At 44.7% G+C, this 72,089-nt stretch overlaps 1 protein-coding gene and 1 long non-coding RNA gene across 3 annotated transcripts; one reads left to right on the forward strand and one right to left on the reverse strand.

Moving 5' to 3' along the window:
• Positions 1 to 3,824: 3,824 nt before the first annotated feature.
• Lmcd1 (LIM and cysteine-rich domains 1) lies at positions 3,825 to 60,490 on the forward strand. The gene is made up of 6 exons (NM_144799.2): positions 3,825 to 4,039; positions 35,116 to 35,204; positions 40,553 to 40,808; positions 45,643 to 45,978; positions 58,730 to 58,945; positions 59,875 to 60,490. The coding sequence occupies exons 1-6, from the start codon at positions 3,998 to 4,000 to the stop codon at positions 60,031 to 60,033; spliced, it is 1,098 nt and encodes a 365-aa protein (NP_659048.1). The 5' UTR covers positions 3,825 to 3,997; the 3' UTR covers positions 60,034 to 60,490.
• 5031434C07Rik (RIKEN cDNA 5031434C07 gene) lies at positions 16,861 to 20,386 on the reverse strand. Of its 2 annotated transcripts, none has more exons than NR_045987.1 (3): positions 20,237 to 20,386; positions 17,853 to 18,901; positions 16,861 to 17,765 (listed from the first exon to the last, which is right to left on the reverse strand). It is a non-coding gene; the product is annotated as an RIKEN cDNA 5031434C07 gene (long non-coding RNA). The 2 variants fall into 2 exon arrangements; NR_045986.1 differs by having other exon boundaries at positions 16,861 to 17,777.
• Positions 60,491 to 72,089: the final 11,599 nt, after the last annotated feature.

Here is a 72,089-nt window from a genome sequence, read left to right on the forward strand (position 1 = left end):
GCCCTTCCAGAGGTCCTGAGTTCAATTCCTAGCAGCTAAGTGGTAGCTCACAACCATCTGTAATAGGATCTGATGCCTTCTTCTGGTATGTCTGAAACAGCGACAGTGTACTCAAATACACTAATGTGTGTGATTGTGTGGTGTGTATGAAGGTGTGTGTGTGTGTGTGTGTGTGTGTGTGAATGCCCTTGAATTTTTATTTTCTCTGAGTGGCCAAGATCTAGTAAGCTAAGAGCTTTCTCAGGTAAAGAACCCTGATGTTATTTATTGGAGCAACAATCTTCAAGGAGAAGGATTTGTCTCTAATGTATGGAGTATCTCCAGCACTTAGGCCAGGGCTTGGTTAAGGCAGGTGCCTGAGACTCTCTTACGAATGAATGGACATTTCCAGCCCCTCAAAGCAATGAACCTTGAGAAAATCAGACCTTGCTACTGTTCCAACCCCCCCCCAAAAAAATGTCCAGAATTCTATTTTCTTCCCTAAAGAAATAGAGAGCTCATCCATTCCATTAAGGCATAAACCCATAAAGCCACACAAGCAAAAGAACCAAAGTTCAATTCACTGTACCCATGTAAGAAGCCAGGCATGGTAGCACACGTGCTTATAATCCCAGCCCTAGGAAGATAAAGACAGAGGATCTCTGGAGCTCACAGTCACCAGCCTAGCCCAACTGACAAGATCCAGGTTCAGTGAAAGACTCTATCCCCTCCAAAATGAGGTATGACACACTAGTTTGACCACTGACCCCCACATGTATATCCATCTAAGTACCCACATACACCATACATAGAGGAGGAAGAAGAGGAGAGAGAGGAAGAGGAAAAGGGGGGAGGAGGAGAAAGAGGAGGAGAATGAGAACAAGAAGATCAAGAAGTGGTATAGTGTTGGTGTTGGTGATGGTAGTGGTGGTGGTAGTGGTGGGTATCTCAAAGCTCTAGTGAAGCTGAGATACAGTGGCCGCATTCCCTCCTCGTAACTGAACAGACACAAGCTTTAATTTGGCAGCCATAAAAGTCCATGGCTATGGGGCTTCCTTTACTGCATAGGTCTGCAGAAGGATTTAAAGGATAGGAATTGGAATCTGGAGCTGGGATGGGGACAGGTTCTACAGGACAGCAGGGATCTCTTGTCTGCCCATGGTAAGCAATTCTCTAGATATTAGAAGACAGAGCACCCAAGACAGTAGCTTAGTGCTCTGTCCTGAGAAGGTGTGGCATCTGCATCCTTAAATGTTCCTGGAGCCAGAGGTAAAGATAAGGAGAAGAGAAAGGCTGAAACTACACAGTGTGAGGTTAATGCAACTACCAGGATGTCCAGAACAATGCTTTCTCAAGACAAGGAAAATGAAAAGTGGCTGGGACAGGAGTGGCCAGTGACATCACTGGGAAGGTCTCTGCCCAGGCTGAAAGGGATAAAGCCTGCCTTTGTTACACCTCCTGGCTTCTGTTCTCATTGCTCTGAAACATGAAAGCTTCTGGCATGATGTCTCTCTTTAGCGCTGTTGTCCTGAGGATCTGCTACTGAGAGAGCTGCTCATGGGAACACTTCCATCCAGGGCCACACTTCTGCTGAAATGTTAGTGAAGTTCTAAGATTTCACACACAACCCACCTTGGAAGTTAGAACAAAATGGACGAAGTGTGCCTGTTCTGTTGGTCTCGCCTGTCCTGATTGGTGTTAATAAAAAGTCAGAATCCGCCGGGTGTGGTGGTGCACACCTTTAATCCCAGCAATCAGGAGGCAGAGGCAGGCGGATTTTTGAGTTTGAGGCCAGCCTGGTCTACAAAGTGAGTTCCAGGACAGCCAGGCCTATACAGAGGAACCCTGTCTCGAAAAACCAAAAAAAAAAAAAAAAAAAAAAAAAAAAAAAAAAGTCAGAATCCCAGTAAGGGAGATCACTTGGTAAAATGCTAACCTAGCAAACATGAAGACCTAGACTCAGTCCCCCAAACCTATGTAAACCAAACCTGGTGAGGCATGAGATTATGGCATGCTCATAATCCCAGCACTGGGGAGACAAAGACAGGTGGATCTCTTGGAGCTCACTAGCCAGCTAGCCTAATCTACCAGACAGGGTCCAGGTCAGTGAGAGACCTTATCAATGGTGGCTGGGACTTACGATGGCCAATGATGTCCTCTGGCCTCTTCATACACACACACACACACACACACACACACACACACTCAGAACTAGATCTCCAGGTCTTTATTCGTCCATCCATCCAACCATTCATCTATCCAACTAATGTGCTCTGAGCTTCCCTTATATGCTTGATGGTTGTAGTCAAAGGTACAAAAACAAAAGTCAAAGTTAGCCAAACTAATTGTAGCAGACACCTATGAGAAAGAAATATAGGAAGGTCACCAATGGAAAACCTTCTCCAGGAGTCTGGAAAGGGAATCATGGTTTGGGGCAGAAGGGACTGGCGATGATTTGCGACTCCGGAAGAGCACGACAGGTTAAATACTCAGCAATAGGAAGTCTCTGATTAGAAGACTGAAGGATATACTTTAAGATCTATATTGGATCTCCTGCAGGCAATCTTTCACTTTCACCCACTGGAATCCCAGTTTCTGGCAGGAGATTTTGCCCATGTGGGTTGTAGAAAGGCCTCCTCACCTCATGACAGGTGAAGCAGGATTGTTCTGGATAAAAAGGTACCTGTTCTGTATTCTCTTGTGGCAGGGGAGTCGAAGTCGGGAAAGCAGTCTCCGAGAGCAACGTGAGCTCCGGAGCAAACAGCCTGGCCAACTTACAGAAACCATTGTTAGATGTTTCATGGATACTTCATTCCAAGGGTGAGAAACAGATAGATTTTGCTCATCCAGACTTGCAAGACTTAATTACTAATTTTCACAGTCTATCCTTTACAGTCTCGTGCTCCAACCCCTGGGGCCAGTTCCGATCTCACCGTTTTAGACTAAACAAGTCCTATCGAAGAGCACACCTTTGATCACCTGACTATCTCTCCTCGTTTTCTCAGTTGGAACCATAAAAATAATTTTGAAGCTATAATATGGGAACGGCTCCCTGGGTATGGATATTTGCTGCTGCCAAGCCTGATGACCAGAGTTTGATGCTGGGAGCCCACTTGGTGGAAGGAGAGAATTGATGTCCACAAGTTATTCTCTGACCTCCACACACATGCACTCTCTCTCTCTCTCTCTCTCTCTCTCTCTCTCTCTCTCTCTCTCACACACACACACACACACACACACACAGAGAGAGAGAGAGAGAGAGAGAGAGAGAGAGAGAGAAAGAATATTGTTTTCTTCCTCTGAGAAGTTTAAAAGTTATTTTTAAAAAAGATATTTTAAATTTTTAAAAAAATTTTTGTGGCTATTGTTTTTAACAAATGATAATGTACTAGAGTCTTTTCTCTCTGGTTACTAGAGACCTTAGCCAGGTTAGGGTCAGTTGAGGCTTCTGGAGACCACCTGCCCCCGCGCACCCCCCTGGGACAAGGGGGAAGAGGTGGGCAGAGAGCACTGCTCAGCATTTATTTTTGGACCCAGCTCTCTAAAAATACCTTGGCTCTCCTATTTGCTCTCTCTTTTGACCTGAATGGATCTGCCTGGGTCTCCTCTGCCCCTCCCTCTGCTCCTTGCCCTTTAAAGGAGAAGGGCGTGGGGAGGGATTCCTGCCGCCTAGGGGACAGCTGTGAGCCCGAGGTGGCAGGGCAGCCGGCTAAGCTGACGTCAGGGTAGAGTTTAGCCAAGTTCTCAGCCTCCCTGCAGAGGCCACCCTAAGGGAGGGATGCAGCTTTTTGCTCTGATTGGCTGGCCTGGAGTGGGTGTCCACGCGCATTGGCTGGTCACTTTTTAGAGGGAGTCCCGCTCTCCAATTAAAGCGGGCAGCGGCGCGGCTCTGAGCACAGAGCCGCCGGCTGCACACAGGCAAAGGAACCTGAACTTGGCCATTCAGCAGCGCTGTCCAGGCTGCGCGCTCCCTCTGGCCCCTGCCTGAGAAGCCAGGTGCTGTTTCTGCACCGCCAGGATGGCAAAAGTGGCTAAGGACCTCAACCCTGGAGTGCAAAAGGTGAGCGAGACCCCTCTGTATTCCTGTATCCTTCAGATCCCACTGCTCTCAGACGCACTGAGTACCTAGGGACACTTTAATGGTTGCATCAAATCCACAGAAAGCACAGAAAACAGAATAGGTGACAATACTTATTTGAGGTGACAGGTTGACCCCTCTCCAAATTGCCCTTAAAGCCATTGTTAAGAAAGTATTTGCACTGTGCCGTAGTTCTTTATTGATGCTGATTAAAGGTGAACTAAAGTTAAAATTTAGAGGGAGGGAATAGACGCTTATTTGTGGTCATGGGAAACGTCTTGGCTTTCCCTTGCCTGTACCCTCCAACCCCCTGATGTGCCTTTAGTGAAGGTTGGGGGACTGTGATGCAGCCCCTCCCCCTTCGCTAGCCTCCCAGAGTTGTGTGGTTTCCCCAGCACACAGAATAGTTTCTTTTGGTGCAGTTGGCAATAGCAGCCATTCTAGCTCAGGGGAACTAATTTCTGTCCCCAGAGTCTGCACGTTTCCCTTTCAAGAAGGGCTGGCCCAGAGCCCAGAAGGTCACGGGTAAATTGCTGCAGGCGGGGCCAGCAGCTGTGCCTACAGCTCTAAACTGGCTGCCTGCTTACCTGAGGTACACTGAAAGCAGAAGACTGGGCTATGAGAAGACGTAGGGGACAGGAAAGCAGCAATGGCTTCCCAGATGGGGAAATAAGAGGCATGGGTGAAAGAGAGGTGGCTTGCAGGGGACAGAGATGTTCAAACCCTGGCCCTTGGTCTGGCACATTTTAGCTGTACAACAGCGATAAACTCAAATCCTTAGCCGCTCTTTCCCTATCTAGAATGTAAGGAGGAGAGACAGCCAGTACTTTTAACAGCAATCTTGATAATGTAGGCTAACATGCCCAAGCAGTAATTATTAAGCTATTCTCTCAGAGTATTCAATCTTGCAGGGCAAAGTTCTCCTTTGCTGACATTTGGTGGGAGGTAGAAAAGCAAAGGAGAGAAAAAGAGACCGTAGAGCTCAGGGAGAATGGAGGTGGGAGAGGGGAAGCCCCAGACCTCCTGCCCTCCCACTCCTGAGCCTAGTGATTCCTTCTGCACATGGCATCCAATCAGACTTAGTCTGGGCATCTCCCTGATGCATTCACCAGACTATTTGCAGAATCAAGTGTCATCTCTCATCCAGAATTCACAGAGCACTGAGACCTGAGTGTGGGGGATACCTGCTAGTCTCTAATTATATATGGACTTCACTTTTCCTGCTCTCTTTCCCCATGTGTTTGAGGTCAATGATTTGCAAGTGTGTTGCTATAAGCCGGTTGACATCCTAGAATGTGAGATGAAGTCTATAAAGATCCCTCCCCTTCATCAAGAGCCCAGGCCACACTTAGAGAAAGCTTTGCTTTTATTGTCCCTTGCATAGGAGGGTGTGATTCTCTGGATTAGAGATGGAACATGTTCCTCTTCATGTCACCGTCTGTTGCCAACTTCCTTGGCTTGCGAAGGTTTTATTTTCCATTTAGATCCAATTACAGGCTTAGAGAAAGAATGAAGTGGGTAAAGATGAAAGGGTGGGTATCTTTTACCTCTTGGAATTTTAACCATTGGGGAAGATCAGCAAGGGGGTGGATTAACCAATGTCTTCACCCTAAAGAGTGGAGGGAAGAGAAGGGAACCCAAGAGGGCCTTGCGAAATGGCTCAGCGCTGACAAATACTGTGTCCTATCAAGATCCGAAAAGAGTTTATTGCATATTTACTTTAAAAATCAGCAGTCAGGGGTGGGTTATAACATTTGGCTTCAGAGAGCATAATTGCACTTAGACATTCTAAATCAGTTTCAGACTGCAAAAGACCTATTTACAAAATGTGAAAGGGCTTAACATGGATTTCATAGTGTCCCCATTGCCCTGTCCCCCACGAGTTGGGAGGGGTGGGAATCCCCAGCAGCTGGGAAGTCATAAAACGGTCTTCAAGAAAAAGTATAAAATCCCAAACTGGAGTGGCCTCGGAGATCATGTGACTGTCAGCCTCTCTCTGTGGGTTGCATGCTCTTGTCCACAGGGGCAGCGGGTGGGGAACAGTCCCAAGCCACTGACTGCTCTTGAGCCATCCCTGGCTTTTCTCTTGGGAAAGGAGATTGTTCTCCAGGACAGGCATGTCCCTGAGCATAGTGAAATTGCCAACGTTCTTTGGCAACAAAGAAGACCAAATGCCTGTAACTAGGTGGAACCAATCACCAGGACAAATTTGTCCTTCAGGTGATTATTAATTTTTTTTTTACTGCCACGGGCTTTGGCATCAGATCTGAGTTCAAATCCCAGCTCCACCACTTGCTATCCAGACACTAGGGCAAGGAAACTAACTTCTGTTTTGGTGTCCTGGAAGCTTCTGAAAACTGAAAGGCAATAGTGGCGTTAACTTCTCATGGTGTCTGGGGTACTCAGCAAGATGATGTATATTAAAAGCTCAGCATATGATCACTTGGTGAAAATCAGCCCTTAGTGGTACTAGGAAAGTGTTTTCCACATAATCCTAAGGGCTTGGGTTCAACCTTTAGCACCCACATAAAGAGCCGTGACACATATGTGCAATCTTGACCCTGAGACAGATCCCTAGGACTTATTCGACATCCAGTCTAACTTACTTGATGACTTCCAATGAGAGACCCTGTTTCAAAAACACAAAGTATATAGCCCTGGAGGAAAAATACCCAAGGTTGGCCTTAGGCTATCACAGGCACTTACACACACACACACACACACACACACACACACACACACACACACACACACAAGTGAACATGCATATATACTGCACACACATAACATACACACAGAGGCAAACATACACACCAAGGTACACAAAATCAGCCATTAGTATGCTTGGTGATTATATACAATTTGATGGTATATGGATACAGAAAATACACGCTTTAGTTTTACTGTCCCAAGTAAATAGAAACCAATTTGCATTCGGCTATGCCCAAGCTAGTTGTGCCCAGCACCCCTTAATAAGCGGAGGCAAAGAGCAATGGCGTTGCTTTCATTCTCACCCAACACATAGGAAGTATGTTTATGTAGAATCAGGTCTTTCCTTCTGAACTTGGATGGTCAGTCAGTAAGGAGTACACACACACACACACACACACCACACAAGGGAGAGAGAGAGAGAGAGAGTTGGGGGCATGGTGGAACTCTTTCTCACTTTTTACATGTGAAAACTGAGGCTTGAAAGAGTCAACTACTGACTAGAGTTTGCTGAAAAGATGTCTAGAAGCTAGTAGGCTCTTAGAGATCCCTGATGGTCAGAAGCTCCGGGTAGGGTCTTCAAATAGACTAGATCAGACAAAGAGACTTATGACATGCTCACTGCGCTGCAGTGCCAACCTCCTGGGTCCAGAGGGCTCTCGTTTTTTCCTCCTTAACACAACAGCCAAGGAACAGTAAGTGATAAGATATCCAAGTTCATATTCAGGTTCAATGAGCATCTTTCTCTACATATCTGCCCATTACATCCTTCCTAGCTAGCCTGTGCTCCAGGTTAGTCCTCTGCTCTGTCCAATGCCCTTCCTGTTTTCACCTCTAATTCCTGCTGTGTGCAAGCTTTCTCTCACATGGCTTCGGCAGGCTAGTCCAACATAAACATCACTCCTCAAGAATCGTCATTGGCTCCCTCAGCCTTAAAAACACACTAAGCTGACACTTGAAGACTTTAATAGCCAACACGTTGAAGGCATGCCCATAGGTGCAAAAAGCAACTTGTCCCCAAAAAGATCGGGAAGAGAGAACACACGCTGTGTCCATGTGTGTCACAGCACACGTGTAGAGGTGAGGGGACAAACCCGTGAGAGTCAGCTCTCCCTTCCACTGTGAGTTCAAAGGGTTAAACTCAGGTGGTGAGGCTGGCAAGGAAAAACGCTGGAGTTATCTCCCCAGCCCTATCTAAGTCTCTTTTAGAGAATTATTACTCTGCATGTGGCAGACACTCATCCTGGCATGCAGATATGTCTAAACAGGCTCAGTCAGGAGGTCACGGGTAAGCCACAACACAGTATGAGCCACCATCCACTGTAAGAGTAGAATCCCCTAGTCGCATGTACTTCAGGGGTGCTGAGACAGGGCCAGACAGGCTGAACTCAGCAAAGCAGAGAGCCAGACCACCCAGCTCCTTGGTATCTTTTTCATGTCTGTACTCTGGGCACTTTGGAGAGATGAGAGTGAGCCAACTTCATTCCAGAAGAGGCTTGAGACTGGCTTCCGAGGGAGGAGAATCTCCCTATCTTTCCTACTCACATATTCAAAATAGCCTGTGTAGAATGCAACATAGATTTTCCATGATTCATAGCAGACCTGAAGCACTCTTATCTCACCACCCCTTACCCAACAGCATTTAAACATTCACTTCTCTGGCAGGTGGTTGACTCACTGCAATGAGTAAAGGCATGAGGTGGGCTTAAGATGTACCTCAGTGCTGGGCGTGGTGGTGCACGCCTTTAATCCCAGCACTCGGGAGGCAGAGGCAGGCAGGTTTCTGAGTTCGAGACCACCCTGGTCTACAGAGTGAGTTCCAGGACAGCCAGGGCTATACAGAGAAACCCTGTCTTGAAAACAAACAAACAAACAAAAAAGATGTACCTCAGAGGTAACATGTTCACTTAGCACATTTGAGCCCCTGGGTGCTATTCCAAACACTACAAAATTAATTAATTAATTAGTTAATTAATTAATTAATAATAATCATTATGATTCTAGGCATTTATTTGCTGGAGGTCTATGCACAGGTCATTTTCCTAAGTGGTAGAAGATAGCTAAAATCCAGTTGCCTTTCCCCTCCATCCTGCTGCCCTTTCTTTTATGTCAGATCATCTTCCTAGCAAGGAATTGTGGAGAAATAGACCTAGCACTACATTCTCAGGGAAGCAGAATTATCCAGCAGCTTCTAGAACATCCCAGAGGAAGAGACAACTGTTGTTCTTCATTATTTTCCTTTAAAACTATTCAGCTTCTTCCACTGTATGTACAGGAAGAGGATTTGGTCAGCAGCTGCCACCGCCTTGACAGGTGTGGGGTCAAAAGCCACTTCTATGAGATTCCCTCCAGATCAGGGGGCTTCCTTGACTGCACTTGGGACATTTTTGGTGTCCTAAACATTCTTGGTGTCATGTATGTCAACAGCATAAGTTTATTGGAACTCAAGAAAATGTCATCTGTGGAATTTCTCTAAGAGCTAAAGATGAAGTAGGGGGCTCATGGGCACTAAGATTGTTTTTAATAGTTGACACATATTTGGTTTCTAAGCTCAGATACTTGAGGCAGACATTTGATGTTTTATTTTTATTACATTTATTACATTTATTTATTTGTTTGTTTGTTTGTTTAGTGTGTGTGTGTGGTGCATGTATATGTGTGCATGATATGGTACCTGTCAGAAGACAACTTTCAGGAGTTGCTTCTCTCTTTCCACTAAAGGTTTTGGGGGTCAAACTCGGGTCATTTGGCTTGATGGCAAGTGCCTTTACCTGCTGAGCCACTTTATCAGCCCAGATCCTGGCTTTTATAAAATCAAAAATGACGATGCAATCCCAAAGCTATATAAAGTTCTCACATCAATTTTGTACCTGGTGTCTACTTCTTTTACATGAGAAATGAACCTGTTCACTTTTAGGTCCTCTCACTAAAGGACTTTATTTGTTCTTATTATTATCAACTATTTGGGTCCTTCCTCCCAGCCTACTTATCTGTCCTCTTTAAGGGCAGAAACGTTTGGGAAAACACAAAAGGGGGAAAGGGTAAACACCCCTCCAGGATCCTCAGGATGCCTGACATGAGCTCTGACACATTACGATTTAGCCTTCAGAACCACCAAAAGAAGACAGCAGTGTTGCTCCACATATGAGTAAATTTAGACTCAGTTTAAATATTTGCCTAACCTGACAGGCTAAGAAGTCAAAACTAGATCTCTCAGGAAACACAGCCTAAGTTCATCTATTCAGAGCACAAGTCTGGAGGAGAAAGGGGATGGCTATCACCGTAAGTTTCATACATAAATTAAGTAAACTCACCAGGGACAACTGCTTAGCATTTGCCCAATGCCACCAAGCATTCTTTCCTCTTCAGATATATGTGAGTAGCACCAGAATTGTCGTCCACATCAAGTCAAGGATATTTCTGGGGATACAATAGAAACATTCTATATTCTTCCTGCTTTTCTAGAAGGCCGATGGTATCCTATGGGCAAGAATCCGATACAGAAACCATTCAAGGAACCACATTATTACCATATTATCCTGATTCTGAAAATAAATCCTACACATACTAGATCCACTATTCCAGGAAATGTTAGTGTGGGGCTAAGCTTCCCTGAGAAACATCCATCTCAACATCCTTGGTCAGCTTGACACATGATCTGCCCAGGAATATATGAATCAGAACAAGAAAACCACAGGCCAGGCTCCCACAGGACATGCTTTAAAAGGAAGTAATATTGCTCAAGGAGGGGAAATTAAAGGCCCTATTTGGCCATTCTCTATTTTGAAGGACAAAGACTATGGGTGTCCAGCCCCAGGTAGCTATTACAAATCCACATTATTTGTTCATGGATTAGACATTTTCTCTCCTATGATGTTTTAAAACATTATCTATGGAGATAAATGCAAATGAATCATTGTGCCAACAAGTTGAGTAGAGTTAAATGGTAATACTCTCCTGTAATCCTAGAACTGTCCTAGGCATAGACAAGAGGATCTCTGGGACTTAGTGACCATCCATCCAGCATAGAGAACTTGGTGAGCCCTTAATCTCAATAAGAGATCTTGTCTCATAAAGCAAGGCAGAGAATGGTTTAAGAAGACATTTGATATCTATTCCTCTTGCCTCTTTATATATGTGCACATACAAATACAAACACATGCACACATGGGGTGGGAAGAAATCCACATATTGCAAGCATAGTGATCTAGAGATAAGACCTAATTCTGTTATTTACCAGGTCCACAATTTTTGCCAAGTTACTCATCCTTGCTGGACCTCTGATCCCTCATTTTAGAACACAAGCTAATAGTAATTTTACCTGTAAATGATAGTTTAATGAGGTAAAGTAAGCAATAAACATGTCCCCCCTGCTGCTATTGGCATTCCTTCTCAGCAGCACAAAGCAAAAATCTCATAGGTCATTAAGCACTGGAATGTTGAAAGAGCAAGTTCAGTTTCCCTACATCACATGTGGCGGCTTCTAAGATATCAGATTGCAGGACCTTCTCTTTGTAGCTAAACTTGATCCAGCCATAAATATGTTCAAGCCACACCATATGCAAAATCATGGGGATAGCAGCAGTTCATCTTGGATCTCTCGTGGCCAGCCTTTCAAAAGCAGCCTTCACCTCGTCCAACCTCACCCTTGTAATCTTACCCAGGCACTTACCATTAGATACCTTGCTTATAAAGTGGAGTGAAATCCACTAGTTCCTTCCTGAACAAATATTTGTTTAACATTTATTAGGTTCCACCCACTATCTTGTCATACAATGAACACAAAACTTCTGAAACTCCTGCCTTGAAAAGTTGAATCTGGTGGAATTCATTCTTTATATGGTAAGAGAAAAGCCCAACAATGTCGGTGTTCCAGATTCGATCTGTTACTTGACCTCCCACCTAACACACACACACACACACACACACACACACACACACACACACACACACACTCACACTCTTTGCCTAGACATCCCATCTCCACAGACTGTATATCTTCAGAGAAACCCAGATATGCTTCCTCTCTGTGAAAGTAGAATATGTCATTCTCTGCCCTCCTTTTATTTCCTAAACAAGACTCTAAGAACCATGAGAAACAAAGTTAGAAAGTAGCTTCCAGATCCAACCAGTATCTAGTTTTAACATTAATGCTTGCAGGAGGGTAAACCAGTTGTCTGTGCTAAGTATGTATCTTCAGAGACTGCTGAACCCTGAACACTGGGTTGTATTTTTTCATTATGTTGATTTCAGGGACACCAAAGAGTAAAATAACAGGGAAAGGACTAAAGGCTGAGTAATGCCCTATAAGAAACTTGTCCTCAAGAAGACAGCATCTATTTGGGCCACATGACTAAGTGGTGTTTCTAGCTATTGATTCATGAGGCACAGTACCAAGGTGACTGGCTCCAGAAATATGCTGGCTACAGGAGGTGGAAGGAAAGAAGATCCCAGCTTTGTCCCTATCCTGGAGGACAGCCACACACCTCCCAATGCTCCTATGTTCTCTACTTCAGCTGGCTCTGTAGACATCAAGATTCCTACTTAAGAGGGCTTGACTTTAAAGAGAGCGACCACGGGTAGGAAATTGTGGAAAGGAGGGAATTTTGAAATCTTACTGGTAGATACAGGCAAAGGTACTTACCTTTTTCTTTGTTGAGGGGGGAAATCTCACTGTGTAGCTGAGGCTAGTCTTGACTCATGATTTTTCCTGACTCAGCCTTTCAAGTTCCTCCAAGTTCCAGGATTTTGAGTGTGTGCCACTATGCTGGGCCAAAGCATGTACATTTTACTTTTATATTTTTCAGTTCTGAGGATAAGATCCAGGGCCCTGAACTTTCTGTACAAGCCTTCTACCACTGAACTATTTCCCTCAGTCCTTAGCGAGTGTGGCTTTTATTTTATCAACAAGTTGAGTAGAGTTAAATGGTAGTACTCTCCTGTAATCCTAGAACCGTCCTAGGCATAAGATACAACTATGAGAGATACATCACTACAACTGGGTTACCAGGCAACTTAGTGAGCAAAACTATTGTATCTTCATATCTCTAAACTCTCATTAAAATGTAGGACGTCCTTCTATTAGGAACGGAGGCAAAGGCCCTGGAAGCTTATGAGCCCCAAGCCTTAAATTCCAATGGATATCAGTAATTATTTAGCTCTGTGGAATTTGGACATGCCATTTATATTCACCCTTGCTCTGAAAACGTAGTGATGATAGACACCGTTATTTATTTGTAATTAGATTTTAAGAGTTTCTCATACTACTAAACCATATCTCTGAATTTATGTGTTTTTATCATTTCAACAATGGTTTCCTTTGGGATTTTAATTTAGGCATTTAAAACATTATTCTAAGATGCTTTCCTATCAGACATCCAGGAGGTCCCTTCCCGTCATGAATAAAGCTTTTGACAGTATAACACACATATACTATATGCATATGCACAGCGACACACACATGTATAAGCATATATTCACATATATAGGGTGATGGATATTTGAGATTGCTAGAGCAGACAAACTAGACTCAAATTGAGCCCCACTACTCATTTTCTATTATCTTGAGTTGTTTTTTAAAGGGGCCTCAGTTTCTTCATCAGCAAGTGCACCTAAAACTCTTATTAGAAAAATCTATTGAACCATTAGCATAACTCTTAGCTTATAAGTATTGTGTTCAATGTAGCTAGGATCACCATTAGAAGAATTGCAAAAATGAAGTTCTAAATAGACAACAAAATATTATGTCAGTGAAACTCTCTTAGCCATGTTTGATATGGCTGAAAAAAGAAGGCTAAATTCTCATACTTGGCCAGCAGTGTCTTGACTGGAGGTTCAAAAGTGATGCTGGGGAAGATCAGGAAAGGAAGTACTTAATCTTACTCAGGGAGGTTAGAGAAGCCTCTCCAAGAAGGCAACATGAGTTGTGTGTTGAAAGATGAGAATGGACAAGGACCAGGTCACAGTCCCACTTTGTGCCTTCTATATCGGACACTCGTATTCCCCATCACACTTGCCGTTTATCTTAGGGATATCAGCTGTCTCGCACTATAGAGAAAGCATGCCAGTGTAGCCCTGCATTCCAGCTGTTATCCAAAAGCTTGCTCCTTTTCCTCAGTGAAGATCTGCTGGGCTGGTGGGATATTTTGGAAGGGTCACAATGGCCATGGATCAACTGTCTTGATGCACCATGCAGATGACATCAGCCTTCTAGGAGGCAGAACCTTGGTCCTTGAGACTCAGCATCTTCCTTCAGAGTGATTTCTTCCACACAGTTCCTCCTTCAGATTTCCGACTGGCTCTGAAAACCTGGGTTCTTTCTTAAAGCATTTTGAGGGCAGGTGGTATAACCAAATGAAATTTACAAGGTTTGAATATAAAAAAAAAAGTCACTAGGTAGATTGTTCTTGATTTTTGTTAGTTACGTGCAGTGGTGTGTGATTATAAGACCTGGGGGAAAACCTTCAAATGATTTGCTGCCAAGTTTTGTGGAAAATGAAAACACTGTCATCATAGCTATATTTGCAAGGACTTGAAGAAGGGGGAAGATTTAATGGAGAAACTCATCTGTCCTCCCACACAGCCAGCAGGCCCCAACAGCCCAGGAGAGAAACACAGCTAGCTCCAGAATAAGATCTGTAGCTAATTAGGCTTTCATAACTGCCTCCACGTTTCCACCTTTCCTAGGGCCCACAGTTAGGACCATCACAGGGGGAAAAAAATCACTGTACTCTTATTTGAATAGTGCTTGTGCTCTGCACTTAAACAATTAAAATGAATTTTTGAAGGGTAGGAAAGTCCTTAGAGAGTCTCAGCTTTCTTGTTGAATGGACAAGGCCACAGACCCAAGCAAGGCCGAGCAAGTCATTTACTTGTTCAAGATCCCAAAGCTAGTTGGTAGACATGCTAATAGATCAGGAATGTAGCCCAGCGAGAGACTATTTATCTGGCATGGACAAGGCCCTGAGTTCATCCCTAGCACTGAGACAGGGAGGAGGAAGAGGACACAGAGAAATCGGTACCATAGCATTTAGGCATGTGGCTCCGTTGGCCATCTGCTTACTTTGCATGAGTAAAGCCCTGGGTTCCATCCCTAGCACTGCATAAACCAGGGGTGTGGCTCCTGTGGTAGAGATAGAAGTTCAACTAAATAGCAAGTTTGAGGTCCAGCTGGGCTACATGAAACCCTGCCTCAAAGACAAAGTAAAACACTATTTTTTTCCTAACCTCCATGGCCAGAACCTTCAATGCAGAATGAAGTGGGCAGTGATGAGAATATTTTTTCCTCTTGAATAAATCTGGTTTTGTGTTTGTTTGTTTGTTTGTTTGTTTGTTAGCATCTCTAATCCTTCAATAGTTCTTCCTTCTCTTGAGCTAGAATCTCTTTCTCTGCAGCTTTTCCACAGTAGCTCTCTTTGCTTCCATGGTCAGCTCAAAACTGAATAGGCAGCTGTTTCCTAAAAGTCCATTTCCAGTTCTACTGCCAAGTCTTCCACAATGGTAAGGTGAAAAGATGAGGCTTCCATTTCCAGGATCACTTCCCAGTTCTCGGAGCCCTAGCATAAGTCCTCAGCTGAGGGAGATGGGCCCCAGACTTCCTTTAAGCTTGGTCCAGAGACCACTTTTGTGAGTCGTGTCATTTCTCTGTGTGGGAAGGATATTCTTTCCATCTATCATCACGTGCTGATATACCATCTACAATCCTGTTCCTGGAAAAAGCTAGACAGAGGACCATAAGTGCTAGTGACTTACTAAGAGAAAACCTCCCACACTCTTGGGTAATACTTAAGAAAACTCAGCACTGCTGTTCCCAGTTTAACAAAAAGGTGGGGAAGCTAGGAACACAAAACCTGAGAAGACTGAGGGGTTGGTGTGTGTGTGTGCGCGCGCGCACGTGTGTGTGTGTGTGTGTGTGTGTGTGTGTGTGTATGTGTGTGTGTGTGTGTGTGTGTGTGTGTGTGTGTGTGTGTGTGTGTGTACATGTGTATGCACACATAGGGCCGTGAGCACTCTCTCCACTTCCCCAGTGCTGAGAAGCACATACCGCCAAGCCCAGCTTTTTTATGTGCGTACTAGGAATCAAATCTTCATGCTTTCACAGTAAACATCATCCCAACTAAGCCATTTCCCAAGTCCCTGGTCAACATATTTCTTAATTGCAGAGTGGTCATGGTTTATTGCCATCTGAAATGCTTAGAACAGTGACATCGTGATCCAGATAGTGCCTCTGTGACTTCTCATCTGGAGGGAGTATGTATAAATAAATGAGAGAGCTGTCTGTCAAGATTACCTTGCTCTCACTAAAAGACACCACCAAGAGGTGAGAGATAGTCTACAAAGAGAAAGCTTTCCAAGTGTTCTACACATAGATGCTTTTGACAAAACGTTGTATCCAGAATATATAGATTTCTTCCACAAACTGATTCCTAGTGGCCAACTTTAAAAAAGAGTTTTACTTAAGCATGTTTATGGGTAGCTGCGCATCAGTGTTGTGCCATACACATGCAGATGCTTGCAAAGACCAGAAGAGGGCATCATAGTTCCTGGTTCTGGGGTTCCAAATAGTTGGGGAGTTACCATGTAGGTGCTGAGAACTGAGCCTGGGTCCTCTGCAATAGCAACAAGTACTCTAAATCACTAAGCCATATCTCCAGTCCCTAAAAACAAAGGCTGGACCAGGTACTTCACAAAAGTAGAGGCCTAAATAGCTTGTATGTGCAGATGGGGTTGATATCATTATTTCTAAAAGAAATACAAAGTAAAAGCATAATGTGATTGTGTTGAATACTCGGTGGAATGCTGAAATTAAGGCAGACATTACCAAGTCTGGGAAAGAAGTGGAGCAACTAGAAGTCACGTGATATAGCTGGGACGACTATAAAATGATACAACTAGAAGCTACTGGTAACTTCTGGTGGGGTTTAATATCTATCTACTCTATAAAGGTTTTACTCTTATGTATGTGTCCAAGAGAAAGGACCATGGGTATCCACCATAAACACTGAGACAAACGTGTATGGAATGATTTTTATCTACAACAGCCCTTGATTGTAGGCAACTCAAATCCTCATCAACATGAGAATGGATACTTAGATAACAGAAGCTAAGCAGTTTTTTTTTAATTTAATGTATGCAAAACCTGGGTCATCTTAAACATTTTGAATAGAGAAATGAAGAAGCAAAATTATAAAATACCATAGAATTTCTCCTGTATAATGTTCTGAACAGAGTGGAAAGAAGTCTACAAAGATAGAAGACAGACTAGTAGCTATCTTTCTAAAACGTGGTTATTGCCAAGAAAGGAGCACATGGGAACTTCATGGAATGCAGGGTTTCTGTATTTTATCTGATAGTGGTCCTAAGGAATACACATATAAAGTAATCAAGTGAATACTTGAGATTTTTGAATATTTTTAAACTCGAAAGCCAGGCACATCTGCAATCACTGTGATCCTTTTGGAAGGTGGGTGTTGCTAGTCTAGCAAATGCAGCAGTGAACAGCAGGAGGCTCTGTCTCAAACAAAGTGAAAGGTGAAGATCAATGCACAAGGCTGCCCCCCTGACATCCACATGGACACCGTGGCAAACACATGGGCACACACGGGCACGTATACCATGCACCCAGGCAACAACGTGGGGAAGCGCTGTATAAATTTTACTTGGAAGTTCTGCTAAAGGTTTGAAGAGACAGTATTTAAGAATAAGGAAGATGGGTCTGTGAACAGATGATCAGGGGACAGTGGGGCTGAAGGCTACGTTCTTGTAACAGCCTGGTGGATGCTACGTTAAAGAAGAAGTCTGTCTCAAGGAGCTGCTGCTGGAGCTTTGAAAGCTCCCTTCTATTATTAGTCCAGAATTACCATTTCTCTGATGGTCCCTCTTCAGTCATGTACCTGGCAGTATCCAGCCTCCTCTGAATGATCTGCCACTGGTTCTCCAAACGGAACTCTCTTGCGCACACCCCTACTTGCAGAGAGGGCCTTCTTCTCCATTCACCCATCTTCCATGAGGCCTGCAATTCAGAACAGGCCCTTTGTCTTCTGAACTCCTAGCACCCATCTGCTTTCCTACTGAGCTCATGTGTTACCTTCAGAGTGGTCCAGGGACATCTGCCATTGTTGTCTTGCATGCTTTATTTCCTGCACCACAATATCCTGTTTGCACGGAAATCCTCTGCCTGGCCTCATTCCGCTCGGCGCGCTCCCTGTTATGGAAGCGCACAGGAAGGGCGTGGCAGTGTGGTGGGTGGAGCAAGCAGGAAGTAAGAGAAAGCTGCGGACGAATGGGGTAAGGGAAGGGCAGCTTTGCTCCATCTCTAGACAGACACAGTTATTCCTGAGAGGAGGAGAAGAAGGAAAATAGAACATGGGGGTGGATGGTTGATACAGATGTGGAAGAGAGAAAAAAGGCCACTCCCTTCTCTTCCATCCATGGGGCCCCATGTGGCTGTGCTGTTGACTCATAGGCCTTTACATTGATGAGCCAAAACCAGAGCCAGTAAAGGAGTGAGATGCAGGAGTAGAGGGAGACAGACACCTTGATGTCTGCCCTCGATGGTACCCAAGAGACGTCTTAAGACCTAAAGAAAGATAAAGTGAGAGGCACTCTAAACCAGACTCAGATTATCTTCCCTCAAGCTTATCTTCCAAAGCAATCGCTGCAGGATACAGATGAGCCACACCTTGATATAGTTCTGGTTTCCAAGGAACCAACCCGGACCTTCCTGTGAATCCAGCAGCCGCCATTCTCCAGCCAAAGTTCCCCTGAGAACAAACCAGGGGTTTCCATAGGCTGGGGAGACAGTTGGCCCTGGTCTCCAAACAACAGCAGTCACATCTCAGAAGATCCTGCCCTCCTGAGGGGGTGACTGAAAGTTGAAATTGAGGCCAAACTGCTTCTAGCTCAGACCCATATCTAGTTTAATTTTCTAGCCCTTGATGAATATTTATACCAAAATAGGCCAGTGGAAAACTTCCATCTGTGAGAATTTGTGGACGTTTGTCTCTCTGTAACCACCTTGACCAAGCTTAGGGAAACATTAGAATCACTGCCAATTGCAGAGTCTTTGAAGTGCACGAGATGTTAAGAAGGCTCTGGACCATAGTATTTCTTCTTATCGTGAGTTGGCATTACATCCTAAAAGAAAAAAACCTTAGTATCAATGCTGCGGCTTAGTGCTTTATAACTTTAGCCAAGCTTTCAATACCACACTGACCATGGTGAATAGTATTTTTAAAGCATGGATAACTCTATTAAAATTTTTGCTGGGTGAAATTGCTCTGTTCGTTGATGGGTTTTAAATATTACTTTAAAAAGTCTGGGGTGCGGAGATCACTCATCTGGTGCAGTGCAAGAATGCGAGCCTGAGTTCCATCCACAGAGCCCATGGTTTTTACAAAAACCAGGCATGTTGGCATGCTCCTATAATCCCCATACCAGGTAGGCAAAAAAACCAGCTGCACCTCTGGAGATTACTGACCAGTTAGCCTAGGCTACTTGGAAAGTTGGGGACTAATGAGAGACCCCATCTCAAACATAAGGTGGACAGTACTTGAGAAATGACACTGTAAGGTATCCTCTGTGCTCTCTCTCTTTCTCCCTCTCCTTCTATCCCCCATCCTTTTCCCCTCCCCCCTCTCTCACACACACCTACACATTCATAAACACCCATCACACACACATACCAAAAAACTTTAAATACTACAAGTAATTACTTTTATTGTTGTATTTTTTTCTACAATTTGTACTTAGGGCCTCCCATAATCTAGGCAAGAGCCCTCTTCTCTTTGCTGGTAAAGAAATGTCACCAAAGCATCTTCTTGGTTTATTATCGACCACCTCCTATTCCTCAGAGCCCAGGTGGCCTCCTCTCCATGTGAAAGGCTGAACTAGAGCCCTTGTTCTTGCATAAAGTCTATTGACCTCTCTTGTGCAGCATAGGCACCAGGCCATAGTTTCCCTTATTTTTACAAACACCTGCTTTTACAGGGGGTAATCTAAGGCTCAGAGGATGAAATAGTTGCTTCAGTTGCAGACTCAATCATTGATGAAGGTTAAGGATAGGATACTTAACCCTATGTCTTCCCTCCTTTCCTACTGTGTTTCAACATTATGAAGTCTAGGTCATGAATTTGGTCATAGGTGGAATTCAGTCAATACACAGATATGAACACTGGCCAGAGCCTACCTCCCTTTTCAGATCTCAAATCCTTCTGAGTCTATCAGGGAGAAAAATCTCCTTCCAGTACTAAAATATCTGACTTCTCAAACACTTGTCCCGATTCATGTTAAAGTCATAGTGCACAAACCCAAAGTGTTCAGAAGGTAATTTCATATCATCAGAACTTAACATAGTCGTTTCATTATTTACTGTATTATTAAAAGATTTATCTATATCTATTTTTAAATGTTTGTGTATTTGAGTATTTGTCTACCTGCATATCTGAATGCCATTACATGTTTGGTACTCACCAAGGGCCAGGAAAGAGAGTTGGGTTCCCAAGAAGTAGAGGTACAGATGTTTGCAAGCCACCATGTAGGTTCTAGGAACCAAACTCAGGTCGTCTAAAAGAGTAGGCAGTGCTCTTCACCACTGAACCTGCTCTCCAGCTCCCATTTGCTATGTCTATAGCTGCTTTCTATTTTAAATACACTTCATGAGTAAAGTTATTTTTCATGAAACAAGTTTTCAAAAAGTGATTTGTGTAACTATAAATAAGTAGATAGTCACACAGATGGTATGTAGAATACAAAGTCCACAAAGAAGGAAGACAGGGTTCTGTAAACAGCTGATGTTTGATTTCTCCCTGATCTCCAAAACACTTTGTGTTTTCCAAAGCATCTTACATGTATTATCATGTGTAATTCTTAACATCCACCCCATAGAGCTGATAAAGACTATAATTCACTTTTAAAGATGAAAAGAACTGGGGATTAGCTCAGTAGTAGAGTTCCATGACTGTCATGTACGGATGGTCCTAGGTTTTATTCTCAACACTATTACACAAAACATATAATAAAGCATAATATGGTGGTGCAGGCCTGTAATCCCAGCATCCAGGAGGTGAAGAGGGCCTGAAGTCCAGGGTCACCTGCAGCTACAGAGCCAGTCTGTGATATATGAGATCCTGTGTCCAAATATATGAAAGTATAATTAAAATGGAAAAACCTGAGACTGAAAGGATCAGCAAGTGCTTGCCAGAGTTACATAGGTGGCATGAATAGTGTCCAGGGTTTATGTTCAATGCCATAAGCCCCAACGTGCACAGAACTTCTCCAGCACCCTGTGAGCAACTGACAGCAAGAATGGATAAAGAGATATTCCAAAGTGACGTGCCAAGACCAGCAATGCCAGAGAAAGTCTGCACAGCTTAACAAACCCATGGATTGGCCTGGGGTTTCACAATTTCCCGGTACTTGTATATATTCTATTTCATGGAAAAGCCTGGAACAGAGTCTCACTACAGAAATGTGCTCTGCTCTTCCCTCTCCCGTGAGTCACTTATCAGAAGACAGCAAAGGAATGAGGCTTCCTGTCCAGGCAGCATCTCTAAGGCCTGAGTATGAGCATGCAAGCAATGGCATGGGGTAGAATGGACCATTCTGTAAGGAAATTTCTAACTCTGAAACAAGGACAGCAGTTCTTTCCAAGCTGACTGGCCTCGAGTGGATGGCTGGGATTTGGCACTGGACCTAGGTAGCTAGACAGATGGAGACACCATAAATGTGGATGGGGATCCAACGAAGATAAGGGACAGTTCCATTTGTTCACACTCGGAATCCAGCAGCTGAAGAGGTGAAAAGTAAAAGCTACAAGGGAGAGACAAAACCACTTAGTAGAGTCCAGTAGGAGAGAAAGGCTGTTGGTGGAATCTGAGAGGAGAAGGGACAGCTCAGCAGGACTCAGAAGGGGACTGTCTAAAACCACGGTCAAGGACCATCTTCATCTATTAGCTTTGGATGCCAAGAAGTATAGGGAGAAGGCAAAAGCTGAGAGTGCTGTCAAACAAAGGAGCTATCTAAACCAGTGTGTGTTTTAAGGAGCTACCACGTACAAGGCTGTAGGCTGGAGACTGGCTGTAGAAAACTGAACAAACTCCAGGAAGTCCGCCCTCTTAGAACGTGCAGTCTAGCAGGAAGCATTGCCAAAGGTCATCACGGTGGGTAGGAAGTTAGGCCCACCGTGGTGGGTACTCTTAAGAAGCGTAAGTCAAGTTCTCCAAGAGCACACAAGAGTTGTATACGACATTTTCTGCAAACTACGTTGGGCTCTATAACTATAGTGTTGGTTTGTCACTTGAGTCATGTCTAGTGAGTTTCAAAGGTGAGGCCTCCACAGTGAGGTATTTGCTAGTGACTGGACACCTAATATTTGTTATTTGGTTATTTGGGAGGTTGGCTTTTTTCTCTGTTTTTATTTTTTTACTTATTTTTATTTATCACTATTATTGTGTGTGTGTTGTGTGTTGGTGGATGTGTACATGCAGGTGTGGTTGTGTTGAATGTGTGTGTGTGTGTGTGTGTGTGTATACTGGAATGCACATGCTCCAGTACAAATGTAGGAGGCAGAGGAAGACCTTTGGGAGTCGGTTTCTCCTTCCATCAAGGATTCCAAGGATCTAACACAGGTTAGAACATTTGTGTGATAAAAGATTTTTACCTCCTAAGCCCTCTCTTTAGCTTTTGTTTGTTTGAAACATAGATGGCCCCCTCCTGATGTAGACCAGGCTGGCCTCAGACTCGCATAGATCCATCTGCCTGTGCCTTCTCAGGGCAGGATTATGGGCTTGAGCCACCATGCCCAGGTCTAATTTCTGTTTTATAAAACTTGGCTTAGGAAAAAAATTGAGCTATTAACTCCTTATGGTCCTCTCAGCTATGGCTGTCTCACATACAGAAGCCAACTCTACCTAGTGTACAACTAGGCCATTATGCAGTGGGGCAGTCAAGGGAAGGAAGAAATGTTTGGGCTCAAAGAGCTGCATTTAATGTTCATTTTTTTAATGTCAGGAAAGAGAAGAGGAGCCATTTATGAGAAGGACGCCCTTTGAAACCAGAAAACCACCTCACTAAAGGCAGCATACTAAAACACTGTTATTTTGTCAATGAGGCATTGATGTCGGCTTAAGCATCTGTTCTCTCTCTCTCTCTCTCTCTCTCTCTCTCTCTCTCTGTGTGTGTGTGTGTGTGTGTGTGTGCGTGCGTGTGCGTGTGCATGCACGCATACATGCACTCACAGGCATGTCTGCATGTGCTTTTATTGTCAATGAGCTAACCTACAATTTAAGCTCGAGATTCCTTGCAGGAGGCATTTGCATAGTGAAGCCTGCGGACTTTTACTAACTGGGCCACAAAACACATTTAGATAGCATGTTTCCTTTCAAGATATTAAGATTCAGACAGACAAGATTTAAAAACTTCCTGTTTGATTTTCTCCAGCTCCCCCTTTCCTAAGCTAATGCCAAATAGAAGCACGTTGCTCTGAAAATGAGAAAACACACACACACACACATACACACAATTATATTCTTATAGAATTACATTTATAAAATAGTACAGTACTGAATTCACAAGTGTTTCACCAAACAGGAAGGTATAATGAGCAGGTATTACTTTAAAACTATAGTTTACACTGGAAACAAAGTTAATGAAGAGATGAACTCTAAGACCCATGAAATGAATTAGACTCCATGTGCAACCTGAAGACATCTGACCCAGGAACACCAGCAGCTTGTTCTCATTTAGGAAGTGTGGGTGCGGGGGAGGAAGAGATCCCATAAAAGGATCTTATTTTTTCTTATCTTCACTTCCCCCAAGCTACTTGGATAAGAGTCTCAAGGGAGTCAGATAACTTCTGGTTCATAGCGAGGGTTATATAGCTGTGCTCTATTTGCCCTAAAGCTAAAGGTCATACGGAAGGAAGAAAACAACTCCTAGGAAAGGGCTGCGTTGGAGGAGAAAGCACTTGGGCATTGATCAAAAGTGTCAAGTTAGCTTCTGTCTCCACGAGTCCCCTCCATAGCCAGTGCCCACCCTGTGGGAATGAGCAGTGTCTTCACAGAGCCATTAGAAAATGCCAGGGTATATATTAGGGTTGTAGTTCCCTGGTAGAGGGCTTGCCTAGCTTACGTGAGGCTCTGGATTCAAATCCCCAGCACTTCCCCAAACAGCAACCAACTCCCAAATGGGGTATGGTAGCTCACACCTCCAAGATGACAGCATCTTGGAGTTCCTGAGACACCTGAGACAGAAAATACAAATTCCAGGTTAGCCTGGCTACAGACTAGGCCAGGCTGGCTATAGTATAAAATCTTGTCCTTAAAAAAAAAAAAAAGTCCTCTGGGGAACTTGGGGATAGGGATGTAGCAGTTCAGTTGGTAAAGTGTTTGCCTGGCACTCAGAAAGCCCTGCATTCAATTCCCTGTACTGCATTCCTCAGGAGAGGTGGTACAGTCCCAGCGCACAGGAGGGGAGGCAAGGCAAACTCAAAGTCATCCACTATGCACGGAGTTTGAGTCTAACCAGGGCTGCTTTAGCTTTGCAAACTCCATACAAACATGCTCAAACCCTCCAGAGCCGTGGTTCTCAGCCTGTGGGTTGCAATCCTATTGGTGGTTGAAGGACCCTTTCATAGGGCTCACCTAAGACTATCTGCATATTAGATAATCACATTACAATTCATAACAGTAGCAAAACCACAGTTATGATGTAGCAACAAAAAATAATTTTATGGTTGTGGGTCACCACAACTGTATTGAGGAGGAACTGTATTCATGGGTTGCAGCATTAGGAAGGTTGAGAACCATTGCTCTAGACACGGGATGAGGGTGCAGCCAATGAGTGGACCCTCTCTGCTTTGTACATCTCTCTTTTCATATTAGCTTAGGCAGCATGGGTAGCTAGTTCAAAGGCAACTGAGGCCAAAGGAAAATCTGAGTTCAGCCTTAAAAACCTTTATCCCATCAATCCAATGGGGGTATCTCAGGAATAAGATTTTTGGACCTGCTTTGGATACTGCAGTGTGTAAACATGGGCTATCAGCAAGCCGCTGGCAGCCAGGAAGGCTGGCTTTCTTTCTCCCTCCATCTCCATAGTTTGCACCCTGCCAATAGAAAGTTAAACAAAACTGTCTGTGTCCAGGGTTTGGACCACTGAGTTCCTAGATTTTTCCATGTACTGTCCCACAAAGCTGGTCGCTCAGCAACCAATCTCTCAGTACTGTAGTTGGGACTTTGTACCTTGTTCTAATGCTTTTGTCAATGTGACCCCAATCTCCCAACCTTCAGAAGACACAGGAGACTTTTGATGACCATATACAGGTCATGTGCTTTCAAGGGCTCTTTAGAAGGCTTAGGAGAGAGGACTTGTCTGTCTGGATCATTTCTTCTTTCTTAATGTCTCTCATCCCAGGACTTTGTAAGAAGTGTCAAACCTTGGGTGAAGGTCTTATCATTTTCCCCTTCTAATAGTAATAGTGAAATTATTAAAAAGAGTGGAAAGAAAGGAAAATTATTATACAACTTTCTACCTTGGTTAAGCAAGCATTCAATTTATCATATTCTAGAGGTTGTACGGGAGGTAGACATTACTAGAAGATGTGCACACAATTTCTATGTGCTGGTTCTATCTCAGTGAGGCTGAAACTAAGCTCCTCTTGTCACTCACGGTACATGGACTGCCCTTCCCTGAAAGGAACGTTTTCAGGAAGCCTGACAGCTGTCATCTCAGGATGCTCACACCTTCCCTGGCAGGAACCTAGATTGCAAGTTGAAGTGCCAAGCACAGTAATTGTCCTCCTAACCAGACACAAGGAAACCACAGCCCTTCCTTTTCCCTGGAATGCTGCTGGCTAGCTGCCTCCTCTCCAGGCTGACACTGACTAAGAGCCCTGTCCTTCCTGGGGTTAATGATGGCCTCCACACCTCCCTAGCTCTAGGCAGAAGAGGATAAGAGGCCCATCTAGAAGGAGATGACACACCTGGGCTCATATGAGCTCCATGTCTGCAAGCTACATGGGGAACCACAGCTTTCTTTTATTTTCCTAAGAAGTATGTTTGGGGGAAAATGGTCTGGCTAAGAAGGCTTCTCTCATTCTTCTACATAAGAACTTCAGAGATCTTGGCAAAGGTATAGACTTCATGTCCCAACCATTGAAAAATTTACCTTCAAAGTACAAGACCCAAAGTAGCAGTACTAGTAGTAGTACTAGCAGTAGCAGCAGCAGCAGCAGCAGCAGCAGCAGCAGCAGCCACCCCAGATGATGATGATGATGATGATGGTGGTGGTGATGATGAAGCCATCACAGCACACTGCTTATATTGTAAGCATGGAGTTGCTCTTTTCTGAAGAACTGCTCAGTTCTTCCTCAGGCAGACCTCCTGTAGAAGCAGACCAAGGGAGGGTACCTAGAGATGTGGGGACAGACCAGCATGCATGGCAGTGTTTGTTTGCATCTGGATTGTTTTTAACCTAATGCATTGCAAAATGAATTCTCTCTATCTTACCTTTTCTGCTCTCAAATCAAGAACAGTTGCTCTCGGTTCATCTTCTGCTTTGTTACTCACTCACAGCCCCAGGTTCTGAGAAATCCCCAAAAGAAAGATTTAGGCCATGGCCAAAGTAATCCTGTTTTCCCAAATATGGACCGAGTACAGTGTGTATTCTAGAAGGTTCCACCAGACAACAGGCCTTAAAATAACTGTCTCAGAACAAGACAGTAGGTAAGGGGATGCATAGAAATTTCTGTTTCCTTCCCCTTATTTGAGTGGCTATCTGACCAAAGTTCTCCACCATGACAGGGTGACAACCATAGAAATGACTGAACATGTACCTCCTAGAACTGTGCTGAGTCTTTATTGACAGTGCCAAAGACTTTGTTGTTATTATGGGACACATAACAGGCATTCTGGGCCTTCTTTGCATCAATCTCTCTTTCTCTCCCTCTCTTGTCCTCTCTCCCTCTGTCCCTTCCTCCCTCTCCCCCTCTCTCCCTCTCTCACTATTTCTGTGTGTTTTTCTCTGTCTCCCTTTAGCCCTTTCTTCCTCCCTCCCTTTTTCCTTCCCTCCCTCTCTCCCTTCCTACTTCTCCCTTCCTCCTTCTCCTCTTGCCCTCTCTCCTCCCTGGTGTGCGAGCATGGGTTCCTATGGTCTCCACACTGGGAGGTTTTTGAGTTCTCATCAAGATAAGCATGGATGAGAATAAATGCCTTCAATCCTGATATCCTTTCACTGAACTGTATAGTGAGGCTGAAACTTCACAGACTAAACAAACTGAGATTAGCTCTGTTGATCTAGTGCTTAGAATTCTATGGGTGGAAAACTTTGTGTTGTTTATTAAAATCTTATTTGAAGTAACAGATTAGGATCACAGCTAGTGGATGACAAAGCTGGTGGTGGCCAGGCCTGACTTGGGCTTCTGGGTAAAGCCTGTTTTCCCTCTTTTTCAATTGGCTTGTATGTGTTGAAATTATCCTACGAACCAGCTACAGTTGTTCAGAGTCAGATGGTGTTTCTCATACTGTGGATAAATTCTTGCATCCCAAATATGACTTTGTTATTTTTGAAACAAAGTGTCCAGTACAGGTTGGCCTCAAAGTCCTTTTGTGCCTCAGAATGACATTGAACTTGTAATTATCCTGCTCCTACCTCTTGAGTGCCAAGTTTTTCAGCATGCGCAACAACACCTATATGTGAGGCTGGAATAGGACCCAGGGCTTTCTGTAAACTGAATCTCCAGCTCAGAAATATGGGTGCACACATATGCATGTGTGTGTGTGTCCATGTGTGTTTTAGGCATGTGTGTGTGGGGATGGGAGCATGGGTACACCAACTTGTCTTTCTCTATCACTCTCTACCTTAGTTTTTGAGATTAGGGTCTCTCACTAAACCTAGAGCTTACCATTTGACTTGCCTGGACAGAGAAAAAGCCTCCTGGGATCCAACAGATCTCCCCTCTCTCAGTACCAGGGTTATTTATTATGTATATAGGTCTTTTGCCTATACGTATGCCTATGGCCCATGTGTGTACAGCACCCTTAGAGGCCAGGAAGGGCTTCAGATCCCTTGGAACTAAAGTTACAGATGATTGTGAGCCTCCATGTAGATTCTGGGAACTGAACCTTTGGAAGAGAAGGCTGTATCTCAGCCACTGAGCCATCTCATGAAGCCCTCTATCCAATATTTTTTTTTACCCATGGTTGGTTGAATCCATGGCTAAAATATGCACAAGTAATGAAGAATAACACTACTTATTAAAACTGCTGTTAAAACCTCTAGCCAAAGCAGTTGTGAGCTTGAAGGTCTCTGGGGGTTATATAAATATGGGGGGGGGGTGGAGAGCTTAGAATATACATTGAGGATTTCTAGAGGCCCAGGTGACTAGAAAAAGTATTTGAGTGGCAACAGTAAACGGAAACAGAAATGGATATATTTAAATTTGTGAAATGAACCCTATCAACCTCCTAGGAGCCTAAGAGTTGGAAGTAAAGCCAAAAATTGCTTCCATCTTGGTTAAGGAGAAAAGTTTTCACCTCTCCACCATTTGGGTCCAATATCAAGCTCCAGCTCCATGCTATACTAAGTATTAACAACCTGGAGCTTTTCCCGGCTTCTAGGAAAGAGCAGAATATATGTGATCCATGGTTTTGATCCATTTCCTCTGTTACCTTCCCTTCTGTTCTTGAAGTTTATATGTTACCTTGAACATCTTTTGGTTTACTGATCAAAACATGAGCAGGTGGTAGAAATCCTGAGGTCAAGGAAACTGGACCTGAACCCTATCCTATTGCTCCTTATTCAAACTTTCCTAGGACCTCATGATCAAAGAGAGGTGCATTGCCTCCTTTTAAACCCAGATTCCCAGAATCAAGGACACTTGCAGTTGAAGCTGCCTGGAGTCTGGAGACTTCTGATATGGTAGAGAGTTAGAGCTGGATTCTTATAATCCAAGTATGAACCATGTCCCAGGAAGTAAGGTGGTTATATGGATTTGTTTTCTCATGGACAAAATGGAAAACATCTTCCTCCTGGCATCATTATAGAGATTAGAAAAGATAAGGGATTCGAGCCAAGGTATAAAGTACAGTATTTTTGATGGATGCTCCATAGCAGATTGGCTAAAAGTACACATGAAACAAAACCTACCTGGTACAACATCATGGTTCAGTCACTTCTACTCTTGGATCTTCAAGAAGAGGCTCAACATGCCTGGACCTCAGTATTGGCATCTAGAAATGAAAGCAATAAAAACTATCTCTTTGATAGGGCTGCAGAATTCTTACATGAACTCTCAGAGTAAGTAAATGCTAGACATTTGCCTGGAATAAAGGTGTGCTCAGTAAATGTAAGCTACATCCATGATCATTGGGGAAAACACAGCATCGAGTGGGGGTAGATTTAGAAGCCCCTTCCTCCTCTAGAGGGCTATATTCCAGACCATTCTAAATGGGCAAGTTGTTCTTCATCTGTTAACCAGAAATAATAACAGTCTTCAAAGGTTGACCCTAATTGTTAGCAGAAAGAATGACTAAGGAAGTGAAGTCACTTGGTGGACCATAAAGCTATTATTATCGGGATATTTATAGTAGTGGGATAGTTTTAGGATTGGTATTTTTTTTCCAGAATATAATACTGGCTCTTTCTGGACAGTCTCATTATTCACCCTGATCCACTTTCCTCCATCCTCACTCCCTGTTCACTGATAGAATCCCTGTGAGTTTGATTGAAGTAACCTAATAGGTTAACCAGCCATCCTCAATCACCTACGTTTATAAGATTTTCGGTACAAGTCCCATTCAGATAGAATCCAACATCCATTTGGAAGATATTACCTCAGGAAGCATTCAGGATAGTCACAGGGCATGTGCTAGCACTAACAGACCACTGTCAAATGCTAAGACCATGACTGTCATGTCATCAAGAGATTTTCCTACTCATCAATGAGAGAAACTGTAAAATATTGGGACCAGATCAGAACCCTTTAAAGTACCAAGTCTTTGTAGGTAATTTAATGTTAGCACAATGAGGATGCCAATCACACAAAACTAGTTGATGCGTTGATGCCTTCTAAGGCAATAAATCCTAATCTTAGTGGTGAAAGTTTCAAAAACAGAGATGTTATTTATGTCTCCCAAGACCAAGACCTGAAAGACAGCATACAGGTCACTAAGTATTAGCAGTTAGTGAAATAGCTGTCTCTGAATGATACAGGATGCAGGGGAGCCAATACCCAGTGTCTTCCTGCCATTATATAGCAATATGAAAGAATCTACCAGCCATCTTTATGCCATATTTACAAAATTTCAATAATATTTTAAACAATGATACATTTGCATCTCATTTTACAAGCAACTTTGTTTTTATTTTACACGAATCCCAAAGAAGAAAGAGAGTAAGCAGGATACCCCTTTTCTAATTTCCACATTCATCCTGAACTCCACACTACAGTCTCCCCTTTAAATTCCTAGTCTTCTCAACCCTATATTGTTCTTGCTGACGTTTTGTCGCTGAGACAGTTCCTGGCGAGTGGGGGAGATGGTGCCAAGCATGAGAGCCTAAGTTTGCGTCATCAGCCCTTGCATAAAAGCCGGAGAGTGGAGAGTGGTAACCCCGGGGCAAGGGTGAGAAGAGCCGGCTCCCCAGAAATCAACAACCAGACAGCCTAGCTGAATTAGTGAACTACTGCTTCAGTGATAGACAGTGTCTCAGGGAACAGGGTGGAGAGCAATAGAGCAAAGTACACAATATCAACCTCTGGCCTCCACATGCACACACACAAACACAAACACACACACACATGCATATGCACATGCATGCTTACACACAGAAACAGAGACAGAAAGACAGTGAAACAGAGAGACACTGAGAGAGAACAAGAGAGATACTTCCCCTAGGAGTTCACCAAGAAAGCAAATGCTTAAAAGAGACTAAAGTCCCTAGGCTGTCTCTTGCTCCCTACACCATCAGTAACTACCAGGCTGACTGAAATCCTTTAAAGAAATGAGCGATCCAGTTCCAAGACATTACATTGCATGTACCACATCCTACCACACCTTTTGTCCAAATGCATTTTCTTCCATTCCAAAGAAAACAACAGATTAGACCCTGCATTCTAAGAAACCTTTGTTAGAGTGATGGTTCCCTTAAGCTTCTATTCTCAGCTGCTGGGAGAGGCTGGGAGACACAGTGCCATCCCTCAACAGCATCTGCATCAGAGAAGTGCACTGTTTATAAACCAGAGGATCTTGTTTGGAGCTCTGCTTCTGACTAATTCCCCTCCCCACTCCTCAGTCAACAAGGTCATCATTTTCTCTGTGTTGAAGATGCTTGAGTCTGCCTGGCTCCAGTGAATGACAGGCTCTGAACAAGTGACTGTTTATTGTGTTGGAGAATCAGCCAGGAAACTAGTTGGATGCATGGCCTGACTCTCTAAATGTAACTCTTTCTTGCGAAGCCATATATTTTTCTTTTCTAAGAACTTTTTTAATTATGAAGACTGTCCCACTTAACAGGCTGGAAGTTAATTTCTGCTTCCTATACCTATATGACTATGATGATGTAGCCCAAGGATAGAGCCCCTCTATCATCACTTGCCTAAATATAGTGGCCTTTCTTGATTAGGAAGAAACCTTTAAGTTTTGCTGAAAGAGTTTATCAGGTCTGATGTAGCAGTACCTACACTGAGCCTGCATAAGACTAACCTGGCTGTAGTCAGTTATGGATTGAAGAGGGGATCATAGAGCCCTGACCCTCTTTCTGAGCTAGCAGCTACTGATAGAGTCTAGGAAGTACTGTGTCACTGTTTTCTGTTGTATACCAACTGGGCGTCAATGGACAACTCCAAACCATGGTTACACACGTAAACTCTGGTTGAAACTCAGTAGGTCACAAAATGAAATGATGTGATGTGAGAAACAGATTTATAGGGAAGGAGGGTGGTTTGACTTATTTGGAGGAGAAATGAGAGAGGCTAGGCAGGGAGAGTAATCACAGTATATTTATTATACATGTCTGAGACTGTCAACAAGCAAATTTAGTTAATAGAAAACCAAACGAAACCAAGAGTTTCTCAAGGACAAAGGCTAGAATCAGCCTTGCTTAATGAGTGAGTCACCAAGCACAGAGCATGCCTTGGCCTTAGGTTTTATTTTATTTTGTTTACTTGGTTTTTTTACCTTTAAATCAATCAGAGAGGCAACAAATAGGGTGTGCCTTTCATAAAAGGGTTCCCCAGAAGTCCCCAAGGCCATGGAAAAAATGACTAATTCAAGGTCTTTCAAACTGTCTTTCACAGGATCTAAAGACAATAGCAAATACTCAGTGCATAATAATTGTGTGCTAAATCCTTTCCTTGTAGCTTCTCCATCAACCTTCTTAGCAACTCTGTGAGGCAGGTTAGGTTTTTATTATCCCCATGAGTCGGGAAGAGAGGGATGTGACAAGCCCAGACACTGGCCCTGTACATTAAGAGAGACTAAAGTGTTATTAAAACTCAGTCCAGCCTGACCCCTCACCAAGGGCCTTTCTCCCTGAAATAGGGATCCACTCCCCTACTCTCTTGTATCTAGCACAGGCTGGCACCTTAAAGGTCAGAAGCCTTTGCACATCCGGCCTGCCGTTTGTACTTTGTCATGGAATCCTCACTTCCAGCCTGCTGCTATACTAACATCTCTGTAACACCTCACAATTGAGTACTGCGGGGAACACAAGCCAGGCAGCCCCACCCAGGTGGTTTTCTAGTTTTACAAAGCAGGAACCTAATCTAGGCAGAACAACGGCTTGCATCCAGCCACACACACATAGCTGATAAATGCCAGACCCAGCGCAGTGAGGCTGGTCCCCACATCACAGGCTGACACGCTGAAGAACAACTGTCTTACATCACTGTTTCTCAACCAAACAGAAGCCAGCAGTCACACTGAAGCGCAAGTCCAGATCAGTCCTTAAAACTAATCCCCTCCTGGAAGGAAGGTTAAATAGCCCCCTCATTAGAAGATCGCTTCTGCTCAGGCCTGCTGGGTTACTTACGAAATGCTTCCTCGAGGATGCCTTGTTTCCAGGCCTCTGGGGATACCTGACATACTCCAACAATAAAGCCTTATTCTCGAATTAAGTAAACTTGGAATCACTCAAATATTAAGTGTGGAAAGATTGCTGTATTTTAACTGGTATGATTCAAGGAGGGGAGGAGGTGCATGCCAGAACGGATACAGGACAACAGCTTTACGGAGCAAAGCCCTCTCTACGGAGCATGGCCCCCAAATTAGAGAGGTGGTTAGTGCTCTGAGCTATCTCAGCTCTCACACTTAGCAGAGAGATCTGTAATCTTAACCCTGGAGGGGCTAAGGCAGGAGGATCTCAGGTCTGGGGCCAGACTAGATCACATGGTAAGACCCACTTCGGTGAGGGAGGGGATAACATGATTCTAGTACTAATCTGACGCAAAGATAAACACCCTTTCCTCTGAACACTTGCCACTAGACTGTCCCCTCCTGTGCATCTGAAAAAGAAAGCAGGTTTGTAACTGTACTGTTAACAGTCGTCACCAGGCGAGGCGGGTGGAGCTAGCCATCACTGCAGGGAGATTTGGCTGCTTGAGAAAGACATTGTGAGGGAATCACTGTGCTGACCTAACACTGGCAATGAGGGTAGGTTCACTCACAAGCTACACCAGGTCCCCCGCAACACTTGCATACCTTTTAAAACCACACCAAACAGAGGGCTATAGAAAAGTCACTAAAATTCTTACCTTACAAGCATTAGAGCCTGAGTTTTGTCCCCAGACCCCGCATAAACAAAAGCCAGTGTGGTGTGAGATATATATATATAGTAACACCCAGAGCTGGAGAGGTAGAAACAGGCAGATACCCTGGGTTCACTAGTCAGACAACTCAGCTTGCTTTGTTAGTTCAGGACAGGGTAAGATCTTTTCAAACAAACAATGTGGATTATGCCTGAGGTGAGACAATATCCATCCTGGTACATACATAGACACACATACACACACACACACACACACACACACACACACACACACACACACACACACACCAGAGTGAGCCAGAAATGTCCCCAGAGCACACTCGGATGACCACACCACAGAATCTATTCTACCATTTGCTCTTCCCACTGTCAGGGCTCTCTTCTCTCCACTTTCTGTCTATTCAGTCTGCACAGTCTACATCCCCAGGTGACCTACTTCGTCCTCCCATAAGGGTTTATTAACAGACACCCTCTTCCATACTTCTGACATTCATGTCCAAATCATAGCAGTTAGCATAGCTAGACTTGCAGTCTGGCTCCCTGGCCCAGCCCTTGCTGTTACTCAGCAGTAGTTTGCAAAATTGAGTGAAATGTATGAGCTTCCCTCTCTATGGCCCCTGGCTTGTGTATCCTTTAGGGCACTCAGAGTCTAATGTTAAAGCCCCCATGCATGGCACAGAGTAGGCGGTAATTAAATGCTGTGGCATCATCCATGCCTTTGTTAAAATGAGGGGCTTTACATTCCTTTACATTTCTAGCAGGGTTAGCCCTGCTTCTGAGGAGACAGTACACACCTCTGTGCAGTCTTCTCTTCCCCAGGAGAAAGCAAGGTTAAGTTTCTCAACCTGCAGATCCATCACTGACCCACCACCTCTCCAATTCTAATGTAATACATTTCTGAGAATTCTGTTAAAGGGCAGTCTAATGAAAAGGAGTCAGGGTCAGACTTTGGGGTTCTTGAATTTCTTGTGTACTTGTGTGTAAGGTTGCTGGTTCAAGAACCCCGTGAGAACTACTGGATCTAACCACAGCATCCATAGCAGCAACAAAACCAGCCCTGTGTGTTGCCCTGCCTCCAAAGGAAATTTCAAATGCTTAAGAGATTATTTTTGGTCCATGAGCAAAATATTTAAGTCTTTCTCAGAGTCATAAATGTCTGGGAGCCTGTTCCTTTGTATGTGCCCGTAGTGTTGGTCCAGTCACATCCTACCAATAAATCAGAAGGCAATGAGGGAGAAGAGGCACTCTGGAAGATTCCGTTCTAGTGATAGATAGATTAAGGAATGAGTGAAGGTGTGGAGAAGAGCAGATGACCCCTCATAGAAGTCTTTCCAGACAGCTCTGGCATTTGGAGACAGCCCTGGAGCCTGGCAGTGAGCCCCAGTTGAGCTTTTATTAGGAAGGGCCCCACCCTTCAACACTTGCCGCCGATGGCCCCATTCCCGGATGTTCTTCTCTGTTCCCAGTAAACAGTGAGTGGCAGCATATTGATCAGGAGCCCTTTGAGCCCCCACACAGTCCCTTTGCTGTTATGCCAAGTCTCCCAGAGGTCAGTGTGAAGGAAAACACCCTCTCTCTGTCTCCTTTTCCAGATGTCCTTGGGCCAGCAGCAGTCCGCAAGAGGAGTGGCTTGTCTGCGGTGCAAGGGAATGTGCTCCGGCTTCGAGCCTCACTCGTGGAGGTAATGGATTTTGTCAAGGAGACTGTCTGCTTTTGTTTCTTGACTGTCCTTTCCAAAACTGTGGGTGGTTCTCTCTGCTGAGACGGTGTAGGATGCATGCTAGGAAGGGCAGCTGGGGAATGAACCTTCCTGCTTGTCCTAATCCAGGAATGAGCGGATGCTGTAAAGATCTTGAGGAGCGTAAGGAAAAATACTTTGCACTTCATAAACCATGTCAAGGTAGATGCTTTCTGGTCCAGCGCGGATTATACCCTTGTTTTGATTTGCTTTGTTGGTTGGTTGGTTTGTTTGTTTGTTTGTTTGTTTGTTTGTTTTCCTGTAACTAAACCTCTGACAGGAAGCAACTTAAGGGAGCAAGGGTTTCTTCTGGCTCACGTTTGGAGGAGATACTATCTGCATGGAAAGGAGGGGGATCCAGGGTGACAAGGATGCAGTTGGTACTCCTCAAATCTTAGTGGAACAGGATGCAGAGGCCAGATAGGAAGTAGAGCTGACCTATGAAAACCCCATGGCCCACTCCCATGGACCCGGTTCTTCCAGCAAGGCTCCTCCACTTAAAATTTCTATAACCATATAAAAGAGCTACCAGCTGGGACCAAGGATTCAAACCCATGAGCCTGTTGGAGATGTTTTTACATACAAGGCACAATAGATGTCGATGGGAAGATGCATTTGGGGGTGCCTTTAGGGAAGGATTGTCCCCTCTCTGATCTGAAGGTGGCCTTGTTCTTACCTCAGCAGCTTCTCTGGGGTGGGTTTTAACTTAGGCGTGGGTCCTAAAATGGAGGTCAAAGGTAGAGCTGGGGAGAGAGTTCTGTTGGTAAAGTGTTTGCCTTGCAAACATGAGAACTTGGTTTTCTTTCCCCAAACTCAAGTGTCTCTGAGGAGACAGAGACAAGAGAATCCCTAGGGCTTGCTGACTACCCAGGCTAGCCTTGGCAAATTCCAGCATAACCTTTGTCGCAACTGCTGGAGCAATGAGAGACCTTCTCTCAAATAACAAGGAAGACAGCACCTGAGAAATGACACCAAAAGTCGTCCTCTGACTTTACACACATGCTCTCTCCCTCTCTGTCTCTGTCTCTCTCTCTGTCTCTGTCTCTCTGTCTCTCTCTGTCTCTCTCTCTCTCTCTCTCTCTCTCTCTCTCTCTCTCTCTCTCTCTCTCTCTTACACACACACACACACACACACACAGAGTCAAAGGCATTCTGTCCACAGTACGTGAAGACCAGGACCTGTAATTCACATCTGTACATTAGGAGTGCCCGGTCCAACTAGATTTCCTGGATCTGCCTTTCCTTTTTTATCACCGAAGGCTCTGAAACAATGTTGAAGCTGCCAATCAACATAATGGCCCAGAAATCTTCACATCAGCCTCAGTGTGGATGTTGGCTCTAGAACTATGCAGGGCGCAACCTGGTGACTGCCGCTGCCACCACGGACTGGAAGGATATACTCCACAGAATGCAATAGTAAACCAAGAGCTTTTGTTCTTAGTGCCTTACTATTGCTTGAGCATTTAATACGGATCAAAATTCCCCAGGTGACCCCTAAGATGCTGACATCTATGAGATTGCAGTTGAAAAATATCTGCCATACATTAGCCCTTATCTCAAAAGAAATCAGCCTACTTAATAATGAGCAATTGCTTCTATCTTGAAATAGTGAAGCAATATTATACATTAGATAGTATTTCCTTTTTGCAAATATGTACAAGTACAGTGAGTGACTGGGATGAATTTACTAAATGGCATGGTGTGACCTTAGGCTTAAAGGAAACATAGCCTCTAGCTCTTAAATATCTGCACTACCGTGGGTTGTGAGCTTTTGAAGCTCTGCCCCATTCCTTGACTCCATTTCCTGACATACCTCAGCCTCAGAGGAGCACACGTGTTCTTCCACATGGAAGGGACCCAGCAAGTCAAACAACCCAGGCCTTTATCCACTAAGAAACTTCCTCCCTCACTTGCTCCCAGCAGCAAGGTTCATCTATTCCTTTTTTAACCATTTGAGCAGACTGTGTGGCCTTGAAGGAAGTTAACTTAGTCATCATGTCAGCTCTACTGGTCCTAATCTTTCTTCCATCAGAGTCCCAGACAATATTGAGGGGTCTCTTTAACTCTCTGTGGACAGCTAGATAGTCTCTGTACCTGAGACAGAGGGTAAGTGTTCCCTCGCAAGGCTCAGTCTTGGGCTGCTGCTGCCCAGCACATTAAAAGGGTCCTCTAGTGTATGTGCTTGGTTTGTCTGGTTGTTTATGGAGACAGAACAAGTCTGTCCCCATCCCTCATGCTTCCTTGGAGCAGAAGTCTCTTGGTGTTGTTTTAAGCCTTATGTTTCCTTATCACCGAGCCCGTGGTTTTTAAACCAAGTGAATTTCTTGAGCAGCATATATTGTATTTGGAGGTCTAACCTAGAACATGCCATCTTGCACTTGGCCATACTAGGAGCTTAAATCCAACCCAGGTTGATACAGTGATGTCGCAGCATCTCAACGGGGGTGGGGAGTAAACTTTCTACACAGCTTCATGTCCCAGTTTTCACAGTAGGTAATTGAAAATATTGTATTTTTACAATTGTAAAGCAACAGAAGCAACTCTAGAAGAAGAAGAAATGTGGGAGGGGGGCTCACAGTTCTAGAAGGTATGCAGTCCATCTTGGTGGGAAAGGCATGACAGTGGGGGCATGAGGCTGGCCCATTGTATTGCATGGGCAGTCCAGAAGAGACAGCAATCAGGAAGTGGGACCATCTATAAAATATCAATGCCTTCCCTCCCCCCAGTGACACTCTTCCTTCAGCAAAGCTCTGCTCCCTAAAGTTTTATAATCTTCCACACATCACCATTAGCTGGAGTCAGTTGTCCAAACACATGAGCTGAGTTGAAGAAGGGTAGTTTATATTCGAATCCCAACAGATATTTAAATGACTGAACTTTAGTCAACCTGGTTTGAAGGGAAAGCCTGCAACTAGTAGACTTAACTAATACAGAACAGGATACAATTCCCAGTTATCCGAAAAGAGAGGAGAATTTGCCACTTTAATGGCACTTAGGTTCTTTTGGGGTGTGAATGTGTCCCTCACGATATGGGTACCTGACAAGAGTTAGGGTAGAGTGGCTTCCTCATCTATTGCAGTGCAGCAGTGTGCCCAGTGGTAAGAGCATGAATATGCTTGCAAGAGATCTCAAAGATTACATCCTCCTGTTTGTTAACATCTCCCCACCTCAAATGGTTAGCACTGCCATCAGTTTAGGCAGCATCCTGGGATCCCCCATTAACCAAAACAGCCCAGAACAACCTCCACATCCAGTGTCACCTGTGGGGTATAAGGAGATCAGACGGTCAAATGGATCAGAAAGGGCTTATAGCCAGACCTCTCCAGTGTCCCAACATACTAGGCTTTTCTGTCTGAGTCTGCTGTTGTCATCTCTCAAGTGAAAATGATTATCACAGTCCATCACCAACCTTGTAGCCTGCCTCTCAGAATGAATGAGATGCCCACTTATACATTACAGGAGACTCCTTTCTGTGAGACCAAAAAGAATCGACTTCTCAAGTACAGACTGCAATGCCCTTAAGGTCTTTCTCTCCTGTGGTGCTGGGATAAATCCTCTTCCCCATGGCAGCCCACCAATCTTGAACTCCAAGATGCAAGCACCCCAGATAACACTCTGCCCGTCAAGCCACACAAGAAGCAGCCTGAAACGAAACAAAAGTAGGGCTTATTTTAGCCTACCTTACCTCAATGTTTTCCAGACTTCAGACCACAGAACACCAGGCTCTCATCTGTGTCTGACCTCCTCACATTTGGGAGTGAGTTAGGGCTAGCAGAAGCATGCCGTATCCCATATAATTCTATTGCAGTTCAACCTTCTGCTGCTTCATGTTAAAGTTCCCTCTCCTTCTGCCATGCTAATTGTGAGCTCCTTGAAGGTTCCAGTTAAACCTCCTCATCAAATGGGATGCACTTTGCAAGCCCCACCCCGACACACACACACACACACACACACACACACACACACACACACCAAAAGTGCACTATTGAAATGTGGAACCTGATGATGCTTCACTGAGGGAGGTTGGACTATAGGATGTTTTTGTCCACATCCCATGCTTCTACCCACTGGATGACAGAGGCATCATGCATCCTAACAATAATAATGAAAACTGTCAACATTGCTAACCACCCACTGAGGAACATGATCCGGGCCAAGGGACCATGGATGTAAGACAATGTAACCATACTTCTGACAGCCTGGTGTAAAAGCAAGCAGGGCTCTTTCAGGATGCTTCCTCGTCGTCTCTGCAGTCGGTCTTAACATTGCTCACTTTCTTTTAAAAATCTCTTAAATTGCATGCACTGGGGTGTCTGAGACACTGCACAGCAAACCTTGGTGACAGGCCTTTGAAGGGAGGGGAGAACATTTTTCTTCTCACACCATGGAACTCTCTAGAGTTCCTAAACCTTTACAGCATGACACAAAACAGCCAAACACTTTCTTTTATTAATTGTCAGAGAGAGAGGCATCGGGGCTTTCAAGTGAACTTGAAATTTCCCCAGAATGTATCTTTTCCTCCTGGGCCCCATTCAGAGGCCACCCTCCTGGGACATCAATCTCCCCTCTCTCACCCCCCTCCCCTACCCCCTCCTCCCCCAAAAGGTTTTACTCAGTTCACTCCCTTCCCCTGGCTTCTGTCCACAAATCTGAAAAACTTCCCACCCGATCTCACTTCAGTGGGCATGCTGAAGAATTTGACCAGAACTTAGGCAGCTCATGAATCTTAGGAGACAATTTTAATGACTCTTAAGAGCAGAAAACTTAGCATGCATTTTTTTGTAAAGGGCCAAGCAATAAATATTTTAGGTTTTGCAGGTCAGAGGGCCTCTGTTGCAAGTACTCAACTGTACAGTTCCAGCCCCAAGGCAACCAAGGATCCACCACCACCACCACAACAACAAAGCATGGCTGCATTTCAATAAAACTTTATTTGTAAAAAGTAAGTCAAGGGCCAGGTTCAGGCCACAATCCAAACACATTTTAAATAAATTAACATTTAACATGATAACCATCAGGAGGACACTGCAGCTTTTTGTTTACCACCAACAGGGGACACATCCTTCTCAGGTGATATTTGCATCCTGAATTCCCCAAAGCTAGACAGAAAAAGACAGGGGTGCTGCCTCGATGCCATTCCCTGTCCTAAAGACCTTGTTCCTCCACTGCCAGTCTTTCCAGGTTAATAAAGTGAAACTTGGTGCTTGATTTCAAGACAGTAGATGCCACTGTTAGAGCTGAAGCACACCTTCTCTGGAGGATGGTCTCACTTGCTTCCACTGTTCCCCCAGGAAAATATGCAAGTCTTGTAAATGCAGCCAGGAGGAGCACTGCCTAAGCTCTGACCTGGACGATGATCGGAAAATTGGGCGCCTGCTGATGGACTCCAAGTATGCCACTCTCACCGCCAGGGTGAAAGGCGGAGACGGCATCCGCATCTATAAGAGGAACCGCATGATCATGACCAACCCCATCGCCACCGGCAAAGACCCCACCTTTGACACTATCACCTACGAGTGGGCTCCCCCAGGAGTCACCCAGAAACTGGTAAGACTATCTTCTACTTGAGCGATTATTTTTCTTCCCTCTTAAGTATGAGCTGAGACACGGATTCCTGAAATTCAGGGACAAGGTAGGAATGGCTGTACTTTCAGCTCTACTCCTGGCTCAGGTAATGATGAAGCACAGAGACTCTAGACCTCAGTTTTCTCACCTACAGAATGGATCGAGGTAGTCATAGAAACTCTTGGGGGCTTTCTGGTTCTAGAATGGGGGCATTCACTGGGGTTTTTAGGCTCTTTGCTTCTGAGCTGGGGATATTTGTCATGGTTCTCTGAACTTTCTTTTTTTCTCTGCAAGATTCTCATTTCCATATAAAATCATCAGGATTCCTCAACAAGCCTATGGGTAAACAGAGGAAGAGTCCTTTCTCTTCAGACACAGAGGGTTGTTGATCTTAGATAAAAGATCAACTCTTAAGTATCCATGAACTTCACCACCCGGCAAGGCAGATTCCCTTACACAACAAGAAGCAGAGAGTGGCTTCTGCAAGTTGTCCAGGTGAAGCAGGGGCTGATAGCTGGCCACAGAGAGTGGCATCTGTGCAGTGACAGAGCCAGGACATGTCATGGGATTCAGACATCCCCTCTGCCCTCAGCACCTAGGTTGTGCAAGCCAGCAAGTGGTACTCACAAGTCAGTGGGACACAAGCCATCAAGTCATAAAGAACTGGCTGAGGGTATCAGGAAGCAGCTGGTGAAAGCCCCGGATTTGCTCCCCCTCTAATCAGGGGCAGCCATCGAAGGGCCATGATGAATGCTGCCTTGTAAAACCTCATGGCTACAAAGACCCCCCTGTCTGCTCCACAGCTGGCTGGTCTCAGTTTTGGCACAGGTCAACACTCTTTTGGCTCACCCCTCCCCTCTCTGTTTCATTCTGCTTTCAATCAGGTCGAGCCTGATTGAATTTTGGAAGTGGGACAGAATCTGGCTGTCCATCACCCTTCCCTACCAGAACGAGAGCTAGAGAACTCTACCAGCCTTCCAAGCTGGTGCCCATCTGCTTGCCCCTGTGCCTTTGTATTTAATATTACTTCACACTGGTCACCAAACTAAGTGTATTTCAACCACAGCCTTGTGTGATGTCCCAATGTCTTAGACACACACTGTTATAGGGAAACAGGCTCAGAGAGAGCCTGCAACTAGCCAGATGCCCAGCTAACTTGATTTAGGTGGAGCCAAGCCTTGATCTCAGACCTCCATGCCTACCCCTGTCAATACCTAGGTTGCTTCAACCCCAATTCTAGCCAGGTCATTAGGGCTGGTAAATGGAAGAGAAGGCAAACAAGAGAGTTCGCCTATTTGAAAGCAGGCTTCCAAGAAGTGAAAAAAAGGCTGAATGGGCTTTGGTTACTAGTTTGGAAAGGAGAGAGAAAAAGCAGGAAGAGGAAGCCAGCATCTACTGAGCAGTCTGCATGTATGTCTTCTGAGTGTCTGCCACTCCCTCCGTGTCACAGCCACTCTGTGGCTGAGTGTGTCACAGCCCATGTTAAGGGGGAGCACTCTTGTGAGTCTCATGCCTCATGATCTGTCCTTACCCCCAATGTGACCACTGATATCAGCAGTGATCTGCCTCCCAACTGAGCCCAGCATACCTCAGCATCCTACTAAATACAGCACACTGGGAATTGTCACCTGCAGGTGACATGTGATTGACATGACAAAAATAAAAACAATAACAAAACAAAACAAAAAAACCCTCCTTTATTGTTCTTAGCTAATAGCAAGAGAAATGCTAGGAAAGAAATGCCTTGGACTGGGGACTGCATGCCCTGACTCTAGAGCCCAAGTAAGTTCTACTGCAAAACCTAGGAAAGAGTCCTTTGCTGGTCCCTTGACTCTCAGCACAGCTGATGTTCATGGATTCTAGAATCTCTCCACCTGAGATGTCCCTGAGAGATGCAGAGCAGACACTGGATTGGCAGCTCTTGAGAAATGCCTCGGTTAACAGTCATGCCATAATCCACTTGTTATTTCTCAATAACTAAAATAAAAAAGCCACTATACCTGCTGCCCTCTAATACAGGGTCGGGAAGAATCCCTTCTCAGATGGGGCACCAGCGATGTGGTGTCGCAGGGGATCTGTTTATTCCTGTGCTGGCTAGAGGGTCTTGGCCTCTTTGGCTAGGTAGGGTCCTTTGTCTCCCTTGACTCTCTTTAAGCTGTTAGCTGGAGCCAACCAGCAACTTCTCACTCTCTGTTGTGAGTATGGAGACAAGGCTGCCTGGGTCCTCTCCTACTGGTCACGAAACCTGCCCTAATAGAACCTAATAGATGACCGAATTGAAATCCACAGGATCAGGAACTTGGGGAGATGGATTATTTGCTGAGGCTGCCCCTCACCATCCCAGGACTCTGGCCACCTTTTGTTTCTGAGAAAGTACTTGAAAAGCAACTGGGCATGTACAAACAAATATACCTGGAGTTGACCAAGGGTACTAGGAGCATTTTTATGCCAGCAAAGACTGAGATGGGAGGTGGAGGTAGTTCCTGGAATCTCGGACACAGCCAACAAATAGGTACCCACAGTCAGATGTCAGTCTAACTGAAGGTGGGCACGTGACTCTTGTCTTCTTTAGAATTTACTTACTAAAAAACCCAGTGACTACCAGGCCTGGGACATACCCAGCCAGATTCTTCTCCCGTATTGGACAGCTTCCCAAATTCACAAGATAATCAACTTATAAAGAGGAAAGGGTGTTTGGGCTCCTGGTTCTGGATGATGTGGGTCTGTGTAGGGACACGAGGAAAGCTTCTCCCTTCTCAACAAGGAAGCAAGAAAAGACCAGGGTTTCTCTCTAACCCTTCAAAGGCTTGTTCCAAATTGACCTATAAGCCCCATTACACTCCACCTCTTTCAAGTGCCCACCCAGGAGCACCCAGCAACCCATAACAAGTGAATCTTTAGGGACAGCCAGCATTCACATTGTGGCACTTCTGCTCACTAATATCAGACAGTAGCTTAAGCTGCTCACTGTGATTTCCAGTAGGAGTTTACATGCTACTTCCCCTAATTCCAAATGAGTCTAGTTCCGAGTTTCGAGACTGAGGCCAGCTGGGTTCACAGAGGATGGACAGCGGGAGCCAGGCAAGCTGGTCATGAGGGACAAGGCAGAAATGGAAAGAAGTCAACCGGAATAGTCAACTTGTCTCTCGGTTTCTCATACTGTAGCCTTGACCTTTCTCACCCCCTAGCCTCCCATCCCTGGGACCCACTAAGCAGAAGATCTTTGGCTATGAAGGAAGCACTAGTTCTCTGTGGATACGTTAACATTCAGACAATTGCCAGTCACATAGACAAGGGGTGCTATTGACTGAGACCCTATGGATTCTACACTTAGAGGTGCTGACATGTATTTTAAAATTAATAAACCATAAAATACCATATTCTCATAATGATCTCATTATACTCTTCTAAGAAAAGCAATTTTAAACCAGATTTATTTTTCTTTTAATCAGGAGTATTGCCCGTGAGGTAAATGAAGTGAAAATGTTCCATTTGGAAGGGAACAATATCCGCACTGCAAAGCCTTTGAATCTAAAATGAGCCTCATTTTGGTGAAAACCAAAAATGAGAATCTGTAGCTATGCCTTAGGCAAGGAAAGACTCATGCAGGTCCCTCTAAGGTGTTACCAATAGTCACGCACTTCTTCCCAGAACATTCCTGAGTTTTCAAACTCTCAAAGCACCAGGAACTCGCCTCGATTCAGTTTCCCTGCTAGATACTTAGAGTCCCAGCTGATTTATCTCATGCATTTGTTTCTCGCTAGTGTCTCCTTGAAAGGTAGTTATATTAGTCCATTTCCCCGTGCTGCTCTAACAAAACACTTGACAGAAACAGCTTGAGAAGAAGGGCTTATTTTGGCTTCCATTTTGAAAGAGTAGAGCCAGTGCATCGCAGTGGGAAGCCACAGTGGCAGGAGCAGCTCGTGACTTTGGCACCGGGAGCATATGACCAGTGATTGCTCACATCTCAGTAGAGCAGGAAACGGGAGGAATGAATGCTGGAACTGGGAGGTGGCTATAAATCTGGAGGCATGCCCCCTCAGTCATGCACCTCCCAAAGCTTTTACAGCTCCCTAGAATACCACCACCAGCAAAGAACAGTTTTTGGACACATGAGCCCTGGGAGACATTCCATAGTCAGACGATAGCAGTAGCATAAGGGTTTAGACCAACTGTCTGCCTCAGTGACTGAGATTTATCCCCAGAAGGCAGATTCTTGGGTGTCACAACCGCCCTGATGAACTGGGGACTTGTGCTTGGGAATCTATGTTTAATGACTTTTCCAAAAGCTTCACACACACACACACTGGGTCAGTTAACAAACATGGCTGCTAAGTATAGGAGAAAGGGCACAGATAGGAAAGTGAGAGGAAAGGAAAATTCGGTAGGCCTTGGAAGCCTATTCCCGAATCCCAGAGGCTGTAGGGCTTGCATGGTGCACATTTTTGCATCTGAGAAACATGTACAGAGAGAGGGGTAAAGGCAGCTGTAGTTTCACAGCTAGCATGCCCAGGATCAGGATTTCAGTCTAAGGTGGGCTAAATCCAGAACCTTTACTGGTTGAGTTAGAAGAAGAAGGTAAATACTCAACACACACACACACTCACACACACACACACACACACACACACACACACACACACTCACATCACAGGAAGGAATAGAGGGAAGGGGACAAGGAACATGCATGTATGCTTCAATCACTGCTAAGAGTAGAAGATCCACTCTTTTTTGTTCTAAGTAGATTGTGTCTTAGCTTCTATGACCATGAGCAACAGCCACGTGACATAGTCTCTTCCACTCCATCCCCCTCTAGGGCCTGCAGTACATGGAACTCATCCCCAAGGAGAGGCAGCCTGTGACAGGCACTGAGGGTGCCCTCTACCGCCGACGCCAGCTCATGCATCAGCTCCCTATCTATGACCAGGACCCCTCTCGATGCCGTGGACTTGTGGAGAATGAGCTGAAAGCTATGGAGGAGTTCGTCAAGCACTACAAGAGCGAGGCCCTTGGGGTGGGCGAGGTGGCCCTCCCAGGGCAGGGAGGCTTGCCCAAGGAAGAAAACAAGACACAGGAAAAGCCAGAGGGCACAGAGACCACTGCCCCAACCACCAATGGCAGCCTGGGTGATCCATCCAAAGAAGTGGAATACGTGAGTGTCCCTGTCTCTGGTCTGGCTAAAGCTGCCCAGGCTAGGGCTATGCTGTCAGGGTCCCACCTTACCATACCACCTCTCATGCATGTGTTTAGTCATGTTCAATGAATGAGGCAGATACTTGTTACTCTGTGTCAGATATCACACATGGAAAATAACACCAGGCCATTGCCCTATGGAAAGGATCATAGGCTAGCACAGCAGTTCTCAACCTGTGGGTCGTGACCCCTTCGGCAACCCTCTAACTCCAAAAAATACTTACATTCCAATCCTTAACAGTATTAAACTTACAGCGATGAAGTAGCCATGAAAATAAGTGGGTGGTTGGGGGCCAGCACAACCTGAGGAACTGTATTAAAAGGTTGCAGCATTAGGAAGGTTTAGGAGCACAGCCCCAGGAGAATGCCAGCAATGAGCCAATGGTCACAGCTTAGGAACAGGGCATCCAGCTTCCCTGTGGGGAAAATACAGACTCTGAAAATGTGGTAAGGATCAACTGGTATGCAGGAGTAACTCGGGACCATCCAAGCAATAGACTTGGAGCAGGAGCCTTGTACCTTTGAGCATTTGCAAACCCATGAACTAAAAGTTTGGACAAACAAGGTACAATTGGCATCCTAATAGCAGTCCTGTGTGTTTGATGGCGTGACGAGCTGGGAGAGTGGATGCCATGAGCCTGGGGAGGCCAGACTTGGTGAGTTTCACACTGTTCATTGGTCCATCATGTCGTCATCTCTTGGGTTTCAGGAAATCAAGGAAGGAGAGGTCACTGCCCCATATTGGTGGGAACAGCCTCATGTTGAACTGAGAACTTGACCTGAAGGGGCAAGCTATGGGTCAGAAACAGGACATGGTTCCAGTTGTGTGGTTGACAGTTTTCCTTAATGACTGTGTGGAACATACACATATCTGGGGCCATCCTGAGAAAGCACAAAAGAGAAGCCCATGTTTCAGAGGTGAAATTCTCACGGATGGATTTGCCTTAAGCTGTTCCTCAGGCCAAAACTGGAACCATGGGGCTGATGACCACTCTGTTTCTACGATGAGGGCCTTATCCTTACCCTTCATCCAAGGGGCCTCTTTTACCCATAGTTAACATTTGATTATGAAAGTTCCAGCACAGGGATCCCTCTGATTGCTAGGTCATCATCACTGTGGCCAGATTATCTGACATAAGCAACTTAAGAAAGGAAAGTTCCACTTTGCCTTATGGTCTCAGAGGGCACTATGTGCTTGAGAAGGACATTACAGGAGGGGAATCATGGGGGTGGATTGGAAGCATCTGATAGACAGAAAATGGGGGTGAGGAAATAGAGGTGGCCAAGGCTTGATAGAGCCTCTAGGTATAGGTCCACAGTGACCTACTTCCCAGATCTAGCCAGGCCTTATCTCCTACCCTTTATCATCTACCAACAATGTCATAAGTCTTTATGAAGTGATGGTCTTTAGAAAGGACCTTGCAAACACCCCCATACAAGAACTGTAGTAATCTCTTGGACAATTCTCAACCCAGCTAAATGGATAAGCAAGATTAGCCATCATGGCCATGAGGTATGTCTTACAGGAAAGAGGCTGACAGTCTCTAGACAGACAATCCACAGAAAGACAGCCCAAGAGCCTGCTTACCCTGTTCTTCCTGACTCTGGGTTACTTAAGTAGCTCCCAACTCTACCCCAACCTTGCCCGAACTTGGGATTGCCATCCAAGGAGCCACAGCCTCATGCTCTTCTAGCTGAAAATTCCAAGACTTTGGGGTTTTTTTTTAACCTTATTATTTAACAGTGAGCTTTAATTTTTTAGGTTGTTTGATTGATTGATTGATTGATCGATCGATCGATCGATCGATTGATTGATTGATTGATTGATTTTAGTTATGTGTATATGCTGTGTATGTCTCTTGGTGGGTATATACATGTGGTAATGCAGGTGTCTATGGATTCCAGAAGAGGGTATTGGATTTGCTGGAACTAGAATTAATTACAGATGGCTGTGAGCTGACAGCTATGGGTTCTAGGAACTGAATAAAGGCACTGAGCCACCTCTCCAAGCCCTGTCAGTAAAAGTTAAAATCTTACTTCTTAGGGTGGATATATGTGTCCATCCCAAGACTTTAAAGAGACTGGAATGGATATAGGTGTGACAGACTTTAAAGAGAAACTAAATCTAGTTACCATCATAGTTACTAGTTTTATAAACTGCTCTCCCATACCACCCCAGTCCCATCCACTATTCACCCTTTAACACTTGTCAATGTTTGAAGAGTAAGTTTTAAAGAATTCCAACTTGGAAGTGAATCTCTTGATGTCATTGTGACTTCTCTGAATTGTCATCCCCAAGGAAGAGATGCTGTTTTGAGAACATACCTTGTCCTTGACTGGGCCCCACAGATTTGTTCAACATAGAACTGAAACAAAGATGCTCTGAGATTCTGGGTTCTTGCCTGTACTTAACTCTGGGGAATATTTGTGACAATTTGGAAGCATTTAAGTAATAATATCAGCCAGTGACTGTCATATTCCACAGTCAGAAATGAGCTGGGAATAAGAAGCTGTTAGGATTAAATTTGTCTGATGCCTATGAAAGATGTAGTTCTTTGTCTTACACCAACCACAATTTTAACTCAGTATCTAGCTGTGTCATTATGGGGTCACATCTGCCACTCTCTGTAGATTCTGAGAGCTTGTTTATCTCTGTATCTACAGTGGGTATCCTTGAGGTTGACTGTTGGTGATCAACAAATGTGATCCACAAGTAAATCGATGTTCAAGCCAACCTGGGCTCTGGAAGATAGGAACAATTTGGATGACATCTTGTCTAAGAAGCCAGCAGCATCCCCTTTCCACATTTCTTAAGTACGAATCCTTACTCAAACCTTCAGGGTCTCTTTAAATTCTCACAAATGCCTGGCATGGTGATTTCATGAGAGCCATGAGATGTGGACTCCCAGGTGTATACACAGTAGGTAGATTGCCCAAGATCCCATTTCCATAACAGTATCCAGAAGATGCTGAGTTAAAGCATCCTGTGGATACTTGGTTTTTGCCATTTGCTCCAGAAGAAAGCATCTAGGTTCTCTGTCTCCTTGAACCAGAAAAGAGAATCCCAATGAGGGCAGCTTAGCAGCACAACAGGCCATAAAGCTATGTTCCCAGGAGTTACACTGCCAAATGTTGGCCTGAGCCACACTCTGAAGTCCATGCATAGATGGATGGGTAGATGGATGAATGGATGGATGGATGACGTTAAAGGAATCCTGCTTTAAAAAAAAACTCAGTAATCTCAGGGTTCCTTGTATTGTATTATAGAAACACTCACATAGAATCTAACACTGTATTTTTATCTCCCTACCATGGACTCCTGCCCTTGACGCTGTCCTCTGCCACCTAAGATTTATCACCATGCCATATTACATGATGCTATACATTCTTCACTGCCCCAAAGGCTTATTAATCTAGGCCATGTCCCTCCTTTAAAACCTCAGTTTAGCAGCAATGACCATTAGGCTCCTGAGTTCTTCCCACCCCAACACACCACTCTCACAGAGGATTGTCATGCCAAAGCCCTCTGGAGAATGCTCAACAACAGGCTGTAATTCATGGGAATCCCAATACTAGACAGGAGCCAGAACACCAGACATAGCTCTGCCTGAACCCTACCTGCCCTATGGCTGCAACTTACCTCTAATAAGGATGAGGTCAGTTCATAGATCCCGATGCCAGGCTTAGCTTTCAAAGTCCACTATGTCAGGTAGACCTGCCAATAAGGCACATTGGCCTAAATCATCAGAAGTACATCTGTGTGCTTGGGCAACTAACTAAGAGGCGTGGCTGTCTGCGCCAGCCTCAAAATAGATCACAGATCACAATCATCACATTGATAGTGAAAGAAAAAAAAAGCATGGTAGAAACACCCTCAGCCACGGATCCTTCAATAAGGCCTCTCCATAAGAAAATCCCAAGGTAGAAATAAATACTCCCAAGCACCAACTCATCTGCTGTCACTCCTGGAGGGAGGCAGGGAGGGAGAGACTAGCTTTTCAAATCACCAAGACTAATTCAATATCTTTAAATCTTTGGGATGATCATGAGTTAGCTTGAAGACATCAAACAATTTATCCAGATAAAGAGCCCATATGGGACACGACCATAGTAGTTTGCTAAGTAGCAGTGGACTGATTCAAGTCTTGTTGTTGCTAGCAGTGTGGTGTGAGCAGTCCTGAGAACAGTTCCTAGAAAGGATGGAGATCTGTATATCTGGAGTGAACCACGGCACTTGACATCCTTCACAGCCCAGCCTGCTGGAGATTGAAGCCCTTTTCTCTGTGTTCTAGAAAGATCAGAAGCACACCCTACCCCAGCCCAAGTCTCTCCTCATGGGTCTCAGGAGCATCTCAAGGCTCTGGCCAGGGAGTTGTGAACAGCCAGAAACCTGTGCTATACCCCACCAAAGCTCCTCACTCTCTCTTCAAGCCCCCAGCCCCCATTTTTCTCTCCTGGATAGGATTTGTGGATGCCTGTTCTACACATGCTCTGACTGCTGACAGGCGGTTTCCTTGCTTTTGGAGAGCTCAGTGGATGTTCACTTGGAAATTGAATATACAGGGTTCCCAGGCATGTCACTGTGCCCAGGCATTTCCGCCTTTCCACCATCCCACACTTGAAACTCAAGAAAGGGGACAGAATGCCAGAACAGAGCATAAAATGTACTCTCGGCTCTCTAAGGCTAAACATCCTTCCCCTGTGCCCCCAGCGTTCCCACTTCTCCATGGCCCTTCCTCGGGACAGGTGATCTGAGAGCAGGCAACTGAGAGTCAAAGAAGAGGAGGGTGTGGAGGCTCCCGAAGCCTTGAGAGTGCATTCATAAGATCCCAAGATACTCAGTGGGATGCCAACTCTTTCTCCCCCATCTCCCCACAAAAATGCAAAGGGAGGTACAATGGGCCTTCGACTCCACCCTCCTCCATAGGAGGGCCTCTCTGATGGAAACTTACAGCCACTGGCAGCTCAAGCTGAGGCCCGTCCCAGAAGGGACATATTTGTGGGCAAGGGACTTCCAAGTTTTTTGTCGGAGCAGATGTTTGGCTTGTGGGCTGTGCAGGCTGGCTGCCTTTCCTGCCAATCCTACTCAGGGACTCAAAGCTGCCTCAGCCCCTCTGTGAGCCACCTTTATTTGAACTGGAGTAAAGGTATAGAGACCAGTGAGGAACCACCCAGGCACAGCCAACCGTGGTCCCTTCACCTTCCCTGACCAAGGTGCCCGTGAGTGGGAAATTGGGGGCAGCCCTCAAAATCATCATGGTAACCAGGCTCCTCAGCCTCTGCCTTCTTCCTTCTCGGTGGGGATATTTTAATGACATTTAAAAAGATCATTTTTCCAAAGAGAAAAATCCCTTTATCCCACTTTTTATACTATAAATACTTTCCCATGTGAACATGTGACTTTTACAGTCATTTTTTTTTCCTTCTTCTAAGTGGGCTGCATAATATTCCATTGACTAAAACAGCCAGTGACAAGCTATTTTCAATAAAGGACAGAGGGAGAATATATAAAAGGTAGCAGGCCCTGTCACCTCCACTCAACACTGTATCATGCTGCTATAGGCTCTATCTAAACAAGTAATTGGCTGTGAGCCAATAAAACTTTATTTCCAAAAGTGAAGGGAAGTAGGCAGGAGTTGATCCATGGAGAAATGTAGTTTGCTGACCCCTGAGCCAGAAAAAAAAACTATCTTCAGGTTTGTTTTGTTTTTTTTCTAATTATTTGAGTTTCATCCTTTTAATTTTTTTCCTTTTGCTTTTTGCTTTGATAGGTTAAAAAGTAACGTTGATTGTTATGGTGGTGATAGTGAGAGTGTTGGTGATGATAGTTGGAGATAGTAATAATAACAATAACAGTGATGATGGTGGTGTAGATGATGATGGTGATGATCGTAGTAATGGTGATAAAGGTGCCAGTGGTGATGATAGGGATGGTGAGGATAGTCCTAGTGATGATGATGCTGATCATGGTGTCAGTGATGGTCCTAGTGATGGTGATGATGATGGTGGTGATGATAATGTGATGATGATTAAGAGGTTACAATGTTGCAAGCTGCCATTATTTACTTATGCCAGGAACAAGCCTGGAAATGTTCATGTCATTTTATCTAATCCCCAAAATTACCCTATAAATCAGTGTGTGTGTGTGTGTGTGTGTGTGTGTGTGATTTTTCTTTCTAATTTAAAAAAATTATTATTAAACTTTTATCTGTATGAGTGCTTGCCTAAATGTATATATGTGTACCGTGTGTGTGTGGTGCCTTTCAAGGTCAGAAGATTCAGACACCCTCTAACTAGAGTCTCAGATGGTTGTGAGCTGATTTGTGGGTGCTGGGAACTGAACTCCTCCACAAGAGCAGCCAGTGCCTTTAACTGTTGATCCACCTCTGCAGCCCCTCTCTTCCTCTGCTAGAAACATGTGATACAGCAGATATCCCATGCCCCTGGGTCTAGACATTGTGCATGGCCCCTGAAACAGACCACACTGAAAAGTTTCTCTGCTCATCTGTTGATCAGCTTATTTATTTTTGTACAAAGCTGGTCCTTGGGCTCATGGTGATCCAAGCTACATCTCAAAACAAATGCAGGCTGCTGTTTTCTCTTGGGAGAGTAGCTTATGTGCTTCATGCCCATCTCAGTATTGAATGAGTAACAAGGATACAATTAAAAACCCCTGATGTTTAACCTCTGGGCAAAAATCCTATAGTTGCAACCTGCTCTAAGAAGACAGACTTGGTAAAAAGGCTGTTACCAGTAATGGCCACCATGAATGGTGGGTTTCCTATAAGCCAAGGACCACCACTGTTACTGAGGCTTGGGAAAGCCCCAGTTTCCCCTATGCTTTCCTAGAGATGAAGCCATGGTACTGACCATAGTCCAGGTCTGGGTCCCTAACCACTGTACAGCCAGTGTGATCCTTCTGCACCCTCTGAGGTCTTAGGAAGGCTAGTGTGTAGGAAAACAGAACTCAAGACAGCTAAGCCTGCAGAAACGATGCCAGGCAAGAAAATGGGAGGGGAGGGGGACCTTCTCTGGGACCCAAGACTAGGAGACAACGATGGGGACTAAGCACCATAAGAGGACATGGGAGATGCTGTTTATAAATAAATTGTTGAGTGTTTGCATTGGAGCAAAGCCAGTGCCTAAATTCAAGGCCTTGTGTTAATATTTACTGGAGTGCAATGGTGAGATTTTCACTAGGCACTCTGGATTTAGACTGGGTAGGCCTTCGGATAAGAGCCTTCCAGGAGAAAATAAAATAGCATGAGCGGGATGTGCTTCTGGCAAGCCTAAGGCAGAGATGACTGTAGCTACAGAGGCCTTCTGTGCCCTTGGATCTCTCTGAACCTCGGTCCTTAGACACATTTCTATGGCCACATGGCTCTTGCCCACTGTCCTGAACCTGCTTTGGACTGATCCTCAATGCTTTTGTGTCATGCTGCAGGCACATGGCTGCACGTGTCCCTTTTCAATGTAGTTTTTCTTGTTAGGTTATGGAACAAGCCATCCGAGCCAAGTGGCTTATGTCAATCAGGTCCCTTTTGTTCTCAAATCAGCCATTTGATGAGCACTCCATAGGGTCATCTTGTCCCTATCCACTCAAATTTACCTGAGTGGAAGTCTACACTTCTGATGTTTGGACTGGACTGAGGAAAATGCCCAGCCGAGTTGGTCAGGCAGGGTCTCCTTGGGATTCTGTCTCTACAGCCTGAATGTGATGATCACCTTGGTATGGAAGTTTCTGGATACTGTAACTTTGTTCTTCTCAGAAACCCTCAGGGGCATATCTTTAGAAACAGAATCTTGGTAAAGCTACATGGGTGATTTATAACTTAGGAGAGCATGACAGCTCTGTTTAAGATGGTTCAAATTGACACTGTTGCTTAAAAAAAATAAAAGGAATAGGGGTTTGGGATACACTGAGCCAATGACATTTGATGTTTTTCCTGGACTCTCCATGGGTATTGTTCTCTTTCATGGCACTGAGCAGGGCAGGGCAGGGCAGCAGGGCACCGCTGCTGGTCAGACTCTCCATTGTACGAGTGAATATGAAGTCTCTACTGAACTGTGTCGCTGAGTCAGGAGACTGATCGTTGGCAGTGTTAGACACATGACAACATATGTTTTCCACTTCTGATGACCTAACACTGTCATAAGCAGAGACGCACCCTTCTTCTTTGTGCCATAGGATGGCACTCAGCACATCTTCTTCCACTAAACTGGGACATGATTTCTCAGAGAAAGGTAACTCAGTGCCATGCTTATTGGAAGAACATCCAAGACAATGCCAGTGAGATCTGAACACATCCCAAGGCCGGGAACCTGTGGGCCCCACAAAGGTGCAGCAACCAACAGCCGAGTCTGATCCATTCCTTGTCCTTCTAGAAACAGATGTTTAAACACTGCCTAGGCCCAAGCGTAAGAGCTTCAAAACCACTCGTTTCAACTTGTTTTTCCTATTCGCTTACTTCCCTGGCAGCTCTCTAGCTTGTTGTAGAGATCCTCCTGCTTTCATCTCCTGGGGGCTGGGATTAGAAATGTGAACCACTGCCTTCGACAATTTCACTAAGCATCTTACACCATGTGTGTGGGTCATAGAAAGGCATGGGTATGAAGAAAAGCTTCTTACTCATTCTACCCCTGAGAGGATTTGTTCCCCCATCCCCTCTCCCTGGGGGAAAAGTGCCATGCAGATAAGGTCCTCTAGCAGATATTGGGAACCCTGTTATGAGCAAGTCGAGTTTAGGCCCTTGGGAACCGGAGCAAAATTAGCTGATGTGCTTAAGATAAATAACCTCCTAAATGCCTTTTACCCTGGTCCCAAGAAAATTCTGCCTGCCTGGACCACCTCCTTTACCAAAAAGTCCAAAAATGGCCACACTAGACTTCCTTGGATAGTGTTAAAATGTAAACCCTCTAGGAACTCAAATTTGCCTTTGTAGTACTTGAGACATGGCCGACTTTGCACAAAGCTCACAGGTCAGGCCAGGTTTTAGCAGTCCACATCACTGTTTCTCAAAGGAATTCCTTAAAAGTACACATATCTCCTTAGGTTTTGCAAATTCCTGGCCTACTGAAAAGCGAAAGCTCTAGGGAAAGAGAGTAAAAGAGTATATTGCTGTGCCCTCGAGGGGACTTCAGAGAGGAGAAGCCTGAGGACCAGGGTCTCCAAGTAGGCAGGGCTAGAGAAGAGCAGTGACCTCAAGCCCAGAGCTGAGAGTCACTGGGCATGGGACTGTGACACAACATAGTCAGACTGGGAACCACATGTGGGTACTCTGAAGAGCGGTAAGCATTCTTAATGGCTAAGCCATCTCTCTCCAGTCCCTATAGCAGACTTTTACATATGCCTCCCTATCTAAACTTGGCAAAATGTAAATATCTGGGAGCTGGGCTGGCAGTACTTTGTAAATTAAAATTGGCATCCAAAGGAAAGACCAAGGTCAGCAAACATTGAATGGTCAGACAGTAAACATTTCCGGTATTCTGAGCCAACAGCTAAAATTTACGACACCCTGTGAGCATTTTATGTAACAAAAGAGAAAACAAATTTCCATGACATTTCTACTCATGCAATTGAAATGTACTCACTGATAAGTGGATATTAGCCCAGAAACTTAGAATGCCCAAGATACAAGATACAATTTGCAAAACACATGAAACTCAAGAAGAACGAAGACCAAAATGTGGACACTTTGCCCCTTCTTAGAATTGGGAACAAAACACCCATGGAAGGAGTTACAGAGTCAAAGTTTGGAGCTGAGATGAAAGGATGGACCATCTAGAGACTGCCATACCCGGGGATCCATCCCATAATCAGTCTCCAAACGATGACACCATTGCATACACTAGCAAGATTTTGCTGAAAGGACCCAGATATAGCTGTCTCTTGTGAGGCTAGGCTGGGGCCTAGCAAACACAGAAGTGGATGCTCACAGTCAGCTATTGGATGGATCACAGGGCCCCCAATGGAGGAGCTAGAGAAAGTACCCAAGGAGCTAAAGGGGTCTGCAACCCTATAGGTGGAACAACAATATGAACCAGTACCCCCGAGAGCTCGTGTCTCTAGCTGCCTATGTATCAGAAGATGGCCTAGTTGGCCATCATTGGAAAGAGAGGCCCATTGGTCTTGCAAACTTTATATGCCTCAGTACAGGGGAACGCCAGGGCCAAGAAGTGGGAGTGGGTGGGTAGGGGAGTGGGGGGCGTGGGGGTATAGGGGACTTTTGGGATAGCATTGGAAATGTAAATGAAGCCTAATTTAAAAAAAAAAGACTTTGGGGGAAAAAAAGAAAGAAAGAAAATGTAGTCATTAGGCACAGTTATCCTGAAAAAAAAAAATCTAAGTCAGTTAATGAGAAAAATGAAGTTCTTTTTGAGGATAAAATATTTGCTAATATTTGTTAATACCTGGAGGAACCCTAGGCAGCTGTTTGCTGACACCAGATTAAAAGCCTGGGTTTTGGAGGTGGCTTGGCCTAGGTTCTCACTCTTCTAAAATTGTGAATCACTGAACAAGTCACCAAATATCTTGAAGGGAAAACAACAGCTTTCCTAATACAGAAATGACTGCCAGGTGTGTGATAATGGGTGCAATATCTCAAGTACACTGCAGTGTGCAAACATGCCCAAAGGACCTGAGAACCATCATCCTGGGCCCTTGGAGCAGAAGAGGATTCAGAAGGGCTCAGGAGAGTTTATGTTGTAAAACTGTCAAAATTCCATTCCTGAGGAGATAAACAAACAAACAAACAAACAAAATGCATTTATAAAGGGAAAGAGGTATGAAAGGATGGATACATGGATGGATGATGGATGGATGGATAGATGGATGGATGGATGGATGGATGGATGGATGGATGGATGGATGGATGGGTGGGTGGATGGATGGATGGATGGAGAAATAGGTGGATTGGTGAATAGATAGATAGGTGTATAGATTGATATATGAGTGGACAGATAGGTGGGTAAATGGATGCGTAGTTTTGTGGGTAGGTGGGTGAGTGGAAAAATAGACAGATAGATAGGTTGATGGATAGATGAATGGCTACATAAGAAGAAAGCTGTGTAACACTCATAAATCCAGGAGATTTGTCAACCAGTGGTTCTGAAAATACCTGTGAGGTCAAGGTCTCATAAAGATTCCATATATTGTATGTAGCTACTTGAACCCTGGAAGAATAGCAGGCTCTTTAGAAGAGGGCAAGGACTAAGCTTCTGGGAAAGAGAAAAAAGAAAGAAATCTTCATTGTGATAAGCCTGACAACCAAGTGTAAATGGGGTTCAAGGTCAAGGATGTTGACCTTGGTCAACAATCTTCCTTAGGAGACATAATGACAGCAAATGCCCCTGGTAGCAGGTAAGGAAAACAGTGATGACCTCTGGAGTCCCCATCTCAGTCTTAGCCCATAATGGTGACATCAGGAAGATTCTAACTGGCATACATTTTACCAAGTATGTGACCATGACTACCCCAAACTGTCTGGGACTCCCAGAAACCCATTCCCTCAAAGAGGAGCCCACAAAAGCAGAGGACTAAGGATGGGGACCTGGGTGTGTACCAAAATAGAGGAAGGAGGATCACGTGACTTCTGAGGATACCTGAATGAGGTCCCTCGGTGACTTACTACTACTGGCTCATGGGCAAATACAAGTCATTAAGAACAGAGAAAATGGTACATGGTGTGTGTGGATTCCCTTTTTTCCCCTATAAATCTTAAATGATTCAAGAATAAAAAACTGATCAGAAGACAATACAGGGCAAGAAATCTATTTAAATTAGGCAAAAGGAAGGATTCCTATGGCTTAGTACTGTATGCGGACAGGATTTGTTTATATTTTCTTAAGGGGACACACAAGTACCGCAGCACACATGTGGAGTTCAGGGGACAATTTGCTAGACTCAGTTCTTTCTGTCCACTGTGTAGGCTGCAGGGGTCAAACACAGGTCATCAGCCTTGGCACAAGCACCCTTACCCATTAAACCATCTCAGGTCCCTGACTAACTTCTGCGAAACTGACGCTGGTTGGATTTTGATGTAGAGTCAAAGACGCATATCCTGTTTTCTTGGCCGGCTATTAAAATACTCCTCCCTTCCTAGTTCAACTTATCAGCTGGAGGCCAGAGTTCCTCCACAGATTTCACCCAAATTGGCACCAGGCAAAATACAGACAGACCAATGGTTAAGAGACTCCAGCTGGCCTAAGTGAGTCATTTAAAAGATTTTCAAACTGTATAGTTTGAAATCGAGTATTTTGGATTGTTCTTCTCACTAATTTTTGTTTGTCTGTTTTAGAAAATACAGTTGTTTTCGGGCACAAAGCACATCTGTTAACACACCATATAAGCTTATGCCTATGATTATGAGGGGGTCAGTAATTTAAACATCTATAGTTTTCATTTCTCCTAAGGTGGACTATCAATTCCTGTTTTTCACATCAACAAAAACGTTGTAGAGCTCCTGGTAACCATGAGTACCTAAACAGTGAGGAGACTAGTGAAGTTGAGAATCTCGGGGACAGAGATGCTACTATATTTAGTCCTCACAAGACAGACAACACGTTTATCCCGCTTTACAGGTAGCCAAACCAAGGAGCAGAGAGGTCTTTTAACTTGCCCAGCACTATACAGAAAGTAGAAAAGGTGGGACTGGAATTTTTAAACCCACATCACATTGCCCCTCTCTCTCTCTCTCTCATATCCCTTCCAGGTCTGTGAGCTCTGCAAGGGAGCAGCCCCAGTTGACAGCCCTGTGGTCTACGCTGACAGGGCTGGATACAGCAAACAGTGGCACCCCACGTGCTTTCAGTGTATCAAGTGCTCAGAGCCACTGGTGGACCTCATCTACTTCTGGAAGGATGGTGCACCCTGGTGTGGCCGCCACTACTGTGAGAGTGTGCGGCCCCGGTGCTCAGGCTGTGATGAGGTGAGACTGGTAGGCTGATGGCCCTGTTATATAGTGCAAATCCCAAGGCCAACTGCTGTGGCTTTGCTGATGATGTATTCTTCATTTGAGAAAATTGGGCTGGGCCTCACTGGGTACTCTAACCCTCTATTTTCTCATCTATAAAATGGACCTGAGCTAAGAAAAAAAAATGGTGACATACGTTGCTTATAACCCAAGAACTTTGGAGGTTGCATGTAGGAGGACCACCCTGATAGCTCAGCTAGTAAAATGCTTGCCCTGCAGGTATGAAGACTTGAGTTTGAATCCTTAGACATCAGTATTGTAAAAATAAAAAAAATAAAAGAAGAAAGAGAGAGAGAGAGAGAGAGAGAGAGAGAGAGAGACAGAGAGACAGAGAGACAGAGACAGAGGCAGAGAGGCAGAGAGAGAGAGAAAACCAGCCAGGTAGTGTGGAGAGGAGGTACAGAGAGATTATATAATTTTCCAAGTTTGGCAAATATCTAAGTGACAGCCCATGTTTGTGTCCTGTTGTGCTACAAAGTCAGAAAGTCCAGGAGTCATTCTAGAGGATCACTTCATTCTGGGTCCAAGGGACCCCTTGATTCCTTGCTCTCAGAGAGTGGCCACTGCTCCATTGTTTTCTTCCGGGGTCATGCGAGTTATGTAACCCTGACTCTGAAAACAACTGGCCTCTGGATTTACCCAAAATGTTTCACAGATAGATAAATAAGAACCTGCCTAGAGAAGAGTATTTTCTTTTTTCCTGTCAGGAAAGCTAAGACACAAGCATGACCCTCCGCAAGGACCACACCACCTGCCTCCGACTTCTTCATGGAGGTCTTTAAAGGTCACAACAAAAATGGAATGGGATAAACCACCATCCCATAACTTACCCTCTTTCTGGGGGCAGAGCTTCAGTCCTGCATTCCTTCTGTCTCTCTTTCCAGATCATCTTCTCAGAAGACTACCAGCGTGTGGAAGACCTGGCCTGGCATCGGAAGCACTTCATTTGCGAGGGCTGTGAGCAGCTGCTGAGCGGCCGTGCGTACATCGTCACCAAGGGTCAGCTCCTGTGCCCCACATGCAGCAAGTCAAAACGCTCCTGAAAGGCTGCCCGCCCACAGCCAGCAGAGTCTATCGGATCCCACCAGGAGACTGAAGCCATCCTATGGGGCGGATGCCACGGCCAGCAAGCAGTGCATATTCTAGGTTGAGCAGTGGTAGATCTTAGAGGGTCAGTAGTTTCAAAAACAGAGGTATTCTAAGAAGTCTTAGAATGGATTTATTGTTTCCTAGCTGCAACCAACTAAAGACACACTGGTATCCTGCCAGGGAGCCCTAGGAGAAATTTCCCAGAATGCATTTCTGAGGGATCCAATCAAGAAGTAGATGTAGGATATGCTTTTTTTTTTCTCTCGTGGACATGGGATCTCTCCAGGGGGCAGGATGAGATTCTCAACTCCCATTTGTTTGCCTCTTTCTCAAGTGGAATCTGAATCTTCAATAAACAATGTTTTTGGCATGATAAACATATCAATAAAAGGTTTATGAATTTCACACACACACAACACTTTTATCTCGTTATTTATGCCATGAGAATGATTCTGTAACATGCGTTTAACCCCAAGCCCCTAAACTGATACTGCCAGATTAGCAAATGCTAATGAGTTACTTCAAGAGTTGTGCTTCATAGACTCTCACTCCATCTCCTCTGTTGCCCATGCTCCCAGATGCCTAATAGAAACACAATTCATATTTCATGGTACCCTAAAATTAGAAATGCCACTAGAATTAAGGGTTGAGGCCTGTGCCCGTGGCAACCCTAACAAGCCAGGCTCAGCCATCCATCGCAATAGGCCAATTAAGAGAGCCAAATGAATAGTGAAAAACATAAAAAGGAAATTTGTTTAACTTGGCCATGAATGGGAGAGGGACAAAGAGATCCAGTGACTCAGAGACACAGAGACACAGAGGGGGTGAGAGAGAGGGGGAGAGCAAGGGAAGGGGGGAGGGAGAGGGAGAGGGAGAGAGAGAGGGAGAGGGAGAGAGAGAGAGAGAGAGAGAGAGAGAGAGAGAGAGAGAGAGAGAGAGAAAGGGAGAGAGAGAGAGGTCTATCTTTGCGGCACTTACAAGAGGCCTAGGTTTAAATAGGATGCAAGAAGTGTACATAACTAAGCAGCCCTGGCCAAGTGTGGTTCAACCATTGTTATGTCACCACTGTCTCTGCTACTGGTTACGCTGTCTTGTACACATTGTATGAAATCTTACTGGGTGACAGATTCCCCCTTCCGGTTTCATTCAGCCTTTCCTTGTCCCAGAATAAGATTCCTGGGAGGGAATTCCAATTCCCTGAGGGATTGTTTAATAATCCCATAGACAGAGAGGGGGAGGAAAGAACGCTTCTAGAACATTCGCATTCCTTTCAGGCAAGCAGGTTACTGGAGCTGATGATCTTCTTGGAGCCAAAGGGCCAACTCATCTGTCATTAGCATCCAGACAGGTCCTTAGTGAACCTCCCCGGGAGACCTGGCCGAGTGCTAGGAGCTGCCCAAGGTACCTTTGCTCAACCCGTGAATGGGCCATGGTGCGCAGTAAACATAAATCTTTTAAACTATGGCATTTTTATGAGGAGTCTTCCATTTGTCCATGTTGCTAACTGAACATTTTGTGAGCCAAACAGAGTAAGTTTTGGGGCCTGGTTTTTAATCTCCCTTTTATGGTCTGAGTATTTTCAGTCTTCAAATTCATTTCCTTCACACAGCTTCTAAGTACCATGACTTTTCCTACCAGAGATGCAAGGATGAAAAAGACACTGGTCCCAGCAGCGCACGTTCCAACCACCAGTGTTTTCCTTAAAAAGTCCCACCTGCTGCTCAGACTCTTATCTGCTCCAGTCCCATGTATGTGGTTGCCAAGTGTGGCAGAACCGTTGTGATTTCTCCTACAGCGGTGGGCATCTGCCTTCGGCTCATCCCTCCTACTTCCCTCAGCTTGCTCAACATTGAGCTGTCTCAAAGATGAGTTCTGAGCATCTCCTTGCCCCCATTCAAACTCTCGTGGTTGCCCAGTGCCTGTCAAGTTAGGAGCCAACTCTGATATTTACAACTTTCTGAAACTTGGACCGCTTGTCTCTCCAGCCTCAGAACTCTGTACTTTCCTAGATTTCTAGTTTTCTTTCTCTTAGGTACAAACTCCAGCCACTACCCCAAGCTCCTTCTTGTTTATCTGAAGGTCAAGTCTGTTATCTGCTGAAAATTCACATACTCTACAAGAAAAATGAGGCATGGCTCATTTCTTAGACACGTCCCTGAAGTACCAGCAGAATAGTTCTATTCCTCTACCTAGCCAGCCAGCCATCTACCCAGTCATCTACCAGCCAGCCAGCCATCAGCTCACCCAGCCATCTACCCACCCAGCAAGCCATCGGCCCACCCAGCAAGCCATCCACCCAGCCAGCCAGCCACCAAGTTATCTACTCTTCCAGAAAGCCATCTACCCACCCACCTAGCTATTACCCACCTAGCCAGCTTTCTACCTATCCAGTCATCCATCTATCCAGACATCTATCCACCCAGCTAGCCATCTACCTATCCACCCAGCCATCTAACCAGCCAGCCAGCCTTCTATCTACCTAGCCAGCCATCTAACCAGCCAGTCAAGCATTTACCCACCCAGCCAGCGACAGCCATCCATCCTAGAAATGTTCAGTAAGCAAACACTACAGTTTCTAGGCCTTGTACTGCATGCAGGGTATACAGTACAAAAACAATGGCTACTGCCTCTGTGAATTTTACAGTCTATAGAAACCAGTTTCAGGGGAGCACATCTACAGGTCAATGTGAAATTGTAGTTAATGTGGGTCCTGTAAAAGGAAGATTCACAAAAACAAGAGACTAGATCTAGTCAGGAATATTAAAATTTTTAAAAAAAGAAAAAGAAAGAAAGATAAAAAAAGAAAGATAAAAATCATCACTGGTAGATGATCTGGCATGAGTTGACCCTGATCTGATGAAGACAGAAGGATCAAAGGTTAAAAATGTATTCATAAATATTGTGCACAAAGGTCCTGTAGAAGATACCTTGTCCATTTTTTTTAATGCCCAGGTTTTGGTGTTGAAGATACAGGGGTTAATATGAAGCATGGACAGACAAGTCAGACTGCACATGTGACCAGTGCATAGGGAATGGGGTAGGTGGCCTTGAGGCACAGGAGTGGACAAGGCCACCCATCTCCTCCATCACAAAAGCCACAAAAGCCGAGACACTGCCTTAGGAACCATGAGAGCATTCAAACAGATTCAAGTTGGGGTTGGTGACAGTTGCTCAGGGTGATGACTAGATAACCGAAGCCTCCTGTTGAAACCCCAGCAGGATCAGCTTGCCTCTGGCTACAGGATGGCAGCCAAGGACACCTCCCTGGAGCATACCACTGCATTTTCTATGCATCAAGAGTGCTGCCCTTGCATTTGGAGTTTCTGTGTCCTCTCTTAGGGATTCCACTCTCCTTCCCATGGACTGTTCAGTTCAGTACCAAGCCATCATCTTCTCCCATCATCTCTCATGTTGCATCCTGGCCTGCCATATATGGCAGATAGACAATGCTCTTTTTGTGTTCTCCCTGGTGAGCCTTACCATCTCTACACTATTTCCTGACAAGCTACTAACACACACACACATTCACACACACTCTTCCCTTGTGCACTCTCTCATTCAAGCACAGTCAAGGGCTCCCTGATTCTCACATAGAACTTTTTGTCTTGCAATCACATTTCCTAATTATGCTTAATTGCTGCCTCTTCCAGGAGGACTTGGAGCTGAGGGGCACCGTAGCAAGCATCAGGACACAGTTTTCCAATGCCCCATGTCAGTTGTTGCATGGTATTATCCCTGAATCAGCAGGAAGAGTGGCTGCCAACATCACTACATTCTCTAGGCTCCTTGGTCTATGCACTCAGTAAGCCCCAGGCTGACATCGTTCCAGCGCTCTTATCATACCACAATTATTTATTAGTGAAAAGCTCCATTTGCAAACTTCTTTTTAAATTTTATTTTATTCTTAATGAGCAAATAATCATTGGACATTTTTATGGGGAACAAAATGTGACATTTTGATAGATGTTTGCAGCGCAGAAGGAGCCATGCTCTTCTTTACGATAATCTCACCACCACAGTTCCCCTTGCCCTCTGTACAAGGCCTGGCAAAGAATGGAAAAACGCAAAGAGCCCAGCATCTGCTGTGGTTCGCTTTGCTAACTGCACCGTGTTCCCACTGATCAAGATCACAGATACAGATTTCAGACTGAAGCAGACACAGTTGGCTATGTACCCATTCCCAGGCTGTACCACTTCCTGCTTTGTGGAGGTGGGGCACTTCCTGTGACATAAACTGACTCTCAAAGCCTTGTTCCCAGGGAAAGAAAGGGTTTCTTGCTGTCTTTGGCTTCTCCATCCAGGTGCTTCTTAGTTTCCCTCATGAACAGAGAGTATCTTCAGGGAAGCTGTGTTTTTGCTTTCTTTCTGCTGATAAAACCTCAAACTTATTTGAAAGGTGCCAAGCAGAGAGCAAAGAATGGTCAAAGATCTTTTCTGATATTAGGACTCACCACATATGAACCTTCCTCACCATGCTAGGGATGGAGCCCAGGGTCTCCACATGCTAAGCAAGTGTTACCACTGAGTCACACCCTCAGCCCTGCCATGAACTTGTTAATGTGTGATTTCTAACAAGGATGTTCTTATCCACAAGTCACAGCTCAGCCATCAGAGTCAGGAAATGGATGCACACGCGTTGCAGACTTGCAAACTTCTACTCTACCCCACAATCACCAATGGTCACAGTAATGACTTCTAAAACGAAAAGCATCAAGTTCAAGGCCACACATCCCTTTAGTTATCTGACTACTCATTTCTGAAGCCAATATATTCTTGTAGGTCATTTGAACTGTTTGATTGACAGATTTTAAAATGATGCTCAATATGAAGTGTCAATACAGACATGAGATACAGAAAACATTCTCAGAAATGCATCTCTAATGGAACATTATGGAGTGGAGGCACCAGGCCTGGATGTGGCATTTCACACACACAGTGTGGCTTCCTGTTGCAAATAAGAGGCAGATAAGCAGATGTATGAGAAGGTGATGGAGGGTAAACATAGACACAGTGTGTGTGTGTGTGTGTGTGTGTGTGTGTGTGTGTGTGTGTAGGAGACTATTAAAACATAAAGAGAAAAAAAAGAATATAAAGGGAGTGGTGGTACATGTTTGTGGTGGTTTCAATAGGTATTGTCCCCATAGATTCATTTGTTTGAATGTTTGGCCATAGGGAGTGGCACTATTAGGAGATATGACTTTGTTGGAGTAGGTGTGGTCTTATTGGAGGCAGTATGTCACTGTGGAGGTAGGCTTTGAGGTCTGATATGCTCAACCTATGCCCAATGTGGTATATAATTCCTCCTGCCTAGAGATCAAGATGTAGAACTCTCAGCATCTTCTTACCCACCTTGTCTGCCTTCATGCCACCATATTTCTTGTCATGATGGTGATAGACTAAACCTCTGAAAGCCTGCCTCAATCCCTGGTCTGTAAGTTTAGTGCATTGGACTTCTGATCATTAGTGTGTATTTCTTTTACTTATATAGAGAAAAGTATTCCTTATACTTGTATAAGACAAATTTGTCATGAAGTAGGGGCCGGATACACCTTACAGCAGTCTCATGCATCTAGACACAAGAGCTAAAATAACAATTACAATAGTAAAATAATCTGAAGAGAAGAACATTCTAGATGTGGGCTCTTTATCACCTGAAACCTCATGGCACAGTGTAAAACTATCCCTGCTTACAGTATAGAAAGCTACTCAGTGTCTCTGTAGCCCCACATACCATTTCCTTGTAGGAGAATCACCTAAATCCCACTGTTCTAAATGTCCTTCTAATTTCTCATCAAATCTACCCCATGGGCACACAAGCAACAGTGACATTGAGAGATGGACTCCATGGGTCATCTCACTTGAGCTCCAAAACTTGGCTTCCATCCTGAGAAGGTTCTGAGAACCGTGAGGTCATTTAGTGGCATAAGGATGGCCAGCCACAGCTTTCTCTGCTTCTCACAAGCCAAAACTTGGGATGCTGGGGACAAGGGACCAGGGACCCTGGTTTTGGGTTGGCTGATGTTTTGGTTTGGTTTGGTTTGGTTTGGTTTGGTTTGGTTTGGTTTGGTTTGGTTTGGTTTGGTTTGGTTTCAGCCAGTGTATAAATGGGTCCTACTCTACTAGCCTGATACAAAGTGATCCTGTGCTCAAACTCTTGGCTTTGCTAAAATAGGGACTGCAGACATTGACATCATGTTTTTTTGTTGTTTTGTTGTTGTTGTTGTGGTGGTGGTGGTGGTGGTGTTTGAGGTATGTTTGTTCTTCATGAAAGATTTAGACTTGTGGATAGAATATTGAAAAAGAACAGACAAAAGGCGAGAGAGGATGGACACTCTAGAATCAATTTTCTAGTCAGCCTTCAAGAGAATGTCCAGCTTTAGCAACAACTAGATCCAGAGTTCATTTCAAGCTCAGATTCAGTTTCTTTCCTCCACCTCTCCCATCTGCTTACCACAGTTTTCCTCCACATTCTCCAACAGGCTAACCCAGACTGTAGCAAACATGGCTACCAGCACCATATAAACCCGTGGTCCTCCTTGGAGCCCATGATCCCAGTGAAGATGGAATGTTTCTTTCTAGGGTTTTCCAAGGATGACTTTGGTTGGCTACTGTGGGTTATATGTTTATTCCTCAACCAATCCCTGTGCCCAGAATCCTATGGTACTCTAACAATGCCTTATCATAGACCTGGGAGACCAACATCTGCTTAGGAGCAGGAGGGGAAAATTAGTAAAGATATCTACAGCAGCTTGGAGTAAAGTTGGGTTGTAGAGAGCTGGAGTGGTATGCACAAAAAATTGGGTTCAGTCCTTGGCACCACACAAACCAAAAGTAACAACACACACCTGTAACCCCAGAACTCAGAAAGTAGGGGCAGAAGGATCAGAACTTCAAAGTCTTCTTCAGCTACATAAGAAGTTTGAGGCTAGCCTAGCCTCATGAGACCTTTAGTCAGTACAGAGATAGAAGAGTGGATAACAAGAAAGACAAAAGACATACAGACAGATACACACACACAAAGGGGGATGAAAGACAGAGAGAGAAGAGAGAGACAAAGAGACAGAAAGAGAGTGGTAAAGAGATATACACACAGAGAGATAAAGAGAGACAAAATCAAAAGAGAGACAGACAGAGAGAGGGAAGAAGGGAGAGAGGAAAGAAGGGAGGGAGGCAGGAAGGAAGGAAGGAAGGAAGGAAGGAAGGAAGGAAGGAAGGAAGGAAGGAAGGAAGGAAGGAAGGGGGAAACCATCTCCATCCAAGTGACATGAAACTGGGTTCCTTTTGAAGACAGAGGCCCTATTAGATACAGAGATGGGAAAGAACCCCCCCCCAGGTGAAGTGGAGCCAATTCCACTTGCCAAAGCCCCACAAAGCAGTCCACAGAAATAAAACAACAGGAACAAGACATGTTGAAGTCAGAGCTAAAGACCTTGGGAGAAGAGCACCTCGAGGAAGCCAAGAAACAGAGACTGCACCCCAAGATCGAGGAATGAGGCTCGCAGGAGGCTGGGGGAAGCTGCAGCGTGTTCTTAGGCTGCAAGCCAAATCCCAGTGCTCATCTTGAAGCAATTAGAATGCTACTAAAAATCTCATTTGTCTTGATATTTTAATCACTGGCAAGATAAGACAAATGTTTTTTAAAGACCTAAATAAAATGGTAATCCCTGAAGTAAATATCTAAAAGGATTTTATAGTGTCCCCGCCCCTTCTTTTTCTGTTGTGAGACATGATAGATACTTACTAAACCGTTTTGTGGGAAAACTCTAGTAGACGGGAAAGATGGACTCCACAAGCTCAAATATGGAAAGTTTTAAAATAGAGAAGTGACACGCATAGCTAATGATCCCAGGATGCTAGACTGTGCAGGCTGCTGGCACAGGCTCTGGATCCTCATCAAATATATAAATTATGAAATATTGCTCCAAAGCGATGCAAGCCTTTGCCCTACAAGGGAATGGTTTGGGCTGCAGCTGACAGGAGAGCTGTGTGGAGTTCATCTTCAGCTGATAGCGGGAAAGGGAAAAAGGGTGGATGGGGAAGCATCCTGGGGACCTCTGGGTGCCAAAGCTAGATGAGGGACATGCTCTTTAGGCCAGGGAAGAAGATGTATGTCTGGTTAGTGCAATTTCTGTGTGGTCCTCTCCTCAAAGAAAGTGACTGGGGCATCTTGGGCCACAGCATGCATACCCAGAGCTTTCTGTTTGCTTCCATCTGAAACACGTCTCTGCTACCCCATGTATCTTTAACTCTGAGCACTGGAAAGCACTGCCTCCTCCAGGAAGACTTTTGTGATTGTTGTTGTTGTTGTTGTTGTTGTTGTTGTTGTTGTTGTTGTTGTTGAAATGTTCTGTCAGCTTCTTAGACTCTCAAACCACTATATGATTAATATAGCCATTGACTGGGCAGTACCCACTACTCAATGTATGGTTTGTCTCCCAAACAGTGGACAACTCATTCACTAGTTGGGTACTTCTTTTATTTATCCACTTGTCAAGCACACACTCAATCTTCCTTTGGCCTAAACACAATGCCAAGCCTTGGAAATCCATAGAATATTGAGCAAAGCAATGTATGCCAGGAGAAAGGCATAGACCTGGCCTTCCCCACTCACTAGTACACATCAAATATGATGTATAGCATAGCACAGTCACACCATAGTGGGTAGCACAGGCCCATCCTGTAAGACAGCACAAACCCAACATGGTAGGTAATACAGCTATGATATGGGGAAAGGCACAGATACCATGTGGCCAGTGGAAGGCACAAATCCAACATGGGAAGCATTGTAGATGATCCAACATGGTGGGTAGCACAGATCCAACATGGCAGGCACCACAGCAATGTCATGGCAGGCAATGGAGATCTAACATGGTGAGCAATGCAGATCCTTACATCCTTATGTCAACTGATAGAGGTCCTAAGAGCCACAGCATTTCTGTCAGGATCCCACAACAAGCTTAAGGCTGGGGCAAAGGCTACAGGCTGCCATTCCTAATCCAAAGCCCTTTCTGAACCTACAAAACCAGAGATGGGATTCTTATACCCCAGAAGCTAGGCAGCTTGATAAATACAGAAGACAGGCCTGGTGCTAATAGCTGGGGCTACCGTGCCTCTGTCTTGTCACCTGACTTCTTCAGATTCCAACTGGAAACTACTCTGTGCAAATAACAGCCTGCAAAGTCGGATGGCTTCAGTTTTGCTGGCAAAAACATTTGCTGCCCAAGCATGATGGCCAAAGTTCAGTCCCAAAACCTCAGCGGAAAGAAAGAATTGACACTTGAAAGCTGTCCTGTGGCCTACACACACACACAAACACACACACAGAAATACACACATACACACACACAAATACACACACACACACAGAAATACACACGCACACACACACACACACACACACACACACACTCACACACACACAAATACACACACACAAATACACACACACATACAAATACACACAAACATATCACATCAATCACACATGATAGTAAATAAACAAACAATAAATTTTATTTCATTTATTTATACATAAATAAAAATAAACTGAAATCCTTTTTTAGAAAAAAAAAAAAAAAAAAAAACCTTTTTCAAGAAATCATCCCCCAAGCGGAATGGCTGGGTCAGGACACTGCTTGATCTCAGTTCACAGTGTCACAAAGTGGAATTTCAAAGTCGCAGCCATCTGAAAGAAGCATCCCAGCATGTTTTGCTGTGCTGCCTGGGCTTAGGGAAGCGGGGTGGGGCAGCAAAAGAGGCTGCTGTTTTCTTTGAGAAGCAAAGCAGCTCCTGAGGCCTGTGTTACTCCACAACTAAACTCCAGAGAGGCTGAAGTGTCACCAAGTTCAAAGTGACAGGACAGGTTGAAAGAAGTCACAATTACACATTCACATTAATAAAAGGGGGGGAGGAGCGAGGGGGAGGTAAAATGGGGGCTAGAAGAAAACGCCAAAGGTTCTAGAGGAAACACCCAGAACCTAAAATGAAAACACTTTATTTTTCGAATGACCACACTACACAGTTAACAACTCTAGCGACACTAGTTAACTGTGAGACATCAAATCCATGAGGCATGATACTTGGTAAGACATGATACTAGAAAGTTCATGGCACTTTCTAGATGCCTGCTCCTCTTTTAACATCATTTTGTTTTGTTTTGTTTTGTTTTGTTTTGTTTTGTTTTTTGTTTTGTTTTGTTTTGTTTTGTTTTTCAGACAAGGTTTCTCTGTGTAGCCCTGGCTGTCCTGGAACTCACTCTGTAGAGCAGGCTGGCCTCGAACTCAGAAATCCACCTGCCTCTCCTCCCAAGTGCTGAGATTAAAGGTATGCGCCACCACTGCCCAGCTTAACATCATTGTTTTTAAATAGACAAACCCACAGCACCTACTGACTAGGCATGGAGATAGTTGGTTTTGGCATGGCTTAGATTGCCAAGTAACAGAGAGAACCCAGGTTATCCAGGAAGCTCCTGTGCTGAAGAACACACCCACACCTCTGCTGGCAGCCATCTTGTCTATGAAGCATAACTTGTTGAGTATCGCAAAGTCTTGCTTTTATTTCACCCTGATGACAGTGAAAAGCAGCATACAAGGCCCAGAACCTTCCACCACGTGTGCATTCAAAGCAAGGTGGCCCTGGCATGTAAAGACAAAGAGGATCCTGCAGTTCCTTAGGAGGTTCTGAAGAGCCACTTGACAAAGATTTGCTGTATTCTTCTGGAAAGTTGACCTAGCTCCTGGAGGGCCCAGAGGCCTCACTTAGAAGACGGGGTTTACAAAACTGTCACAGAGAAGAATTATGAAGCTGACACAGAGGAGGACAAGCTGCTTGTATGGCCTGCAGCTCCATGGGTCAACACTGTAAAGGTGACTCCATGAGGACCAGGATCACAGCACCTTCCCTGCCTATCACTGTGCATTCAGAAGATACTTAGCATTGTCCCCCTAGCCAAGCACCAACTGGTCTCCATCCATGTACTCTTGTGGTCCAGCCCGTATCTGCTCATGATTATCAAGCATCAGCTCAAGTCACTCCTGACACTCAGTGACATCACATAGAATAAAACCCACTCTCCTTAGCATGGCCTGGAGGATCTGTCACATGCATAGCTCTCCAATTTCACTCATATCTTCCTTCCTGCATCACTTTGTTCCGACACAGCGCCTATTCCATGTGTCTGAGACAGCACAGGTAACTCCTGTCCCAACTCCAGGACCTTTGCACTAGCTGTTCCAGATGCTCCATCCTCCTCCAGATCCTTACATCACTGGCTCCACATTGCCATGGAGGATCAACCTGGATATGACCCACTCTGAGGAGCCATCCCTGGTCACTTCCTGCACTATCCTATACCTCCCTGCTTGGCCATCACTGTAGCTGAGATCCTGCAGCTGCCTATCTTCTGTTTGCATTTGTTTTTTTTTCTTTTTTTTATTGTCTCCTTATTAAGAACATGAGCTTCAAGGCCAGAAAGAAGGATCTGGAGAGAGAGTGCATCAGGATTAACATTGGAAAGAAAACAGTGACAGAGAAGACAGCCTAAAGCTCTATGTGTCAGAGACAGAGCATGAACAAGAATAGCGGGCACTAAATAAACTTTAAAGAAAGTGCACATTGTATAAATGTCCCCCAGAGGGCTATGAGTCTTGTGACTGGAGACCTCTGAACTTCTAACTGTTGCTATTCTCCAGCCCATGCTACCAATAGCCATGGTTTCCTGGTCCAGTTCTTGTTCCATGATTCAGGAACCTGGAAATCCCAGTGGGTTCCTTCTGAATGCCCGTCCTTGACTATTACAGGGAAGTTTTTCTAGGCCTTCCCCACTAGCAATGAGTGAAGCCTGGCACAAAGGAGGCAATCAACAAGTAAGTACTGGGTGAGGAAATGAATGAATGAATGAATGAATGAATGAATGAGCAAAATGAATGAACAAATAAATGTTTAATAAAGGAGTGAATGGGAGAAGAATCTTTGTAGCAAAGCCCACGACTGCATATGACCTACAAAGCTA

This window comes from Mus musculus, chromosome 6 (assembly GCF_000001635.26).
Source record: "Mus musculus strain C57BL/6J chromosome 6, GRCm38.p6 C57BL/6J".
NCBI lineage: Eukaryota > Metazoa > Chordata > Mammalia > Rodentia > Muridae > Mus > Mus musculus.

Bases quoted from the DNA above. Each gene is read 5' to 3' on its own strand.
- Lmcd1 (NM_144799.2), top strand. From the start codon at position 3,998: ATGGCAAAAGTGGCTAAGGACCTCAACCCTGGAGTGCAAAAG. The intron at 40,809-45,642 runs GTAAGACTATCT...ATCCCCCTCTAG, and splicing joins CAGGAGTCACCCAGAAACTG to GGCCTGCAGTACATGGAACT. The intron at 45,979-58,729 runs GTGAGTGTCCCT...TATCCCTTCCAG, and splicing joins CATCCAAAGAAGTGGAATAC to GTCTGTGAGCTCTGCAAGGG.